The sequence below is a fragment of the Pelodiscus sinensis genome, chromosome 12 (genome assembly GCF_049634645.1).
Source record: "Pelodiscus sinensis isolate JC-2024 chromosome 12, ASM4963464v1, whole genome shotgun sequence".
Classification (NCBI taxonomy): domain Eukaryota; kingdom Metazoa; phylum Chordata; order Testudines; family Trionychidae; genus Pelodiscus; species Pelodiscus sinensis.
In genome coordinates, this window is record NC_134722.1 from 45,895,367 (window position 1) to 45,956,314 (window position 60,948).

Genomic DNA, 60,948 nt, shown 5'->3' on the forward strand with positions numbered 1-60,948 from the left:
GGCACGATTAAATCCTCTAGGCTGTCGTCCTGGGAAGGCAGCTTCTTCCTAAAGAAAAATGAGTAGCTGACATTAGTAACAAAGACAACCAGAAAGAAAATTCAGGAGGTAGCCGAGTTAGTCTGTACAGGATAAACTTAAAAAACAACAAATGGTCTGGTAGCACTTTATAGACTAACAAAACGTGTCGATGGGATCATGAACTTTCGTGGGCACAGCCCACTTCTTCAGATGACCTAAACTCAAAACTCCAGTCATCTGACGAAGTGGGTTGTGCCCACGAAAGCTCATGATCCCATCTACATGTTTTGTTAGTCTATAAAGTGCTACCAGACCAGGAGGAAAATGTTCTTTGCTCCTTTCCCTCCACACACACACACACTGTCTGTCTCTGTCTCTGTCTCTCTCTCTCTCATTCTCTCTCATAAACTTCCCCATAAGGTTTTAAAAAAGTAAACCAAATCAGAGTAATTTACACTGTAAAATAACAGAATTTCAGAGAGAGCTTCAGGGTTGTCTCTTGTATTTCAGCAGCTCACGGTGTCGGACGCCATCAAGTGGTCACAGGATATCTATTTAGAACATATCACTGAACGCTGGCCATACGAGGACAGATGAACGGGAGTGCCAGTGAGACCTGAGGTCAGAACAATCATTGAAATACTTCTCTGATGGATTGTAATTACTGAGGGACAATCCTCACTCATTGCTATATTTACTTTGCATAAGCTACCTTTAGTATAATGTTTTATGAGGAATGTATCCTGATAGTTGGATGCTAATATCTAAACTGTATCATTAAATATATTCACCTAAATTTGGGATACTGTAGATTATGTACTGCCTGTATTTTATGACTTCTAAACTAAACTTTGTATTTGGGGATAATTTAAGCATTATACTCTTTCCTTAACCTGTGTACTGTACTGTATTTGATCGTTTTAACATTAGCTTTAACAAAAAATGTGAAGTCTGTTCTTAACTCATATCTCAGCTACAGAATGCACTTAGAACTAGGGGCTCTGATTGCTATTGAGGTGCTATTTCATGTACATAATAAATACATATAATTATAATCATAAAATAAAATGAGACTCTATCAGTATCAGTTGGCTGTGCACAGCCCTCCCACGCAGGAAACTCTGGTTCGAGAGTTGCCTTGGGGATTCTTGCTTATTGTGCAAGAGAAAGTTTTAATCAACATACAGTGGGCAATGTACTAGCTCTGAGAGTAAGGGCTGCTGTGTGTAAGTGTCGTTTGCACCTACAGCAACAGCCTGAACATTAACATTGGCAACTGGGAGGAGGTTGTTGGACATCCTAGGTACACACATGGTTGGTTTGTTTTTACATGCACCAGGTATGTGAGAAATGTGATTTTTGTGGCAAAATGGAAAACACATAAATTAGTCCTGGGTCTTAATAGCTATGTGGTATACCTGCCAACCCCTCTTTTTCAGAAACTCCCTCCTGGGTTAGCCTTGGTCAAAGGTCAGTCTTGGTGAGCCTCAGTGAATCCCATACACAACTGATTACAGGAAATCAAGGACCAAATTTTCCCCTTAGCTGATTTCAACATGCTGAAACGTAAGACAAACACTTCTCTGAACTAGCGCCTGTCTCTTGCACAACTTTTATGACATCAGACATCATGCAGTTGATAGTTATAAGCAAAGCTAATTCATCAAATAGAGATCTGAACCCTGACTGCACTGTACTGGACTTAAATTTTAAATACAAGACATTCCACTCACTTGGTCCTGGAATATCTCACGTAAATTGTCGCTGGCTTCCTTATTGCATAAGGATGTCTTGCAGTCAAAAAATGAATTGGCATTGCACTTAGTAAAAGACAAATTGCACACATAGAGATTCCAACATTTTTTCACTAACTGCATTGGTCCTTTATTATTCAAGCCCGCATGTTTACAAGAACGCGAATGTTATAAACCTGTAAGTCTCATACAATGGTCTGCAGAGTTGGTCCAAGGTGTTTTTGAAAGTAGCAGTCATTCTTTAAGGAAAAGCGAGCATCCTGCGTTGATGGAAGAGTACAACCCCCTCTATCCACTTCCTTAACTGACACACTTGAAAGTTATCCTTCCCGTCCATCAGCATATGCAATCTGTTTTTGTGTCTCTCACATAGTTTGGAGGAAATGCCTCTAAATTTACATTCAAAGTAACAAAAGTGCCCCTTAGAAAGAAAAGACAGAGAGATCTGTCCGCTGAATGTTTGGTGATGCTATGTCTAGGCTACGTAGAATTTTCGAAAGAGGATATGCAAATTCCGCGGAAATATGTATATCTTCTTCCGATCTCACTTTCGAAAGAAGTGAGTAGTCTGGTCGCAGTTTTTTGGGGGGAAAACCCCCTTTTTTGAAAAGCACGCTCTTCCTTAAAAAAGGAGGTCTACGCATTTTTTTTTCAAAAAAGGGGGTTTTTCCCGAAAAAAAAAAACCACATCCAGACTACTTTCACTTTCGAAAGATCCTCTTTTGAAAGTGAGATTGGAAGAAGACATGCAAGTTCCCACGGAATTTGCATATCCTCTTTTGAAAAAAAAAACAACGTAGTTTAGACGTGCCCTCAGGGACAAGGCTTATGACTGGCTGCCGTGGGGCAATTTGCCTACTTTCCTGGCACACGTTACAGCCAGAGGGAAAGCAACCAACCAAGAAAGAAATTGAAAGTGCAGCTGCTCATTTTGGAATTGAAAGGAATGGAAAGTTCACTGCTCATTTTGCCTTCTCTAGGGCAGCCAATGAGGAGGTGAGGGAGCAAGGTCACTGATGGGGCGGAGAGGGGCAGCCGTGGGATGGGACAGTGATTTAAAAGGGCCCAACAGACTCCCCATTACCACAGCAGCAACCTGAGCTCCACGTCCTTTAAATAGCTGCTGGAGCTCCAGGTGGCATGTGCCATACAGCACTGAAGGGCTGTCTGGGAGAAGCTGGCCCAGCCCTGCCCCAACTCTACTAGGGGCCTGTGGCCCCTGTACCAGGAAGATTTTTAAATTACTTTCACTGCTGGATTTCACTGCTAAATACCTTGCAGATGAGTATATGTGTGTAAGTGGGTTGAGAAAGTTAGTACAGGTTGATCCTCTCTAGTCCGGCACCCTCGGGAACTGACCGGTTCCGAACCAGAGAATTTTCTGGACGATGGGAGGTCAATATTATCTAGCAGCATTACCAACTCTTCCACTGCTTTTGGGGCTGTTAGAGGTAAATGAGAGCTAAATAACAGCATAGAACACGGAGCTGGGACTGGTGGTTGTAAACAAACTTTATGGGACCGTGGGAAACTTGGCCACACCTGTGAAAAGCGGACATCCGGCTACCTCAAATAATTCTGGACAATGAATGTTTCCAGAGTAGAGAGTTCTGAACTAGAGAGGTTCAACCTGGACTTTCCTAACAGGTCTCAATGTCTTAATTGCCTGAGAAGGAAAAGACTCTCTGTGTGATGCTCTCATTAGAACATAAGAGCAGTCATCCTGGGTCAGGCCAATGGTCTATCTACCAACATTGGCCAGAGCCAGATCCTTGAGAGAGAAAGAACAATACAGGACAATTTCAAGTCCCAGCTTCTGGCAGTTGGATGTTTAGGGATATGCAAAGCATGGAGTTGTGTCCCTGATCATCATGGCTCATAGTCATTGATGAACCTCTCGTCCATGAACAGCTGATTATTTTGAACCCAGTCATACTTTTGGACCTTCACAATATCGCACAGCAAAGTGCGATTGACATTTTGACTGTGCACATTGACTGGGCATTGGGTGAAGACGTTCTTCCTTTTGTTTATTATAAACTTGATGCCTGTTAATTTCACAAGTTGATCCTTGTTTCTCGTGTTATGTGAAGGGATAAATAATGCTTCATTGCCTCCATACCGTTCATAATGTTATGGACCTCTATCATATCCCCCCTTAGTTGGAACGTCTCAGTCTTCTTAATCTCTTCTCATATTGAAGATGGTCCATATCACTAATAGCTTTTGTAGCCTTTTTCTGCAAAACTCTATGGGCCAATTTTACCCTAAAATACACTATGACTGCACCTCCAATAGAAGTCAATATGCATTATGTCTCGGTAGCAGAGGTCAAACATGGGATATAAGGCCAACCCATTAAACGAAGAGCGCCGAAACAGCGGTAGAAAAAATGCGAAGAGCTGCCTCAGAATTGTTGACCAAAAAAAAGGGGGGGGGGAGCTGGTGGGTCCATTTATAGAGGCGCAAGGGACAGCTTCATGAGCTGCAGGTTGGCCACCCCTTAACTAGATTCAAAGCCTATTAAAATTCATTTATCTAAATAGGACTTGGAACAGGTCCTACATATATGGCTAAGATGGCATAACTATTTAATGGGGAGAGGGTTGTATATGAAGTAAACATTAAACATGAAAGAGATTAAATGAATAATCAAAGATACAAGCTTATTATATTATAAAATATTGCCACTTATTGATTTATAAAGTAGCTTTCACAGTGCTGTACCAGATGAAAACCAAGCCCAACAGAGCCTTGCAGCCATGAATCTAAAAATAACTGAAGGAAAAGAAGATTTTTAAGACACGGGGTGTGATGAGAGGCAAGATATGCTCAAACCATATTACACACATTTGAAGGAACTGAGGTATGAAGGATTTTGAATACAAGTAATAAAAATTTAAATGGCATCTGCAAATTTACCGGTAGCTAAAGTAATTGCCTCAATAAAGCCACCACTTGAGAAATGTGAAGTCTTGGATACAGGGGAAGAAAGGAGTCATTCATTTTGAAGTGTTCTGAAAAGATTATCTGCAGAAACTTGACAAGGCAGGGAAACCAATAAAGAAAATTGTTGCAATGCTTTGGGGAGGAGAGAGCAAAAGCACGAACCAGAATTTCAGCAGGGCCAGAGATATTTCCATTGAAGTTTAAAAAAAATATATTAGCAGAAACACGACCTAGTTAAAGTGTCAGGTTGCATTTCTGCTAGAAATAGATTACCTATTTCTAATTCTAGAGCGGTATGCCTAAAACCAACTGAGTTTGCCCAAATGGCAGAGCCCTTGTCTTGTACTGATTGTATACTAGAAATCTGATTGTTTTTTAAATTTAGCTTTGCTATTTTTTTATTGCACTGTGCTCAGATACTTTCCATAGGCACCTTGCAAATATATCATTTGTATTTCTGTAGCAAGAAACACTCTAACCAAGATCAAATAGCACTGTTATAATAGACACACAATGCAACAAGCAGAATGGGAGATAGTCCCTGCCCTAAACAGCGTACAAGTTAAGTAGAGAAGAAAGACAAAGCCCTATATATTGATCCCATTATATTTTCATGTGACACGAAAATTCACCTCCCTTTCTAAAACTGTGCACAGAGAGACTGTACTGAATGCAAACAGAAAAAATATTATTTTGATGCTATTAATCAGCCTTATTTTATAGGTGGAAAACTAAGACACAGAATGATTAAATGATTTGCTCATGTCTATGGTAGCTAGAAACAGAACTCAAAGGAATGGCCATACTGGGTCAGACCAAAGGTCCATCCAGCTCAGTACCCTGTCTGCCGACAGTGGCCAATGCCAGATGCCCCAGAGGAAGTGAACCGAACACGTAATGATCAAGTGATCTCTCTCCTGCCATTCATCTCCACCCTCTGACAAACAGGCTAGGGACACTATTCCTTACCCATCCTGGCTAATAGCCATTAATGGACTTAATCTCCATGAATTTATCTAGTTCTCTTTTAAACCCTGTTATAGTCCTAGCCTTCACAACCTCCTCAGGCAAGGAGTTCTACAAGTTGACTGTGCGCTGTGTGAAAAATAAAAATAAAAATAACCCATATCTACTGAGTCCCTATCCAGTGCTTTAACCACACCAACACTTTTCCCCTCTAATAAGTATATAAGTAAATATAAAACCTGCTATTGGTACATATGCAGGATCCTGTGAAGAAGAAAGGATGAATGCAGTTCTCTCTGCTCTCTGGATCCTATTTTACACCTTCATGAAAAGCATTTTGAACAGTACTAGAAGACTTTTCACATTTATCCTCAACAGTATTTTATTAAACGGTGTCAAAGATCAATGAAATGCTTGACCGTAAGAATCTTCATGAACTGGTTATCAGAGAGATTCAAAGCGAGAGAGAGGCCATCAAAGAATGAGACTTATGATCACTCAAGCAGCTCAGATAGTCCATGAAGGATGAATTTTGCTGATTTTTTTAATTAGCTCAGATAAAACAAAATTTGCCTTGTCATTGCTCAGTGCATTACTGGGCTGTCTTTTAGTGCATTAGCCAATGGCCCATGAGGGACTTAATGGACAATGGCAAAGAAGCAACAACAAGAAAAATGTATTAAGATGGGAATCCAGGGATCTAGGACCTGCCCATCTATAAGCACATCTAGATATTTATACTGCTGTCTTCTCCAAAGTAGAGGAACTCATTATAATCCAAGTACTGTTCCTGGGTATGCAACATCCTTTCTTTGGGACTTTGAACAAGTCACATGACATTCTTGTGCCTCAGTTCCCCACATGTAATACAGATAACAATACTGCCATGTTTTACAAGGCTGTTGTTTGATTCATTAAGAGCTGTAAAGTTAGTTGAAATCTTCTGGTGGAAAGTACACCGTGAAGGATCTCGCTGTTGGTGAAAAAGGGTGGGGAGATTTGGGAACATTTTCAACTTTGATATTCTCAACAAAATCCCACCAAATAACTGACACATAGAATCATAGAGCTGGAAGAGACCTCAGGAGTCATCAAGTCCAGCCCCCTGCCCAAGGCAGGACCAATCCCAACTAAATCAACCCAGCCAGGGCTTTATCAAGCTGAGACTTAAACACCTCTAGGGATGGAGATTCCACCCCCGCCCTAGGGAACCCGTCCCAGTGCTTCACCACCAGCCTAAGCAAATAGTTTTTCCTAATATCCAACCTACACCTCTCCCACTGTAACTTGAGACCATTGCTCCTTGTTCTGCCATCTGTCAGTACTGTGAACAGCCTCTCTCCATCCTCTCTGGTACCTCCCTTCAGGAAGTTGAAGGCTGCTATCAAATCCCCCCTCACTCTTCTCTTCTGCAGACTAAACAAGCCCAAATCCCTCAGCCTCTCCTCATCGGTCATGTGCTCCAACCCCCTCATCATTTTGGTTGCCCTCCGCTGGACCCTCTCCAATGTGTCCACATCCTTTCTATAGTGGGGGGCCCAAAAAGGGACACAATATTCCAGATGTGGCCTCACCAGTGCCGAATAAAGGGGAATAATCACTTCTCTGGATCTGCTGGCAATGCTCCTCCTAATGCAGCCTAATATGCCATTAGCCTTCTTGGCTACAAGGGCACACTGCTGACTCATATCCAGCTTCTCATCCACTGTAACCCCCAGGTCCTTTTCTGCCAAACTGCTACTTAGTCAGTCAGTCCCCAGCCTGTAGCAATGCTTGGGATTCTTCCGTCCCAAGTGCAGGACTTTACACTTATCCTCATCAGATTTCTTTTAGCCCAATCCTCTAATCTGTTTAGGTTACAGTGGACCCTATCCCTGCCCTCCAGCGTATCTACCTCTCCCCCTAGCTTAGTGTCATCTGCAAACTTGCTGAGGGTGCAATCCATCCCCTCATCCAGATTACGCGGTATGGGGGGAAGAGATAGTTGCTGTGAGGCCCAACCATTCAAAGGGGCACAGGCCTCCTGGCCACCACGCTCTAGGTGGCCGTCTCTCTAAGAATAAATGGGTCAGAGCCAATATTTGGGTCTGATTATTCCTGAACTTTGTGAGGGTTTAGAATCTGAGCCCAATTCTGAAATTTTGGTCTGGTTCTTATCTCGACAACAGCACAAAACTAAACCACAGATCCGAAAGCCTGTGATTTTGGGGTGACTGAACACTGTGTCAAAATTTTGCATCGCAGTCTATCTTTAGTTGACTCTGAATTACAAGCACTAGGAATACAATCCAGGTTTTGGAACGGCTTCAAATATATGGAAGTATCTTCAACTCTCGTCCGAAGCATTAGGTCTTGTTTATTCTAGTCCCTGTTGCTGTGAATCACTGTTAGCAAGGAATATTAATATCCCATGCTAACAATAGAGATCAGCAACAGGTGCAGCTAAAAAGAGATCTGAATTTGGTTTAACTGCAATTACAGGTTCAGCACTGTTTTAGAAACCATATCAGCTTGCAATCAAATCATGTAGGCTACATCTAGACTGGCATGATTTTCCGCAAATGCTTTTAATGGGAAATTTTTCCATTAAAAGCATTTGCAGAAAAGAGCATCTAGATTGGCATGGACGCTTTTGCGCAAAAGCACTTTTTGTGGAAAAGTGTCCGTGCCAATCTAGACGCGGTTTTGCGCAAGAAAGCCCCAATTGCCATTTTCGCCATCGGGGCTTTTTTGCACAAAACAGTCCTGAGCTGTCTACACTGGCCCTCTTGTGCAAAAACATTTCCGGAAAAGGGCTTTTGCCCGAACGGGAACGTCAAAGCATTTTCGCAAGAAGCACTGATTTCAGACTGTAGAACGTCAGTGCTTTGTGCAAATTCAAGCGGCCAGTGTAGACAGCTGGCAAGATTTTCCGCAAAAGCAAGTGCTTTTGCGGAAAAACTTGCCAGTCTAGAAGCAGCCGTACAGTATTAGTTCAACACCACTCACTGCTCTGTCATTGCAACAGATTCTTTTCCTAGCTTAGACAAGCGTTTAGAAACCTTTGAAACTGAGTGCCTTCCTTCCTGGTTCATCTCAGTGTTTCCTCTGCTGTGGCAATGTAGCAAGAGAAAAAAGGAACGAGAGTTCTCTATGCTACTGAAGGGAATGGGCAGAGAAGAGCCTTTTCTGCAGATTTTTGTTAATGACATAGGAGCTGCACACAGAGGCTTTGTCTACACTGCAGGGTTTTCATGCAAGAAGCTGTGGAAGAAAACAAGTCCTCACTTTGAGTTTGTTGAAGCCTTTCCAGAAGAGTTCTTGCACAAAGACTTCTTGCGCCAAAGCGCATCCAGACCTCAAAGCGCATCGCAAAAGCCATGTGCTTTTGCGCAAGAGAGCGTCCATACTGCATGGACGCTCTTGCACAAGAAACCTCTAATGGCCATTCACAGAATGGCCATCAGAGCTCCTGTGCTTTTTTCCATAAGGGTTTCTTGCATAAAACCCCCTACAGAGCATTCACACCTGCCTTTTTGTGCAAGAGCTGTAGTGCAAAAAAGAGTTATTCCTCTTGGGGAGAGGAATTACTCTACTGGAAAAAGCCCTCTGTTCCGCCGATTTACTTGTGCAAGAACATGATTAAGGTGTGGATGCTCCGCTGGTTTTTGCACAAAAACCTTGTAGTGTAGACATAACAGAGACAAAACAGACATACGGTACAGGACAATGAGCAAATAAGCAAACCAAAGCCTGGCACACTCGACAGCGTCCATGCAGCTGCTTTTGCAGAAAAACTTGCCAGCTGTCTACACTGGCCGCTTGAATTTGCACAAAAGCACTGACGTTCTACAGTCCGAAATCAGTGCTTCTTGCACAAATGCTTTGACCTTCCCGTTCGGGCAAAAGCCCTTTTCTGGAAATGTTTTTGCGCAAAAGGGCCAGTGTAGACAGCTCAGGACTGTTTTGCGGAAAAAAGCCCCGATGGCGAAAATGGCGATTGGGGCTTTCTTGCGCAAAACCGCGTCTAGATTGGCACGGACGCTTTTCCGCAAAAAGTGCTTTCTGTTTCTGTTAAAAGCATTTGCGGAAAATCATGCCAGTCTAGACGTAGCCATAGTTATTCTCTCTCAAAAAATTATCCCGTTTTCATTCTCCTAAAAGATGAAAAACTCATCCAGGCCAGTTCATTTAACGTGGCACTGATTGCAGCAGGACTATCTTTAAGGTCCTTTTCATTAGCACTCCCTGGAATTAAGACCAAAGGTAGAAAAGACTACCGACTACAGAAGCAGCACTTGCATAATTTTTTCCCCTGCAAAGCTGAACTTCTTTCACTTACCAGTTACTCAACTCAGCATAGAGGTTCTATTAATCTGTTGTATTGGGGTTTTTTAACCACATGCTGATCTTAAGGCTGTTCAGTGTCAGATTAATGTCACTGGCTCTAGCTGTGATGGGATTGTCACCCAAATACCTTTGTCCTTAGGCTAAGAGAAAAATAAAATCCCCATGTAGTGAAATCCAGTGACTTTTTAACAAGAGATCTTCATAATGTTGTCAACCAATGGCAGGTTGGCTTTTCACTTGATACTCTTGAATCTATTTTTTCCCAATTCTATAAACCTATTCTGTAGACTAGACAAGAGTGATCTTTGCTCTTTCATTGTGGGCAGTCTCGGGGCCTAGAGAACAAAAGATCCATTTAAAGTTAGGACTACAATATGTTTGGTTTAAAAGTGACCTATGCAAGGAAAACATGGTTTTGATGTATAGTGGTCCTACCTTAAGTAGAAAGACAGGGAATTTCACCTCTTTTTTTAAAAGGAAGGTTTTTTCTGCTGCTCTTTTAGGTTGGAAATATCAGACCTGTTTTTGGCGGGGAGGCTAGAAATCTGAAGTTGGGGCTACCTTCCAGTAGACTGAAACCCGAGCTGCAGGTCCCGCACCCCTCAGTTCAGGAGGCAGGGGATATTGTGTCACAGACTGTCTCAACTGAGGCTGAGAAAGGCGCATCTTAGCACGAGAGGCTCAGAGTTGTTACTAGCCCACTCCAGTCCTCCAGTAAACAAGGAAGTGAAGACTGCTGGACTAAGGAGCTAGGCCAGTTTTCACCTGCTGAGGGGATCTGGCCTACTGTATCTGGAGCTGTCCAACCAAGCCATTGTGAACAATTAAACAGGCCATGTCTTCAGGTACGGTGCTATGTTGTAGCTACGTATGAGGTTAGGTCAATCTAACTGCATCGCTGAGGGGTGTTGATTTTTCACACCCCTCAGCGACGTTTCCCCTTAGATCCGAAGCGTAAACCTGGTCTCAAATCTGATACTTTTTTCTGTTCACCAATCATCCAGCAACAGACAGCATTATGCTGACATTGTTAGTCATTGTGCAAGAGGTGGTCTTTATGGCCATTTTAGGGCCTGTGGAGGTTCCATTAACTAGTCAGCATAAGTATCCTTTTGAATATTTGGCAGTCGGAATTTGGAGTTTGAGCGGTGTGACTGGGCACCTCATGTTTCTGTTCCCTGACATGATGCTGTTGCTTGCTGCCCTTTCATTTCTCCCTGGCAATGATGATGAGGTTTGCAGCCCTCCTCCCTACCGGCAACCTTTTGACACCAGGCCAGAGGGAGCCTTCCTGACCATACACATGCCCCTGCGTCGTGTGCGGTGATGGTTCCAAAAGGGAGTTCCAACCTTCTCAAGAACTGTTCACAGCATAAGCGTGTTCTGAGGCTGGAACATGTTCAGAGTAGCTCGGGCAACGAATTTCTTTCTGATCTTCGTCTCACTATTGCTCATATCGATGTGGTAGTTGCTGTGGGCTCGTCTACCAGGGGAAATTTACTGGCATAACTGTACTGGTATAAGTCCCCATGTGGACACACTTAAGCTATGTCTACACTACGGGTTTGTCCGGAAGAGGCAATGCAAATGAAGTGCTGATTAGCATTTTCTCATGCTTCATTTGCATAATCTCTTCTGATCCGTTTTTGCAAGGGGGTTTTGCCCCAAAGTAAGCAGGGTGCCCCAGAGGGAGTGAACCGAACAGGTAATGATCAAGCGATCTCTCTCCTGCCTTCCATCTCCACCCCCTGACAAACAGAGGCTAGGGACACACTGGGACTCCCTTTTTGCAAGACCTGGAGCATCAGGATTCCCAAACAAAAGATGTTAGGTGATAGCAGAGGTAGCAAGAGGTTCAATGAGCAGCAGTCAAAGGCTATGTCTACACTGCAGGCTTCTTGCGCAAGAAGCTTTTTGCAGAAGAGATCTTCCGCAAAAACTTCTCATGCAAGACAGCGTGCACACCGCATGGGCGCTCTCTCGAAAGAAAGCGCTGATAGCTATCCACAGAATGGCCACCAGGGCACGTGTGCTTTTTCCTCTTTCCTGGTTTTGCGCAAAAAAAACCTGTTGCCCATCCACACACACCTTTTTGCAGAAGAACTCTTGCACAAAAAGCAGTTATTCCTCATAGAAGGAGGAATACCTACACTGGAAAAACCCCTCTGTTCTTTCATTTTACTTGTGCAAAAACACATTTGAGGTGTGGACGCTTCGCGAGTTTTTGTGCAACAACAGCAGGATTTGCGCAAACACTCTGTAGTGTAGTCCTAGCCTGAGAATGTATTTCCCCCAAACCTTCTAAGGTCTGGTTTGGTTGTCCTGACTTGTGGACCTACTGGGGTTTGCAAGAACAGAAAACACTGCGACCATTTACACAAAATTAAGGATATTCTTCTACAAAACTCCTTGTTCTGGTGAGGTTAAAGCTTCAGGCCCACAGCAGAGATTTGGTACTTGAAATGCAGAATTAAGTCTCCAAACAAGGTACCAAAACTACCTTAACTTTCCTAACCTTCCACCATCCTTTTTTGTTTGTTTGTTTTTGCATGTCATTTCACATTCATGCACCACCGGACACTGGTTTTCTAATCTATTTCCTCTGATGCTAAGCGAGCTACCTTGTCACTTACTGACGTTGGTTCTTCTCAGATAAGCACGTAACTGTATCGTCTCTCCCAGATGGAGTGTGTATCTGGGAGACACTCCAGTTGGGTGGAATATTGGCAGCTACGCCAAGTTAACGTCTCCTTAACAAAGTTCTTTGTCTTGATATCTATGACTCTCAAGCATGGAACTTGTGGGCAGACTTGCGGTAGAAAGCAACCCAAGGTAACTGGTTTGAGGTGCTTGTCAGAGGGGATAGTCCCTGGAGTGGAAATCAGGCAGAACGTGATACATTGAAGATATTTCCCAGATCCCTACCTCTTTGGAGCCACAGACACTCCTGGTACGGTGAGAGTGTGGGATTTAGTCCAGGAGATCGGGGACACGGGCGTGACTCGTTTCTGCACCCCTGCAGAGCTGGTTTTGGTGACATCGTCTTTGATGCTTACAGTGGGATATCCATTGGACGATGGCTCTTGGAGAGAAAAACACACACATAAGCAATCAGAAAAAGAAAAGGGGCACAATTCCTTGTGACCAGTGTTTCTGCTCAAAGTCCAAATCTATCAACCTGTTACCATAGAGGTCAATCTAAGCTGTCTTCAGGTCTTATGCATGTACTTATGTGTTTATACTGATATCACATGCAGAAAGGAACTGACAGTCACAAAATTCAAAGTTAAGGTCCATCTTGAAGGGGGGGGGGGGGGGGAACAGGCCAGATCCTCAGTGGATATAATACAGCAGATCTTCACTGGCCTACATCAGGTGAAGATCTGGTCCAGTAAGCCTGACACCATGAGTTGGACGAGAGAGGCGAAGTGCAGGATGGGAGAAGTAGGAGGGGGGCTCCCTTGAGGGCTCCAGGAAGTGGAAGAGTCCCAATGCTCACCAGCCATGCTAAGACCTTCTTTGGTGGTTGGGGATGACCAGTGGCCGTGTGTGTGTGTGTGTGTGTGTGTGCCCGCGCCTCAGAGATGGCAACCCTACCCTCATTGTGATCTCTAAAATTACAGCCAGCAAGTCCTTGCAACTTTACAAAAGGTGAAAATTCACTAGTGTATAGAGGGCAATAGACCACTACCCTCAGTGATTGGCTTTCTGCCCAGGGATGACTGTCACCCAGAAAGCACAGGAGAGCGTCCATATACAAACAATCCCATTCCAACCTCTCCATTGTTTACTGGAAAAGATACTCAGCTAGAAGTGACAAAGCAAGAAAACACAAGAAACGTCACACAACAAACACGACAGAGCCTTAATGGGCCATGAAGGGGCAGGTTCTGCCACCCTTACTCATACAGAGTGGTGAACTGGAATGCCATTTTTGTACATGTGCCAAAAGTAATTCCATTCATTTCAGCGCAGCTGTTTGTGGCACATGCTAATGTTTGACACAAGAGTGGCAGAACCTCACACTTTCATTGTGAAACAGAGCCACAAAAGCCAGGTTAACACATACGGACGAAACTGCTTATCCTGGGGGACACCAAGACTTCCTCGTCCCATCCCTCTGTTTTCACTAAGCCTGGATGGGTGCATCTAGACCAGTGTTTCTTAAACTTTTTAAGACTGAGGAACACCAAACAATAATTTTTTTTATGAGGAACACCAAGGATTTTTTGCTGAGAAAAAAAGAAAGCCGGGAAAAAGTTATTGAGCCAAAAAAAAAAGGTCGCCTGCCCCTTTAAGGACAGCCATTTTGAACTCTGTTGTTCTCCGCGGCACAGCTCCAACCCCATACCGGTGTACCGCGGAACACAGTTTGAGAGACACTGGTCTAGACTACATTCCTTTTTCGAAAGAGAAATGCAAATGAGGGAAATCAAAAATGTAAATGAAGTGCTGATTTACAAATCTCGTGCTTCATTTGCATAATCTTGTCCGATCGCTATTTTGGAAGAGATTTTTTCGGAAAAAAAAAGCAGTCTACAAGGGGTTCTTTCGAAAAAAAATCATTTTTCGAAAGAACCCTTATTCCTGAAAAAAGGTGGTTTTTTTAAAGAACCCTGTCTAGATTGTTTTTTTTTTTAAATAATCTCTTCCAAAAAAGCAATCGCACGTGATTATGCAAATGAAGCATGAGATTTGTAAATCAGCGCTTCATTTGCATTTTCGATTTCCCTCATTTGCATTCCTCTTTCGAAAGAGGAATGTAGTCTAGACACACCCTGTGTGTGCATGTTAGTGACAGAAAGAGTTATGTGTATTGAAGATGGAATCCTTGAACAATGGATTTGTTTTTGCAATTTTTGATCCGTGAGGAGTGGTGGAATTTTTGTTGTTAGTTTTTGATGTTTGGGGTGTTTATTTTTTTTTACAACCCAGACATTTTTCACATTCTTTGTTATTTCCAATTGAGAATACAGTAATTGTGATACAGTGGTATCAACACAAAATAATACCACTATGTTGCAACATGGAACATATTTAAAATATAAACAGCACCAGAAAAGACACACACAGAGATAAACGCCCATGCCCAAAGCCATGCAAGCACACCAGAAAAGCCATCTTCTATCCTACCTACAGGATGAGAAGGGGACCGTTCCTCATTCAAAAAACTGGGATTCACCACACCAGACTTTTGGTTTCTGGAGGTGAGGATTGGGACGTGGGAAGCGCTGGAGGATCGGTAGCTAGGAACATTGGGTAGCTGCTCTACTATGCCTTGGGAGGAAGGGGAGGCGCTCCTGCGGTCAAGCGGCTGATCGTGCACCAGATGATCTAACTCAACGTCTTTAGTTTGCTTGGACATGCTGCTAGGAGGCTAGGCGCTTCAAGCAAAGGACTGGGCGTCTGAAGCTGCAACAAGAAACACAGAATCATGTGAGACTGTTTTGTGCTATTTCCAGATGAACTGTTTCCTTAACAAGAAATAGGGCTGGAGGGGATTGTGGTTTGTGTGATCACAAAGGCTAAAGCGAATAGCGCTGGTTAGAGCCAGGAATGGAGCTGGCAAGTGCCATTCCTTACACAACTTCACACACAACTTCCTGATGTTCAGCACCCAGTGTTATTTCAATTCTAAACAGAGAATGACAGTCATCACAAAATCACAATGGCAAATGATGCTCCCAGATGGACCAGCTTGAACCCAGAACCCCAGGCTTTCCAGGCTAATGCCCTAACCCCTAGACAACCCATCGCGCCCCACCTCACCTCTCAAGCACCCCTTATCCAGCCTTCCTAATGGGGCACCCTGGAGGTGACGCTCCCCGGTGGGTGGGTCTCAAACCCAGAACCATCAAACCCACATCTCCCCTCTGAGCCAAGCAATGTTCTCCGGAAGCGAAAGGGCAATGAGCCCTTTCCACTGCTTCACTTCTGCCTGACAGCTCAGAGCCGGTAGCTTTCAGTGTAAGGCCTTTCCGGAGCTAACGTCTCTCCTTCGTTAATTGCCCAGAATGTGAAACAAGCCATCTCCAAAGCACAAGTTCCAGTGGGATACGAATAGTTTCAGTCTGAAGAGAAGACATTCGAGGCAAGACCTATCTGTATTCATGACAAGACTTATCTGTATCACAGATACGTAGGGACCCAACGATTAAAAGAAACACTCGAAAAATCTGTACATTCTAGGTGCCCCATTTTTGGAAGCCCACCTGGAGACACCTGGGTCTGCTGCCACCATTGGCTACCACAGCAGACGGGGGTACTCACCACTTTGGAAATCAGTGCCTAGATCAGGGCTGGGCAGGATGCGGCCCTGGGGCCAGATCCGGCCCGCCTAACACTTTGATCCGGCCCACGGGCTGCATCTGGCTGTTTTCTATTTATGTCCTGCTGCCAGTGCCACCTAATTAAAATTCTGCCCTAGCTGCTCCAGAGCGGACCCCCAAACCTGAAGCAACTGGAATTAATGGACACTTCTGAAAACTTTGGAAGACACGCGACGCTCCCTGTTCTTGTTGCATGGGCGGTAAATTGCAGGTGAGAGAGGTCTCCATCCCTACTCTCGGCCATGGCACGTGTTTTTTAGGGTAGAATAATATGAGTTGCAGCCTCATTTGTCTCTTGCTATGCTATCCTCCTCCACAATGATACCAAACCACAATGTTGATATCACTTTTCTGTTCTTTGGCCTTTTCATACAACGTACAATGGCCATCCACAGTCATCTGCCAACACACTGCTCTTCTCCCACCAGGCAAAAGAAATATGGGCCATGCTGAAGCCACATGGCTCTAGGCGCTAAGAATGATCCACATGGGATTTTATTTTAGAAAAACTAACTCACTACAAGCAGAGAGCTGCATCCTCTGCTATGCTGAGCTTCCCCGAGACCAGGGACATCACAGAACCGGTGGCAGACCTCGGCTGCCAGGTCATTGGAGTAAGAGGACGCATGTTAGTCATGTGTGTTTCCTGTCCCAAATACAACTCCTGTGCCAGGGTCTCTGCAGGCATTTCCCAAAGGGGACTATGTGGAGAAGAGAATTTGGCCCATAATTCTGGTTAATGGCTACTGGTTTTGAATTCAGATGGTTACCGCTTTTATGTAGAAGGAAGGCCTAAGGAGAATTATTTTGAGACGATCCTTAGGGGAAATTTCACTGAGATGTGGATGCTATACACTTTTTAAAGCTCTTACTGCAAGGTTTCTGTGGATTTAAGCAGTGCACCGGGACTTGCGAACCACCGAAAAGACATGCCTGTTGAACTGCAACGTTGCAGCTGAGTTGTATAATGTTGTTCTGCCCAATGTCACTGCAAGAACACACACTTGGCAGTTAAAAAAAACGCTCAGAAAGTAATAAGGGCAATGGGACACTCAGGTAACTGCACTGAACTCAATGGAGTTATGCCAAGAATTAGCTTGAGCCAGTGCATTTAAGAGAGTTTTATAAACCAAATTCCCCTCTAATTTGTGTTACCAAACTATCATCTCCTAAGAAGTTAAATTAAAATGCATTTTATGTAGCCACATATTTCCTGGCTACAACAAGGTAGCTGAGAAAAAGCCTCTTTTCTTCTCCGTGTCTCCTTTAGCAGAAGAAGAAATTCTTATTTCACAGCAGGGATTACAGGCAGTCCCCGGGTTACATGGATCCGACTTACATCGGATCCCTACTTACAAACGAGGTGAGGCAACCCCGCACTAGCTGCTTCCCCCCAGCAGACCAGGGAGACGCGAAGCTAGCGCCCTCCTCCCCAGCAGACCAGGGAGACGCGGAGCGGCTTTTCTCAGCAGACACCTCAGCTTGAGAATAAAGGACTGAGGGAAGTGAGGTGTGGGAGAATAAAACTGAGCTCTGGAGAAATGTTTGGCTAGAGTTTCCCCTACAATATGTACCAGTTCCGACTTACATACAAATTCAACTTAAGAACAAACCTACAGTCCCTATCTTGTACGTAACCCGGGGACTGCCTGTACTTACTCAGTGAGATTAAGTGCTGTGTAATACTAGTCTCTGATATGTGGGCATATCAAACAACGCCATTCAGGGCTGGATTACCCAATAGCAGACTAAGCATGTGCTTAGGGCACCAGCAAAGCTGGGGCACCAAAAAAAAAAAAAAGAGATTTTACGGTGCAGTATTGTTTTTATTTTGAATTACATGGGTGGGGGGGCACCACACGCTTTTCAGTGCTTAGGGCCTCTAAAGGTCTTAATCTGGCCCTGACGACATTGCTGCTGTGTTGCTCCTACAGCCAACCACTCACGATGACAAAATGCCTTTATCTCTAAATACCTTAAATACGAAATTATTTATATTAGGCTACAGAAAACGTGAATACACAGCTAAAACATAAGGGGGCGTGTATGACAGGCAAGAAAGGAAATATTAGTCATCAAAATCATTCAACAGATTAAGCACTTTAAATGTAATCATGTTAGTTTTCCAAGCTACATTTTAAAGAAAGTAAAATATTAATTTATGTTCAAAACAAAAGGTTTCACTATTATCTTTATTGTGAGGGTGGGGGACCGTTTTTGGTTGGGGGCCAACGACAAACAGAAAAATCAGTTGGGGGCCACACAAAAGTTAGAAAAAAAACTCCACCAAAATATCCAAAACCCAAACCAAAAACCAACCCCATTCCTCACTGATGTGGCCTCTAACTGAGACACCTCGCTCCAGCTCCACAGGTTCAAGGCTTCCCGTAGGCAAGATTAACTCTTCTGGAGTCCCAGGGCTAGTAAATTAGGAGTGCCCCCTCTATGATCTGGGGTAGGATAAAAAATGAGGGCTTCTCTGTAGGGATGTTACTATTAGATTAATCAACTAATCGAATAGTCGATGGAATTTCCATCAACTATTCGATTAGTCGATAAGGGGGCTTCTGCTTTTGGCTGTTGCTACATTTCAAAGGCGGAAGTGCTGTGTGGCACCCCAGCGGGGCTCTTGTGCATTTCAAAGATTGAAACGCCACTTGGAGTCCGGGGCCAGTGGGGGACTCTGAGTCCTCCGCTGGCCCCAGGCTCCATGTGGTGCTTCTGTTTTGAAATGTACAAGAGTCCGGAGACTCTTGTACATTTCAAAGCTGGAACCCCGCTGCAGTGCCCTGCCCTCTCCCACTGAGCTGGAGCGAACTGGGTTTTAAGCCAGCTCCCCCCCAGAATCCCCTTCTCTTCCCCCCCTTGCTGCCTCTTTCTGATAGAGGCAGGAAATGGGCATGGAAACAACTAGTTGACTAGTGTGTTGACCATCCGATAAGCTTTTGCTTACTGGACAGTCGATTAGTCGACTAGTCACGTACATCCCTACTTCACTGTGCGGGAGGGGGCTGCCAGGGAGAGGGTTAGGGATGGGGGTGAAGAGTCTCTGTGGGAGGTGGGGATGCAGGAGGCGGTGAGGGGGGGTCTAGGCAGGTGGGGGTCCAAAGTCTGGGCAGGAGGGAGGGTGCAGGAGCAGGGAGGGGAAGCAGCAGCGTGTGGAGCTGCTTCCTCCCCTCACAAGCCCCAGATCCGGCCTCAGAGCTCTTCCCCCCACAGCAGGAAGCTAGTGCTGGTGCTCTAACCTCTCGGGGGAGGGGAGGGGAGAGCTGTGGGGCTGGAACATCCATGCAGGAGAGGGTGCCCAGAGTCCGCGGCTCATCTGCAAGATGATCATGGCCCAGTAGTTGGGATTGGTCCTGCCTAGAGCAGGGAGCTGGACTTGATGACCTTCTGAGGTCTCGTCCAGTTCTATGATTCTATGATTGCAAATGAAGCGGGGATTTAAATATCCTGCTCTTAATTTGCATAAAAATGGCCACCGTTTTTTGCCGACTCAGCACTTTGTTGGCAAAAATGGCAGTCTAGAGGGGGATCTGTTGAGAAAGAGCCTTTTTCAACAGATTCTGTAAACCTCCTTGCAGGAGGCATAAGGATCTGTCGAAAAAGGCTTTCTTTCTCGACAGATTTCCCTCTAAACTGCCGCTTTTTGCCGACAAAGTGCTGAGTTGGCAAAAACGGTGGCCATTTTTATGCAAATTAAGCACGGGATATTTAAATCCCCGTTTCGCTTGCAATGTCGACCTGCCTAATTTGCATCCCTCTGCCGACAGAGGGATGCAGTCTAGACATACTCTTAGAAGACATTTAGGGGTAAGTTAGAACTAAGGATCAGCACAGAACACCGGCCAGGACTGCAGGCTGCAAACAAACTTTATGGGACTGCAGGAAACTCGGCCACACCCATGATAAGTGGACATCCAGCTCACTCAAATCATGCCAGACCACGGGTGTTGCCGGACCAGAGAGTGCTGGATGAGAGGGGTTCAGCTGGTAGTAACAGACTGCAGAAAGCAGGCCCTTCATGCAGAAGAATCACTTGTTTGTTTCTGTCAAGTAAGAATTCAAGAAGGCGAGTCTATAGTTTATTTTTCACCAGACCTCTCATTGCCACTTTCTAGTTATATAATTTCATACCATTCTGCATTATATACTGTACCTTCAGCATCAGTTCCAGCTCCTCCACCTTTCTCCGCTTCCACCTTCACAAAACAAACAAACAGTGCTACAGAAAGCCATCCTATTCCGTTTCAAAAAGGGAAACAGGAAAACAAGCCTTTAGACAGAAGGGCTGCATTTTAGTATCGTTTTAGTAGCAAACTGAGGGTTCATCTCTCTAGTCCGGTGTTTCTCAACCAGAGGTACTCGAGAGAAGTCGGGGCGCACGTCAACACAACTGAAATTTGGAGAAAAATGAATTTTTGTTTTAAGTTTTACAGCTCTTTATTATTGTTGTATTTTTTACACCCAAAAATTTCATCGCCTGCCCGGATATGATTAAGTTGTTTAAACAAATGTGTTGCAATGGTAGAAAAAAAATTGTGTGCCTGAAAACTATAGATACTGGGGGTACTTATAATATTTTTTTTTTTTAAAAAGGGGGTACTTTTTTAAAAAGGGGAACTTTATAAAAAGAGGGTGAGAAACACTGCTCTAGACTATGCTGACAAGTTCCCCCTGTATCTGGGGAACAAAAGACAGAGGTTGTCTGTATGATCAACATCTCAGCTGTAAGCTCCTTTCATACAATCCATTCATTTTAGAGCAAAATGTCTTCCTGAAGGTTGTGACAACTTTTTTTTTCCTTTTTGATTTTTTTAAAATACTGTATCATACGCCAGAGCCATGTTGGAAATACTACTACCATGTGATGACCATAAAGTGTATAGATCTACAGCATCCCAAACACAGCTCTGTACATAAATCTTTATCCTTTAATTATGCTGCTTTTTTTAAGTGGGGCAGGGTGTGGAACCTGTATTGTTTTATAAAATGAAATGCTCTTTATATTCTAATTCAGTACTCTGTGTCCATCCTTCATATCTGTAGTTTTCAAAGTTTTTCATTTTCACTCCGTCTAGCTGCCATATCTTTAGCGTATGTTAATAAAGTAAATAACTGAGCCCTTTGCTTTGGTATTTCATCTGCTCACTTTCCTTTGGACCTTCTGAGTCTGACTTTCTAACTTCACTGCTGAACTGCTCTCTCTAAGGGTATGTCTACACTACAGTCTTTTTCAGAAAAATGGCCATTTTTCCAAAAAAAAACCCTTCACTTACATCCACACTGCAATCGCGTTCTTTCGAAAAAAAATTGAAAGAACTGAGGGGTTTTCCCGACATTGTTAAACCTCTTTCTACGAGGAAGAAGTCTTTTTCCAAAAGAGCTCTTTCAGAAAAAGGCATGTGTGGATGGGGAAGAGGGAGTTCTTTCACAAGAAGAGGAAAAAGGAAAAAGCACAGGTGCATTGGTGGCCATTCCACCCATAGTAGTCACAGCTTATATGCGAGATAGCATCCATTCAGTGTGGACGCTATCTGCTGATCGCTTTTTCGATGTGCTTTCGCAGTGTGGACGCTTACTTTCGGAAGAAGTTTTTTCGGAAGAGCTCTTCCGGAAAAGCTTCTACCGAAAAAAGCCTGCAATCTAGACATAGCCTTTAGCAATTAAAATACACTCAACTTCTTGGGCTTTCTAGCTTTTCCTTTCCAAAGCAAGTTCACCAAGGCAGAGGAATGGATCGCCCATTATTACTGCTTCTTGCTGCGTGGACGTGTGTTCGTATTTCTTCTATAGTTGCAAAAGCAAACCCTAAATATGGACCCGGAGGCAAATCCTGCTGAAGGTCTGGAACACAGTGGAAGAGCGATGGGCTCCACTCCCCGGAAAAGGGGCTGGAAACCCTTGCAAGACGTTTACGACCTTTGCACAGCTCAGAGAACGAGGACATAGGGAAAGCGACCTTGGAAACTACTGCAGCCGCTCAGCTCCTTGAGCTACTTCTCCCACAGCCTGCGGAAAAGAACTGGCAATCTGCCCCTCTCAGAAGCTCCCCGAGCAGAAACCAAAGCTCCACATCCCCATGAGGATCGCCCATACACTTGCAAGTACTTGTCGCACTCCCGGAGAGGGTGGTTAGCAATCTGCAACACCTGCATTGCAAGCATTAGAAGCATTTTTGTACCTGTAGCAAGGGGCCCTTGGGAGCCGTCCACAGGTCTTCTACCTGCTCAAAACCCAGGTCAGCGGCAGCGAAGGCGAACTCATCCCGCACACCACTGCAAGCCACGAAAGGGGAGTGAGGTGGGGATCTACGGAAGTGGAAACAAAATCAGTGAAACAAGAACAGGATTTTTCCAGCCATTTCTGAGTCTGTGTATATTACAGGCAAGAGACATGGGGAGGAGGGTTACATGTCAGGTTGAAAGACCATTGCTTCATAAGCTACCTATCAAAGCCCATTTGCAGATTAATGAGAACACACGACTATGCCAAACACATAATCAGGGGGCTGAAAGGAGGGACCACGGAAATTTTAGCCATTTGGAAAGACCCCCACTCTCAAGAAAATAGATACTGATTAATCCAAAATGTTGACAAAGCACCTAAATAGATGAATATCAACTAAATGTAATTTGTGGGATGAAAGTTTTAACTACAAGAGACTTTCTTTTAATGTTGGTAACAAAAATAAATGGGAGACCAGATGAAAATATCAGAAAGTGTGTAGATCATTTGCAGAAAAATAAACTCATCCCACTATGCTAAATCCATCAAACAACAGCCGAGAGCCCAATTTTCCAACAGGAACACCTGTAGAGCACCATCTAAATCCCTCATTTCTACATCTAAATGATCAATAAAACACATAATGTTCATTTTCTGTTCCAACTGCCAACTTCAGGGATGATGTAGATCGTGCTTGGTCCTGCCATGAGGACAGTGGACTGGACTTGATGACCTCTCGAGGTCCCTTCCAGTTCTAGTGTTCTATGATTCTATGAACTTGAGCGGGCAAATACAGAATCTGTATGTCCTCCTCCACCATCCATATTTGATAAATCAAGCCCACATGATTAATGTTATTAGTTTAATATGCCTGATAAGTTTAAGTAAAAAAAATCATCAGGTGTCCGTGGTTGGTGATCACCTTACTCAATGCTCAGAAGTCACCCCCAAAATCAATATGTTGGTTGTTTTGATGGCAGTTTTTTGCGTTTGTCGTGGGGTTAATTTGTGAGGGAAAATTGGGATAATTAAGTAAATAAATAAGAAAATAACTAAATAGGCAAAAATTGAAAAGCCCATGTTATCACATATTGAATAGCTCCTTAGCTGTGTAGATGTGTAATCTTATATCTGCATCTAGTTATTACTGCACAGAAGTTGTGTTTTCATTTGGATTAATTAATTATTCAAAATCCAGTCTCAAATCTTTTGATCGTATCCTACAACCATTCTCAACCTCTCTCTTTTCCAGTAAAAATCCAAATAGACCGAAACTTAGAAAAATGGCAATCAGACACGAAATATACATTTTCCTAATAACCAATAATAAAGGATTTCACCAGCATGCAAAGTTCACTCAATTACAATGCAGCAGTTACTGAAAAACAGTGTTTGATTAAGTAATAAGCAAAACAATTAAAGTGTAAACATTGAACAATGACACATTTTCAGTTTCCAGTTGAAAATCTAGGAGTTTTGGTTTTTTAACTAAAAAGCAGAGTATAGTATTACAGTAGTCGTAGTATACTAGATAATAAAACTCCAAATGTTTGCACCATGTGGAACCAAAACAAACCACTCAGCTAACCAAAGAAGATTTCTAACGTATTCCTTCCCAATTAAACCATTTATAAAGTTTGTGGATACATCAACCATTTCCTACAAAAGAAAAATGATTTAAAAATTCACCTACTTGTATTAAATTCCATTTCTGGCTCTAATACACAATCCCATCTTTAAATCCAGCTCCCCTATATTCATAACAATCCCGTCTGCATTTTATTAACACATATTTTTTAGAATGATCTGAAACTACTTTGAGACCAAGATTTTTTATTCTCTCTCTCTTGCTTTTGATGTCTGCAGATTAGTGCAAAATCCCATTTCCTGTTAATCGGATCGAGATGTTGTGCAGAGATGGTGCTGCAAAACCCCCTGTGGGAGGGGGTAACAGTTTAGGGTCCAAAGGGCTGCAGTTGCTAGGAGAAGCTGAGCGGTTGCTAAGAAAGAGAACATGTCGCTAGGAGATACTTGCTTGTTACTAGGTACCTCGCGTCATCGATCCGCCAGCCCTTGAATAAGCCAAATTAGCAAAAGCATCCTTTCCAGGCTGGGCTGTAGCAATGATCTCTGAAAATGCTGTCTCCATGAGAGGTCAGCTAGTCCAGTCCCCTGCACTGAGGCAGGACTAAGGATCATTCTAAACCATTCCCTGACAGGTGTTTGTCTAAGCGGTTCTTAAAAACCTCCATTGATGGAGATTCCACCACCTCCCTAGGCAATTAGTTCCAGTGTTTATCCTGAGCCGTAGGAAGATACGGCCATGTCATGCAAAGAGCATACAGGTTGCTACCCGAAAGGACACTAGAAATTGTGAACCATTTGACCTGAATTCCAACCACATTCAAATTTACGCTGAACGTTGCATGAGTGCTGCTTTTCAAACCTGCTCTGGTTCACATGAATTCTGTCTGTGGTTCTAAACTTGCTGACGCATCCAGACATACAAAATGTTTTTCTTCTCTCTGCAGCTAGTTGTAGGCAGCTACTTGTCACTGCCTTTCAAGTTCAAGTTACGGGGGGAGGTCTAGGTTGGATATTAGGAAAAACAATTTCCCTAGGAAGGTGGGGAAGCACTGGGATGGGTTCCCTAGGGAGGGGGTGGAATCTCCATCGCTAGAGGTTTTTAAGTCCTGGCTTGACAAAGCCCTGGCTGGGCTGATTGAGTTGGGGTTGATCCTGCTTTGGGCAGGGGGCTGGGCTTGATGACTCCTGAGGTCTCTTCCAGCCCTAGGATTCTACGATTCAAACTGTGTTCTTGGCCTGTCCTCTCTTCTCGCAAAACACATAACCCACCCCAAAGAGCATGAACCTGAGTCTTGCCAGTGGGTTTGCAGGGAGATTTTGCTTCTGACAAAACCAAGTTTGTTTGAACCCAAATCTGTTAAACTCCCACGGCCCGCAAACTCATGCAAATGATTCTGACATAAAATCATCTATGCACACTGAGTCAAACCGGAAAGAAGTCAAACAATTCTGAATAGCATTTAGGCCTGGTCTACATTACAAACTCAAGTCAATGGAAGCCACTTTACCCTGCGATCTTTATTTCTTCCTCCTCGTTACCAATCTGGGAACATGATGTCTGCAGCCTTGGAAAAGGAAAAGTTTCTTGTATGATTTGTTTGATGCATATTTTGAAAATGAGGTGGGAATTGGAAATCCTTAGACTATAAAAATATAAGTACTTCTCTGAAACTGCAATAAACTTCAGTTCCCCTTTGGGCAGAGGCCAGGGGTATACCTGCTCATTGCCACAAAAGAAATATCTGGAGATATTGGCTTTCTTTCCTCTCCATCATTTGCAGGTTCTTAGTGGGGTATAGGGAAGAGAATGCAGAATATCTACCGAGGAACAGAGTGAAAATGTTATAAAATGGAGAAACATAGCCCTAGGCACTAACAATTCTACTTGCTCTGCAGGAAGCGTGGCATTTTTATAAGACCTCATTGATAGTGGCATTCCCCCTTTAAGCACAGGAAATCGACTGCTGGCCGGGTGGAAAGGTTAGCTTCTAGGACACGGGTGGCCAACAAATTTAAGAGAGAGAGCCCAAACAGCGGTGGAAAAAATGTGAAGAGCAGTACCAGAATTGTCAAGGGGGAGGAAAAAAGGAAAGCTCCCCAGAAGTGTCAAGCCAAAAAAAAAAATGAGCTTAGGCTTTTTGGCTATATCAGGCTCCTGTTGATGGCCGCCATTTTGGGTGCCATTTTGAATCGCCGGCCCGGTGAGCACAGGTGAGCCAGGCTATTGGGGGGGGAAGGCGCGCGCAGGAGTGGCTTTGCAAGCCGCACTTTTGGGGGAGAAGAGCCGCATGGTGCTCATGAGCCGCAGGTGGGCCACCCCTGTTCTAGGACTGCACATTAGAAAAAAATGGTGTAATGCATTAGAACAAATCCATAACTATATTTTCTGGATGGTGGCAGGAAACACCATTAAGCAACAAGTGAATGAATGGAATTCTGTGTCTCGCTGCCTGTTAAGCACCATTGTTTAGTGTAAGGAAAGCTAAATCATAGAATCCCAGGGCTGGAAGTGACCTCAGAAGGTCGTCAAGTCCAGCCCCCCGCCAAAGCAGGACCATCCCCAACTAAATCAACCTAGACAGGGCTTTGTCAGGGAGAAGGCAGGGGATTCCCAGCTCTAGAACATCTATCAAGAACTGTGCCCTCCAGGTTAAATTCACAGAGAGAATTCAGTTTCTCATTTCTGCACTAGCCATGTTTAAACATAGTTCTGGGAACATTGGAATTGTTATACCTGAAACCAGTTTCACTCCCAGGGCATGTCTACACTAGGAACTTATTTCAAAATAACTTAGTTCAAAATAATAACTCCCAGAATAACTATTTCGAAATAGCGTGTTCATGCCACCAGGAAGCCTCAACATTCATCCCTTAAAGTGGACGTGCTACCTTGACTTAGAGTCCCAGATATACATTCCCCCCTCGCCCCCCAAAGACCCATCAGCAAGATGGTGGCTCTGTGGACACTGGTCAGAGTCCGTTCAGGATGGGAATGCATTCAGCATCCTGTTCAGGGGTACCCCAGCTCCCATCCTGAGATGAACTGCCCGAGAAGAGTGAGAACCGAGTTAGCCATCAGGCCTCTGAGGAGATACAGAGACGCCTATCCCTGCCCAAAGCAAGCTGCTGAACATCCTTGCGGAAGCACATTTTAGCAGCCACGTGCTGAAAGGCAATGGAGATAAGGTAAACGCATCTTCTGCAGGTTGCTGATATCCGCTGGCCAGCTAGGCACATCCCACCTTCCCTGGGGAAAGCCAAGATTGGTAACGTATTGCCACCCCAAGAAATACAGGTCAGCTCCCTTCCTTGTGCAAAGTGGCCAGTTTTCTATGGCTACGCCAGGGCCATGCATCACAGGTACTGGATCCTCTTTTCCTAGCTTCCTCCCGAGATCTGTCTCCAGGTCCTGCCCATTTCTGTTAGCTTGATGTATCCAATGAGAAGTCCAGCAGACAGACTCAGATTTTGATTTTCCTTTGTAAAACCGTCTTTGTCTCATAGGATTAAAAATCCCTACCCAGTCTCTATCCCCATTAGAAAATGCAGATCCCACCTGGTCCCAGAGCTGGCCTCTCCTGCAGCCTTCAATCACACTTGGGTGGGTGGGTTGATTTCCTTTTGTTCTTGTGCAATACGAGCTATAATTTTAAATCATATTTATTCTTGCAGAGGGAAAATTCTAGGGATTGAATCCCTAGCCGCATGGGGCCACTTCCTGCTGGGATTTGTTATTCCGCAATTCTGGTTTACTGAAAACCCAAAATGCAGCACTTGCATGACTTAACATTTTCTCACCACCTGCATAGCCTATCTTTAACTCCAAGATACTTGCACAATACACTCACTGGAGAATTTCAGTTGCATCCTGGAGCAATGAGAATACTTTGTTTGCCCTTATATAGAAACTTTCACCCTGCCACACACCCCCTCCCCTCGAATTGTGATTTATAGGAGATAGCCATCGCTTCACCCAGTACTGGAATGCAACCACTTCTGGGGATGAACCTGATGGCTGTGAGATAGCTCAGCAGAACAGGAAGTAAACATCAAGCCTCTATGGAAATGTTTCCAGCTGGACTATACTATTAACTGTCTTTCGGATGCCCATCACACTGGCGATGATAGCTGATTTAATTCTAACCATCGAGTCTTTCCAGCCGAGATTTCAACGCTACAGGCTGGTGGAAAAGTAAGTCTTCAGTTACACAATAGCATATGGGGCTGATCCTGCTTCCATTGAAATCAATGACAAACCTGGCAAAGATTTCAGTGACACAAGATCAGACCCAGGGACAATTTTATTTGGAAGAGTTTAGATGAATTATAAGGAGAAATGGTCAAGAAGTCCCAATTTTCACAGGAACTATTTTTTTTAAACAAGCCTTTTGGCTTTTTTCAGGGCATGAGCCAATCTCTAATTATGGGAGAGTAGGAAGAAACTCCCTCCCCCCCCCTCCGGATATGTTCTCATATAACTGCCTACTACAAGGTTTGTTGCACCTTCCTCTGAAACTGTCAGTGTCGGACTCTGTCAGAGGCAGGATGTCAGACTAACAGAACCACTGCCTCTGATAGGATCCAATACAAATTGGAGGATTGGGCCACAAGAAATCTGATGAGGTTCAACAAGGACAAGTGCAGAGTCCTGCACTTGGGACGGAAGAATCCCAAGCATTGTTACAGCTGGGGACCAACCGGTTAAGTAGTAGTTCTGCAGAAAAGGACCTGGGGATGACAGTGGATGAGAAGCTGGAGATGAGTCAGCAGTGTGCCCTTGTAGCCAAGAAGAGGAGCATTGCCAGCAGATCCAGAGATGTCATTATTCCCCTTTATTCAGCTTGGTGAGGCCACATCTGGAGTATTGTGTCCAGTTCTGGACCCCCCACTACAAAAAGGATGTGGATGCGTTGGAGAGGGTCCAGCGGAGGGAAACCAAAATGATTAGGGGGCTGAAGCGCATGACCTGTGAGGAGAGACTGAGGGAGTTGGGTCTGTTTATTCTGCAGAAGTGAAGAGTGAGGGGGGATTTGGTAGCAGCCTTCAACTTCCTGAAGGGGGGTTCCAGAGAGGCTGGAGAAAGGCTGTTCTCGGTGGTGACGGATGGCGGAACAAGGAGTACAGTAATGGTTTCCAGTTGCCGTGGGGGAGGTCTAGGTTGGATATTAGGAAAAACTATTTCCCTAGGAGGGTGGTGAAGCACTGGAATGGGTTCCCTAGGGAAGTAGTGGAGTCTCCATCCCTAGAGGTGTTCAAGTCTCAGCTTGACAAAGCCCTGGCCGGGTTGATTTAGATGGGACTGGTCCTGCCTAGAGCAGGGGGCTGGACTTGATGACCTTCTGAGGTCTCTTCCAGTTCTATGGTTCTATGATTCTATGATACTAGCTGGCTTATGCCCTGAAACTTGAGGGCTTAAATCCCTTCCAAAAGCCTTGTTTAGAAAAATAGTTCCTGTGAAAATTGGGAATTCTTGGCCATTTCTCTTTATAATTCATCCAAACACAACCAGCCCTGGGTCTGATCTTGTGTCACTGAAATCTTTGCCAATGACTATTTTTAAAAAAGCCTTTTGCAAGGGATCTAAACGGGCATTTCCTCTAACCCAAATCCCGGTGAAATCAAAAGGAAAGCGCTTGGTTTGTGTTAGTAACTTTTGGAGGTTGGCGGTGCATCTCACGTTTGCACGCTTACACAAATTAGCATCTGCTAACTAACTCGCACAACGTATTGAATGGATACGATGAAAAATGGGACATAACACTCCAGACTGGAGTACCACTTCATTCTTTACTATATAACCCTTCCAGCATCAACCTTCTCTTCCTACCTCTTTTCTTCTTCCTGCATTTCCTCTGTCCGGGGGTGGCTGGGAGGAGCATACACTGTAAGTTCAACTCCATTGTCCCAGTGCATCACTGCTTCTCGGGTTGCATTATCCCAGTGAGTGGCTACCTCTTCCATCGCAAGATCCACCTGCCCCTCGGGGAGGATACAGACTGAAATGGGAAGGGTGGAGGAAGTGGTGAATGCAGGTAGCAGGTTTTAGAAGAACCTATCCACCCCTGGATATCTTCCCCATGTAGAATGTAATAGAAAAAGCACTAAACGGAGAAGTATTGAAATATGCCAGAAATCGGAAAATGGAGCTCAGGCTTTGAATCATTTTCTGTCATACCCGACATTAGGTGTGTGTCGTTTTCCCAGAGGAAGAAGCTCAGCAGTTCCATAATGGTTGCAGAGAGGCTAAAATAAGAAGTCATCCTATCTCTGTACTCCAATGCCAGCTACTGGTGTAAATTGGGTGTGAAATGGTACAAAACTGTTGACTTTGCTGTACTTGGATGCCAGCTATTGGTGTAAATTGGGTGTGAAATGGTACAGAACTGTTGACTTTGCTGTACTCAGATGCCAGCTATTGGTGTAAATTGGGTGTAAAATGGTACGGATCTGTTGACTTTGCTGCACTCGGATGCCAGCTATTGGTGTAAATTGGGTGTGAAATGGTACGGATCTGTTGACTTTGCTGTACTCAGATGCCAGCTATTGGTGTAAATTGGGTGTAAAATGGTACGGATCTGTTGACTTTGCTGCGCTCGGATGCCAGCTATTGGTGTAAATTGGGTGTAAATGGTACAGGTCTGTTGACTTCCTTGGAGTGACACTGATCTACATCAGGTGAGGAGCCGGCCCATTTTTCTTGTCATAATCTGATTGTCCTTGCAAAAAATATGCCATGGTGGGGAAAGCCCCGGAGAGTCTTACTTGCTTGCACTCTGCTACAAACAGCCGTTGGAATCCCCTCCGACTGGGTGAAATACACCCCAGTGCAGACACGTGGCCCCCTTGCCTGCCACGCTGGTTTACAGACTGAGATGTAGGGGACCACGCTAATGGAGAGCAACCTGCAGCCATCGGGGCTCTGTGTGTGGCCCGTGAGACCTTTGTCTATGACTGCCCTTGCCACAGATTCTGCTGGTGTCCTTCTGTGTCGTTTTTTCCTCCTCGCGTGACCAAAGTGACACACATGTAAAGCCAGGGCATGGGTAGGGAGGTGCGGGCTGGTGCCACACAACATTGACCATGAGAACTGTGGCACTCCCACCGCATCCAATCCCAGCGCTGCTACGGTTCAGTGAGCCACCCCCAGCAAATTCTAGGGACAAAAGCACAGGGAGCAAATTACCCTACCCTGGGAGACCGTGTTGGTTACAACAATCTTGCAGCCCACAGAGATGAAGGGGGGCCACCCGTGGGGCCCAGTCACTAGCCTACGTGGCCTCTCAGTGGACTCCGCTCCACACTTTTAGGACACTTGCCTGTGTTCTCAGAACACCCCCAGGAAGCATTGCTGGGGCAGTGAGCATCCTCACGTATCCCTGCTGAAGTCAGACTTAACCCACTCTCAAAATCTTAATCTCAGAAAAGATCTACTGGCATTAGAAAAGGTTCAGAGAAGGGCAACTAAAATGATTAGGGGTTTGGAACTGATCCCGTATGAGGAGAGATTAAAGAGACTTTTCAGGTTGGAAAAGGGAGGCTGAGGGGGGATAGGATAGAGGTCTATAAAATCATGAGTGGTGTGGAGAAAGTGAATAAGGAAAAGTGTATTTACTTGGGGTCTGTCTACACTAGCCCCCTACTTCGAACTAGGGAGGCTGATGTAGGAATTCAAAGTTGCAAATCAAGCCCGGGATTTAAATATCCCACGCTTGATTTGCATCTTCCTGGCCGGTTGCCCTAGTTTGAACTGCCTGTTATTCCTCCCGTAATGAGGTTTAACAGGTAGTTCGATTTAGAGGCTTTAATTCGAACTACCGGGTCCCTGTCATGTGTAGACGCAGGCAGTTATTCCGGACTTTTAAATTTCAAAAAATGGCGACCGTACGGGAAGATGCAAATCAAGCATGGGAAATTTAAATCCTGGGCTTGATTTGCAACTTCAAATGCCTACATTAGTCTCCTTAGTTCGAACTAGGGGGCTAATATAGACATACCCTTGTTCCCATAATATAAGAACTAGGAGCCACCAAATGAAATTAATGGGCAGCAGGTTTAAAACAAATAAAAGGAAATTCTTCTCCACACAGTGCAGAGTCAATCTGTGGAACTCCTTGCCTCAGGAGGTTGCGAAGGCTCGGACGATAACAAAGTTTTAGAAAGAGCTAGATAAATTCATGGAGGTTAAGTCCATCAATGGCTACTAGCCAGGATGGGTAAGGAATGGTGTCCCCAGCCTCTGTTTGTCAGAGGGTGGAGATGGACGGCAGGAGAGAAATCGCTTGATCGTTACCTGTTTGATTCACTCTCTCTTGGGCACCTGGCATTGGCCACTGTCGGCAGACAGGATACTGGGCCGGATGGACCTTTGGTCTAAACCAGTATGGCCATTCTTATGTTCAACCCCAAGTTTTAATTAGCCTGCATGATGCCATTACACACTGCACGTAGGAACTAGCTTCCATGCCCTCCTCATTCCCCAACACTGCAGTGAAGTAATACTCGACAATCAAATGGTCCTTTCTGGCCGTATGTTCGATGAATTTATGTCATGTCTTTTTTCTGCAGGGGCCGACAGGCCCGCTTCCTGAGAAAAGCAGAGAACAGGTCTGATCCAAAGCCCAGTGCAGACAAAGCTTCTGTCGACAAAGAGAGTCTAGACTACATCGAGTTCTGTCGACAAAGCAAGCCGCTTTGTCGACATGAGAGTGTAGATGCAAAGGACAGTGTAGATGCAATAGCACCTTCTGTCAACAGAACTCTGTCGACAAAAGGCTTTATTCCTCATAGAAGGAGGTTTACCGGCGTCAACAAAACTGCCGAGTTCTGTCAACGTTATATCGACAGAACTCAGTGGTAGTGTAGATGCAGGTATAACTTTATCAACAAAAGTCCACTTTTGTCGACAAAACCCTGTAGTCTAGACACACACTTACAGACTTACTGGATGCATGCAAGCAAATGAAGAAGAGGAGATTCCACGACCCAGACCATGTAGTGCACAGGTGGGTACTTCTGAAGTCTCACTCACAACTCGCTTCAACAGAACTTGGCCACAAATCATACAGAGCTTACAGTGAGTTTACAAACCAAGCATGCACCAAATGAAAAACTACAGAAAGCTAGAAAAAGGACCATTGTGATCCAGCTGGTATTGCATTTTTATTCCATCATATGTGCACTGAGTGATAGCACAATGTCACATAGTGTAACACCACACATTTCTCAGGGTCTTATTTTATTTTTTTATGGAAGGACAACTATGAAAACATAAGGAAGAAAAAGAGATTTTTCTACTCAAGTTTGCTCTTGTTTTTAGAGACTATATGAAAATAGAGCAATACAGGGCATTCCCCTACCAGATGGGGACATTCTAAACACACAGGGCACGTCTACACTACAAGGAAAATCAATGCTACCATGGCCGATCTTCCGGGATTCATTTTAACAGGTGTAGTATAGAACCGCTAGATCAAACTCAGAGGGCACCTCTGTTGGTTCTGGTATTCCTGCTCCTCACGAGGAGTAAGGGAAACCAACGGGAACGTTGGTTCCCATCAGCCTCCCGCTGTGTGAATGGCACAGACACACAATGTAAGATACATCGACTCCCACTACGTAATTGACGTAGCTGAAGTTGTGTATCATACATTGACCTTCCCATGTAGTGTAGATCAGGCCACAGATAGGACATGCTATTTGGGGTAGTGAGGACAGGAAGGGTGCGTCTAGACAGCGGCGCTATTTCAGAATACAATGGTGTTTTCCGCGTCGTGACAGCACACCTGTTTTTTTGAAATAGTTTTTGAAACAACGGTCGCACGGTTCCGACATCCGGTAAACCTTCTTATCGTAGAATCATAGAATCATAGAACTGGAAGAGACCTTAGAAGGCCATCAAGTCCAGCCCCCTGCCCAAGGCAGGACCAATCCCAATTGTTGCACCAGGATGAAGGGACGTTTCGGAACAGTGCTCCATTTCAACATCTGGCACTGTGTAGACAGCGCCAAATTATAAACAACGTTATTTTGAAATCAACGCGAAAAAAGTGAGGCAATTTCTGTAGCTCAAATTTTGTAGCTTATTTCGAGCTAAGGGTGCAGTGGAGACGCACTCTAACTCCTCATTGAGGCTGCTTACCTTGTAAAGGAGACTAGGGGGGAACAACAGGTTTGCATGAAAAAGAGGCATCCGATGGGTTTTGTCAGGCCAGCCCGGGATGAGCGGACTGTGCATACTGACGATTATCACACAACGGCCCCTCTTGGGAAAACTTCCCTGCTAGGGAGTCACCCTGAAAGTTCTCAACACACTAGATCTGAAAAGTGACATTGTCTAGGGAAAGGGCAACAATTACTCAGGCTGGATTTTAAGTTCATCCTTGCAAAGAGGGCCAGCAGCAGGCCTACATGCCACAAATTTCACCTGATAGAATCCTAGAGCTGGAAGAGAACTCAGAAGGTCATCAAGTCCAGCCCCCTGCCCAAAGCAGGACCAATCCCAACTCAATCATCCCAGCCAGGGCTTTGTCAAGATGAGATTTAAAAACCTCTAGGGATGAAGATTCCTCCACCTCCCTAGGGAACCCAGCCCAGTGCTTCATCACCGTCCTAGTGAAATAGTTTTTCCTAATATCCAACCTACACCTCTCCCACTATAACTTGAGCCCATTGCTCCTTGTTCTGCCATCCGTCACCGTTGAGAACAGCCTCTCTCCATCCTCTTTGGAACCTCCCTTCAGGAAGTTGAAGGCTGCTCTCAAATCCCCCCTCGCTCTTCGCTTCTGCAGACTAAACAGACCCAACTCCCTCAGCCTCTCCTCCTAGGTCATGTGCTCTAGTCCCCTCATCATTTTGGTCACCCTCTGCTGGATCCTCTCCAATGCGCCCACATCCTTTCTATGGTGGGGAGTCCAGAACTGGACAATACTCCAGATGTGGCCTCACCAGAGCTGAATAAAGGGGAATAATCACTTCCCTGGATCTGCTGGTAATGCTCCTCTCAATGCAACCTAATATGCCATTAGCCTTCTTGGTTACTAGGGCACATTTTTGACTCATCTCCAGCTTCTCATCCACTGTAACCCCCAGTTTCTTTTCTGCAGAACTACTACTTAGCTGGTTGGTCCCCAGCCTGTAACAATACTTGGGATTCTTCCGTCCCAAGGGCAGGACTCTGCACTTGTCCTTGTTGAACCTCATCAAATTTCTTTTGGCCCAATCCTCTAATCTGTCTTGGTCACTCTGGACCCTCTCCCTGTCCTCCAGCGTATCTCCCTGTCCCCCTAGCTTAGTGTGATAACATTTGCTATTCTGGGTCTCTCACACACACCTAGTTGCTAAAGCAGAACAGCCCTGTAGTGGAAGAGCGAGAATACGAGTTTCCAGAGAGAAGTTACAAGCAGTTATTGAATCAGGATAAGTCCCTGCGGAAGAAAGCTCACTTCAGAGACCAGAGCTGCCAGCAGCTGGCGTTCTCCGTGCTCGATATTTGGTATGTTGTGGCTCTTTAAAACATGTTGTGGTGTCAGAAGTGGTGGAAAGAGAAGAAAATAGGAAGCCCCCTTTTTGGAAGGGCACACGAGAGGGATATTTCATGGGCAGTGATTGTACAGCCGCGTGGACCTGACACCTGGCTGCATTCTGAAGACTCCAGAAGCAGAAAAAGTAAGGAAGACTCTCCTCTCCCTTTTACCAAACATAACATATCTATATCTTGCGGCGGGAGCATCGGATTTCTCTCTGCAGGAACATGAAGCTCTATTTCCTCATTGATTGCAATTAAACCAGCTCAGCCTTTAGTTTTGTTCATGGTACAGCTCGAGGAAGTGCGGAGTGAGTAGGAAAGAACTTGCAGAAATATCTTTCTCCCTCTCTCTCTACCCCGTAGTATTTGCTCTTCAGGCTGGTTTCATTATATTTTGTGCAAGGGCAGTTCTCCAAAGTCTTCATTTTCCCTTTGTTTCAGAGGCTCTAAGTCCCTTACCCCCCTGAAACAAAAGGAGAAGAAGAATGACATTAATAAAGGCATTGACTGGTTGGATTGGGAGTAGATTGGTCACTCACTGGCTGCATTTGTTTGCACAGAGTGATTTAAAAGGCCACAGCGCACCAAATCAGAGAGTTCACTGCAACAAATCATGCATGGAGGCTGAGGCTACATCTACACTACCAGTTTTCTTGGCAAAAGTATGCTAATGAGGGACTCATTTGCATGAGTCACAATCTCATTTGCATATTTCCTGCCAATCCGTTTTTGCACGGGGGTTTTTGCGCAAAAACAAGCCGTGTGGACGTTTTCTTTTTGCACAAAAAAAAAACTTTTTCCGCAAGATCCTTATGCCCCAAAAAAGGAGGTATATTGATCTTGGGGGGAAAAGCGGTTTTTGCACAAAAAGAAAATGTCCCCACTGCTTGTGTTTGCACAAAAACCCCAGCACAAAAATGGATCAGCAGAAATATGCAAATGAGATTGCAACGTATGCAAACGAGACCCTCATTAGCATATTTTTTGCCGAGAAAACTCATAGGGTAGACGTAGCTTGACAGTCTACTCTGTGCACACAGCCAGCACAGGGCTCCTACTTCACTTAAATCCCACGTAAATAGGCTTTGGAGGGACGCAAGTGGTGCATCAGCCAGTGGTGTTACCCTAAAAGTGGGAGCATAGGATTTGCCATAGCTGGGACCATCAAATATGGTGTCCTGCCACCAACGGTGAACAATGCTTCAAGGGGAAGGCAAATAAAACTCATGCACTGCAATCAATTGAGCAGTGCCTCTTTGAAACCTCCCCATCCGATGCCCCAAGGAGGGGAAGAAGAATTCTCTAGTCATTCAAGCATACGGCATCATTCAGCCATGAATGATGGGATGTCCTGTGTCAGAAAAGCCTAGAGCAGAGGTAGCCAACCCATTACATGAATAGAGCCAAAACAGCGGTGGAAAAAATGGGAAGAGACGTACCAGAATTGTTGAGCGAGGGGGGGGGGGAAAAAAGGACACTGCCCCTTTAAAAACCAAGAGTTAGGCTTTTTGGCCACATCAGGCTCCCACCGACCAATGCCATCCTGCCGACACCATTTTGCCACACCGGACAGCTCCCCTGCACCCGGTGAACACAGGGAGCCGGGGGCCGAGGACTGTTTGTAGGGGCACATGGGGTGGCTTCACAAGCCGCACGTTCGGGGGTGAAGAGCCCTGACCTAGAGAGTAGGGTTGATGTGAAGTTGAGCTAGTGGTAGCTCTACATCCCCCACACTCCAGCACTACTAGCACCCCCCATTTCACTTGCTGAATAGATGAGCCACAGAAATGTAATAGTTGTACGCTGGGCAGAGAAATCTGAAGTGGGGACACAACTCCTATCTTGTTACCCCAAATTCCCAGTTTGGGGAACTACCCCCCATACATGCACACTCACTGCATGGAAGCCATTTAAAAACAATCAATCAAATTATCACTGATGACAACTAATCAATTAGGACAACTATGTAGCATTTGCCTATACTCTATCCTTCAGATTTGCCACAACATCATAGCATGGTTCATAATGCAGGATGATCCATGCCTATCCAAGACAGATGTCATCTCATTTTGTTAATTACAAAGCGGGACCGTGTAGTTCAGTGCCGGGAGAGGATAATAGCTGGGACAAAGTATTCACATAGTCTGTCTTAGTATGGACCCAAATGTGTCACCTGGTGCAAGAATTGCTTTTTGCATTCCTGTGTAGAGGGAGTTTCTTTCAGGGACATTAAGGGAACGTCTACACAGTGGAGATATTTCAGGATACCCATGTCCAAGGAATGCGCCCGTTATTTAGAAATATTTTTCAAAATAATGGATGCGCTCTTTTGCCATCCGTGTAAACTTCGTTCTACGACGAGTAAGGGATGGCTCGAAATAGTACTATATTTTGAAATTTGGCGCTGTGTAGACAGTGCCAAATTTTGAAATAGTTTATTTCAAAATAGACTTGAAATAAGCTATGCAATTTGCTTATTTCAAGTTTCGGGTGCTGTGTAGACACACCCCAGAAGGCCTCAAAGTAGAGCATGAAGTTAGGCTCATATGTTTACTTAAATAGGCTGTTTTGGAGGGGTTTTGATTGATCCAAATTCCAACAAAAAGGGAAAGAAAGAAAGAAAGAAAGAAAGAAAGAAAGAAAGAAAGAAAGAAAGAAAGAAAGAAAGAAAGAAAGAAAGAAAGAAAGAAAGAAAGAAAGAAAGAAAGAAAGAAAGAAAGAAAGAAAAGCTCTCCAGTTTGGGATGTTCTATATATTTGGAGAATATATCCACAAAATAGGATTGTCTTTCACATTGGGCACATCTACACTGAAGCGTTATTTTGGAATAACTGACGTTATTTCGAAATAATAAAGTGCGCGATTACACAGCAAGTCGTTATTTCAGAATAATGTCGAGCTGAAGGACTTCTTACTCCGACTCCTGTAGCCCTCATTTCATGAGGAGTAAGGGAAGCTGGAGGAAGAGTGTTCTTCCTACCACCTTCCCGCTGTGTAGACAGCACCAAAAGCTGAGTTAAGCTACGTCGACTTTGGCTACGCCATTGACGTATATGAAGTTGTGTAGCTTCATTCGACTTTTGCCCTGCAGTGTAGACATGCCCATAGAGATTTAGACTGAAGAAAAGGCTCTGAGAATCAAACAAACTCCAACTCTAATCTGTAGCCACCACAAGAACAGAGACTGACATTTACCAAAAGCGTACATCGGGTCGAAATCTGCAAAGCCACCTCAGAAATGCAACCTTAACAATTGAACAATATTGTTCTCGCAGCTTCTCTAACTACATTCAGAAGCTCTACAGTGTGGCGCCCACCCCAGACCAGACCTACTGGGATGTCTATGTACCAAAGCGGAAACCCCTTTCTGAACCAGCGTTAGCAAGAAAGGCCAGTAATATGTGTCAAACAAAATTGTGTAATGAGAAGCATTGGATACTTACTCTCCTCCACTGCACACAAGGTTGCAGCTTCTGCAGCCTATAAAGAAAAAAGGAAACAGTAAAATATGAATTACTGACAACTATTTTGACTCTAGTCTCTCTCTCTCTCTCTCTCTCTCACACACACACACACACCCATTTTTCCACTCTCTTGCTGGCAATTCAGCAGATGGCACCCTTCCCTTTTGAGTCAGACCTGAACCAGGACCCCCGCAAGAACTAGCAATGCTGTGCTTTTAAAAGCCTTTGAATTAAACACACAACCAAGGCCCCGACTAGCTGTACAGGTTGGACCTCCCTGATCCGGCACCCTCAGGATCTGACTGGTCCTGGATAAGGGATTTTGTCGGACCAGGGAAGGTCATTTCTGCCCCCCCTGCACCTCCCCACCCTGCTGCCCTACTGAGATTCCCAGCACCGTTAAACCTCAGCCCAACGGAGCCAGGCCAATGAAGCTGGGAGGGGAGCCCTTTTGAGGCACTAAGGGTGCATCTACACTGCGCCATAGGTCAAACTAAGCTGCGCAATGTGAGCTGCGCAATTTGCGTGTCTTATTTCGATCTTATTTCAATAGAGCTTATTTTGTCATGTGGCGCTCTCTTCACAACGCCAAATTGCGAAATAACCCGCTATTCCGAAACGTCCCTCACTCCTCGCAGAACGAGGTTTCCAGGGACGCCGGAATAGCGCGCCCGTTACATTTCGAAAGAACGGGCTCGCCGTGAAGACACGGGATAGCTATTTCGGGATACTCCGGTGCCCCGAAAGAGCGCCGCATTGTAGACGTCGCCTCAGGCTGAAGCAAAGACAAGGGGGCGGCTCTTCCCCAGCTGATTGACAGGTCTGAAGTGGGGCCAGGCTGGGGAAGGTCAGGGACTCCGAGCCAGGAGAAAAGTCTGGAACCTTCCCTCTGCTCTGCTGCGGTCCAGGCCTCCAACTATCTTAGACCCAAATGGAAAACAAGTATCAGGCCAAATCCTGCTCCCAGCGATACCTGTGGGACTCTGGGCTGAAGGAACGACAGTGAATCTGACAGTGATTCAGATTTACCCCTAGAGTGGTGAGAGCCGAGTTGGATCCTGTACATTCAGCACCGCCAAAGGGTGAGGGTCGGGGGCGGGGGCAATTGCTCCACACGGTGCTCTCCGGCCAGCTTTGAGGGCTGGCGGGGAAGGGGGCCGGGGAGGGCTGCTTCTGGGAGCGCAGAACCACCATCCCCCCACGTTCCCTGGCGATCCTGTTGGCTCCCCTGTGTGCATCGGCACATGTGTGTTGCCTATAGGAAGCAGGGCCAGCCCACAACATTTTGGCACTTGTGGTGGGGAGCTCAAACGACGCCCCCATGCCCTCTTGCTTAGGCCAAAATTTTGAAAGGTCTCAATTCTCTGGGTCCTAGTGGCCCCCTCCCCCCCCACTGTCTGGCACCTGAGGCAGCCACCTCAGTTCGCCTCATGGTAAGGCCAGCCCTAGCCGAAGACTGGGATTAAAGCTCCAAACATGGTGTCATGCTCCACAAAAGGGGAGGCCCGAGGGACCTCGTTCCCCCTCGCATATCCACACAACTGCTAGGCACAATGGCAGCCCCTGCCCGCAACGCCTGCAGCGCCAGAACTGGCAAGTGCCGGCTGCACTGAGCAGCGGCTGTGTTCCCAGGAGCTCTTGGAGGGACTGTGCCTCTGACCTCACTCCACGGTGAGCACGGCACAGCCCTGCGGTTATCCTGGCGGATTTGGGTTTTGTGCAGCTCGTCTGCTGTCCGATTCACTTAACCACAACACAGGGGTGCACCCTGCATGACACCTTCAACCAGGAGACCGGGGCGGGGGGAGCTACAGAAAAGCTGGGAAGTACCGCAAGAAACCTCCCCGAACATGTGGGCTTTTCAGAGCCAGTGCAGGGAGGGGGGCCCTGCTGAACATGTTGGGGCTTGGAAAGTGGGCGTGGGCATTACTAGATGTCACACAATAGGAAATGGGGTTGCCAGATGTTATCAGAAAAAATACCGAACAAATTAAAAAAAAGAAAAAAGACCCCGAGGTTATTAAGCAAAAAAAAAAAAGCCGTGGCCCCTTTAAGAAACATGTGGTGAGGCTTTGGGCCCTAACAGACGGCCGCCTGCCATCTTGCCGGACAGCTCCCCTGTGGAACTCGGTAAGCACTAGGGTTGCCAGGCTGCCTCCATATTGAGCCGGACAGCCCAGGATTTTCGCCTCCTGCCCAGGAAAAATCAGAAAGTACCGGACATTTTAGGTATCTGGTATTTTCTGAATTTTTTTACCAGAAAGGAGGTGAAAATACTGAACTGTCCGGTTCAATACCGGACACCTGGCAACCCAAATAGGAAAGAACCTTGCTCTGCAGACCAGTCGCTGGCTTATGTCTAACGGAGTCTAGTGTAAAAACGGTTTGGGCTGGGTTTTGAACCTGGACCCTGCTGCTGGGATCTGCTCGGTGGCAGCGCTTTCAGGGCTGGCCTAATGGCCTGATTGGCTTGGAAGTGAATTTCGTTTTAAGTCCCCGTGAATTCCTCCTGGCTTTGTGCTTGGTCCTCATTGACTCCAGCGGGAGCAGGACCAGACCTTCTGAGAGCTGATGACCATGAGGGCAGCTGCCATCCCAGACGCTGGGTCCGTCTAGGTCAGCTAGCTTCCTTCAGCAGTGACCAACGCCTGACGTTTTAGAGCAGGGGTGGTGGAACACGGTGGTGGTTTGCCAGAGATAGCAAACCACTATATTTATCTGGCCACCACCGCTATATTTATCTGGCTGTAGGTACCGGTGATCGAAGCTCCCATTGGCACAGATTGCTGTACTCAGCCAACGAGAGCGGCAGGAGGCAGCACAGTCCAGGACAAAGCTTCTCGCAGCTCCCATTGGCCAAGAACGGCAATCTGTAGCCAATGGGAGGTGTGATCGCCGGTACCTACAGCCGTGCAGACAAATATTGCGGTGGTGGTCCGCCAGAAGCTCATCCTAGCAGACTGGATTCGGCCCGTGGGGCAGTATTTGCCAACCACTATTTTGGGGGGGAGGGGAAGAAGCCCAGTTCTCATACTGATTGAAAACTTTGCCCACGGAGGTAAGGGAATATTTCCTCCTGACTCCTGCATGTGACCAGGTTGTGAAATGTTACCTGGGATAGCGTAATGTTGCTAGCCGTCAGAGGATCACCTTGACTTTCATGGCCCCCGCCATAGTATTTTCCCTCCCGGGGTACTGATGCGACTGTGTGGAGAAGAGACCCCCCCACACACACCTTGCAGAATTCAGCCAACCCCATGTCAGCACATCATCATGGGAGAGCCCCCCCGGATGCATTCACCCCTGTCGTCACCACGTAACCACGTACCAGAGCATCTTGGCCCACGCTGGTGAGAGGCTGCGGAACCACCTTCTCCAGGCCCTGAGCAAACCACTTGAACACCCTGCCAGCCAGAAACACCTGTTAAACTCTTCTTATGGGCCTCACTTTCCTCATCGGCGGGGTTTGCATGCAGCTGGAGCCAGGGCAGAGTTAGCCCCACAAAGGCCCACAAAGGTTCACCCTGTATTTCCGTCCACCCTCTGTGTATTGCTCTGCACCAGGCAACCGATCAGCCCTCGATTAATTCAATCCATCAGTCGATAGTGAGGTGTCAGAGATGGCTAGACACACACAGCATGGTCACGGGGTCCACCCAGCAAGCACAAGGCTGTACTCAGGGCAGCAGTGGCAAGGGCCAGTGGATCACACCCAGCATTAGGGAACCCAGCCCCCCAAACCCACAGATGGTCATTCAGGCACGATCATGGAACGTTCCGGAATTCACGCTGCAGTACCTGCCACCGTCGCCACCGAGTGTCCGAGGAAAGAGAAAGGCTCCAGGTCCCGACAAGCCGTCCGTAGAGGCCTGCTCCGAGGTTCTGGATACGCTGGGACTGGCTCGCGAGCTTCCCTTGAGTGCAGCCTGGCTCTCACTCACTTTGCGTTCTGCTTGAGATTTTTCACCGCGCGAGAGAGGCAACACTGTAAGTTTTCTTTTAAAGCATGGAGTCCCTTCAGGCTTAAGCCACCCTTGTGTAAAAGGCCAGATCGGATGAACATCACTGGAGTTACATGAGTCCCCCCAGTGAGCACCCAGCCCAAGGTCAGACCTAGATCCACTTCAAGGGCAAAAAAGGGATTTAGATTGTGCACTCATAGGTGCAGGATAAGCCCTCTGCCCAGCCTGTCAGACTTAAAACTCAGCGAGATAAAAGCCCTACTTACTGGTGTGTATTGCGGTGACATCTGGGGCCCGAATCCCAGAGCAGGGCCCCACGGTGTCAGGCCCGGGACAAACCCAGAACCAAAAGACAGTCGCTGCACTGAGACGTTTGCAATCAGACTCCCAAAACACCAGTCTCAGCATCACTTGCAGTCACGTGGCTGCATCACCCCAAATCGGCCCCAGGGATTTCGGAAAACCGCCACGAGAAGACGATGGAGGGGAAGCTTCATTCTGTGTTTTCAGTCCTCGGATTCCAGCAGTGGTTTGTGCACAGGGCAAGGCTCACCAGCATCAAAGAGATGACATTGTAAAGGGCCCCGGGTGACGTTTCAGAAGGTGACATGAAAACGGAGGAGTCGCACAACCTCAAGGGATCAGACTTGCCCTTTAGATCTAGGAGTGCTAGGATGGGCAGTAGCCCAATCATTGGTCCAGGACTGCCACATGCTCCTGTTGGACGGCACCAGACCCTAGACCCGACTAGTAATCTACGTCTTTTCACTGCCTGCAACCCCAGGGCTTTGAATCTGGGCTACTGAGAGTAACCAGCAAACTCAGATCCTGGGAAGGGATTTGGCTCTAGCAGACTCCCATGCACCTTAGCAAAAATCACTCACCTTCTCTGACGCCAGCCTCTTCAGACTTGCCCTCCTGCGCCTCCTGTCATACAAGCACATAGGGAACAGGCGGACATGCCAATAGCTGAATTCAAGTGACAGAGCAGCCAAAAGCAACCCCCGTGCCTCCTACCCCATCAGCGTTCACCCTCACACACTGTGGCCTGACAGAGATGCCGGACAGGCAAACAGGAACCAATGGTAATGCACACAAATGAAGGTATGATCTGATTGGCTCCTTCCCAGGCAAACAGCCAGTATCAAAAGGCCTCTGGAGGGGATCCATTTTGGCAAAACGTATCTCCACAGCCCTTTTTTTTGGTTAACTGATTTTACATTTTAAAAAGCAACCACCAAAGATCCTAAGGAGCAATTAAAACTAAACTTCCTGTGTACTTGAGAGCTACGCTTAGACTGAGAATCATAGAATTATAAAATCCCAGGGCTGGAAGAGACCTCAGGAGTCATCGAGTCCAGCCTCCTGCCCAAAGCAGGACCAATCCCAACTCAATCATCCCTTCATAAACCTGTCTACACTCGGGGCATGTCTACACTACATTTCAAAATGACTCCCGTTATTTCGAAACAACAAGGTGGGCGTCCGCACAGCAAGCCCAGGATTTTGAAATTATTTTGAAATAACAGGTTTGTTATTTTGAAATACTAGCCCCTGAGTTTACAAGGAATAATGCGGAAAATGACCTGGGAAGTCCAGTGGATGAGAAATTGTATATGAGCCAACAGTGTCCCCTTGTAGCCAAGAAGGCTAATGGCATATTAGGTTGAATTAGGAGGAGCATTGTCAGCAGATCCAGAGAAGTGATTACAGTGAACCCTCGTTTATCGCGGTAGATAGGTTCCAAACCCGACCGCGATAGTTGAAAATCCGCGAAGTAGGGACATGTATATTTAACATGTATACAGCGAGCCCTCGCTACTTCGCGGTTCGACCATCGCGGATTCACGTATATACATAATGTAATGAAAAAAGTCCGCGAAGTCGTGAATCCGCGATGGTCGAACCGCGAAGTAGCGAGGGCTCACTGTATTCCTCTTTATTCAGCTCTGGTGAGGCCATATCTAGAATACTGTATCCAGTTCTGGGCCCCCGACTATAGAAAGGATGTGGACACACTGGAGAGGGTCCAGCGGAGGGCAACCAAAATGATTAGGGGGCTGGAGCACATGACCTATGAGGAGAGGCTTAGGGATTTCGGCTTATTTAGTCCGCAGAAGAGAAGGGGGGGGATTTGATAGCAGCCTGCAACTTCCTGAAGAGGGGTTCCAAAGAGGCTGGAGAGAGGCTGTTCTCAGTGGTGACGGATGGCAGAACAAGGAGCAATGGTCTCAAGTTACAGTGGGGAAGGTCTAGGTTGGATATTAAGAAAAAATATTTCCCTAGAAGGGCGGGGAAGCACTGGGCTGGGTTCCCTAGGGAGGGGGTGGAATCTCCATCCCTAGAGGTATTTAAGTCTCGGCTTGACGAAGCCCTGGCTGGGTTGATTGAGTTGGGATTGGCCCTGCCTTGGGCAGGGGGCTGGACTTGATGACTCCTGAGGTCTCTTCCAGCTCTATGATTCTATGATTCTAACACCTATTTTGAAATTGCTGTTTCGAAATAGGGAAGTGTGGACGCAGAATGCTGCTATTTTGAAATAACGACTCCCCAGGGTCATTCAAAGTAATTATTCTCCAGTGCTTCCTGGGGCTCTACATCAAGGTAGCACATCCACATTGAGGGAGCCTGCCTCGGACAAATTTTGAGGCTTCCCTGTATGGTGGACATGCTATTTCAAAATATTTATTGTGGGAGTTATTATTTCAAAATAACTTTAAAAATAACGAATAGTCCTGCAGAATCTTAGAGCAGTGTTTCTTAAACTGTGTTCTGCAGCACATCGGTGTGCCGCAAGGAACAACCGAATTCAAAATGGCTGCCCTTAAAGGGGAAGGTGACTTTTTTTTCCCCCTCAACAAAAAATCCTTGGTGTTCCTTATAAAAAAATTTATCAGTTGGTGTTCCTTGGTCTTAAAAAGTTTAAGAAACGCTGCCTTATAGACTAACAAAACATGTAGATGGTATCATGAGCTTTCACGGGAACAACCCACTTCTTGTTTTGAAACAACCTTGTAGTGTAGATATAGCCTGAGGGAATTACTGATGGCCCAGTAGGCATATTTCAGGCAGGACTCAGCAGGCTGGTTCCGATATCACACAGGTTTTACACCCATATAGCTGAATCAATGCCAGTAGAATGACTGCCGCACGCACCGATGTAAGAGAGAACAGTCAGGCTGCCACATACTGGGCGTGCATGAAAAAGCTGTTTGTTTTCTTTTCTAACGGCTCTCAATAGAAAATCACCAGCTCTTTCCTCCCGAGGGGTATGCGTCTAACTAAGGAGCACGTGTTTCCCTTTGATTGTTCGCTGACCTAAGAGGCAGTGTTTCTTGCTCACTTTGAAGTTAGAATCCCCTGTGTGGACTAAAGCTGTTTCCACAAGCGAATCCTGCGTTTCAATAGAAACCTGTTTATTTTTTGATCCGCCAGCTTGTTTGCATGTTGAAAGTAATTCCGTCCCCCCCACACTCCTTTCAGGTCAATGTTTGGGCTGGGCAGGGTTAAAAACAAGCAGGAAAAGGCCCTTGGGTGGATCAGAGGAAGGAGCAGAGCAAAATGGGTTTGTTTCCTTCATCAGAGAGCTCTTCCGGAGGTACACCTCCCTTTGAATTAGCCCTGATGGTTTCATCGCTTGGGTGTTAGAGAACAGCATTACAGTTGTTACCTCGGGCAAGGCAGAGCTACAGGAGTCACTGTCTTTCGCGGCCCACAGACTGCCACAAACCAAGTGGTTCGCTGTGTCCCGTATAAACTCCACTGTCTCACCACACATAAGTCTGCTGCCCTTTGCTTGGCTGAGGCTGCTGAATGTGTCAGCCAAATGTGTCAGCCCTCTTTGGCGTGAGTCGGATGCTAGATGCTCTTTCAGGAGGGAGGCCAGAGCTGGGGCGGGGCCAGAGGCAGGGTGGGGCCACAGGGGCGGGGCTTGGCTGTGGGGGCGGGGCAGACACCAGCTCCTCCCACAGCTTCACCCTCCCACCCCCCGAAATTCCTCCGGACGGGCCTGTCTTTTAAAGCGGAGTTTTACAGTATCATTTGTAAAACAAGCGGGGGGGGGGGGGGGGGGGGCGGAAAATTTCGACGTGGGGCAGCCTTGGCTGGAGAATTCAGTCATGTCAAACCATGCCCTCGAGGAGTCGTGCTAACAAGCAGAATGTTAAATGCCATCAAGCAGTCCAGGTTACAGGGGTCATGATACTTAACACTGTGAGTAACACCCGCTACAACCGAGGGCTACAGCCAACCAGCTGACATGCCGTTCAACACAACTTGCCCCTGTCTGTGCATTCCTGGCCCGTGTCTCTCGCGCTGCAGGGGCTCCGTCTCTTCTTTGTGTTTGCTGCACTCACCTCAAGCTTGGTCCCGTTCCCCGGCTGCGGGATCATTTTTCCAAACTCCTGTACCAGCCAGCTGATCACCCCGGTTCCAGCCCTGCGGAGAGAGATCGCCCACCATTAAGACGGAGCGGATCCGTTCCTCTCCCCCCGCCTGTGCTCTCCAGGCCCTGGCAGATTGTTCTCCATCGCCAAGGGCCATGGTTTCAGCTGCTGTGCAAAGCCCAGCTAATCAGGGGGGCTCGCAAGGGGCCTACATTGCTGTAGGGCTGGGGAAAAGACAGGATCCCTTTCCCCCGACCGCTCTCGAACCCAGAATCAGGGCACCAAAGAGAAACATGGAGCCTCTCCACAAGGCCCCCAGTGCTAAGCGGAAGCCACCCTCTCCTTCCCTTCTCTGTGGATGTTTAGGCCTGCACGTCTCTGTAGTTCACAGGACCAGGGGGCAGCCATGGTTCACTCCCAAACCACCCCTTTTTCCTGCACGGCAACATGGATTTCTAGAAAAGCCAGCAGGAGCCATTTGATCCCCCAGTCAGACTACGCTGCGTGTCAGAGGCCAGGGAACTGCACCCAATGAACAGAGACACTGACCACATGGCAATGCCTTGCAGCAGGCACACAGCACTCCAGAGCCCTTCACAGCCAAGTTCAGCTGGTCCATGGCTCGCCAGGCCTGACGCCCCCAAGCAAGGGGCCCTACACCCCTGTTTGTGTTACACAGGTACGAGGAACAGCTGGAGAGCACCAGCAGAGCCTTAAACATGGTTTCATGTGTAGTGAGAGTGAAATTGGCATGACAGACAGGCGGGTGAATGGGGATGAATTACATGAAACGGGGTAAACACAGAGGAGACAAAAGGCAGAATTCTCACCCTGGTCTACCAATAAATCCCAACCAGAGTCATCATAACTCCTAGTGCCGGGCAAGCTGACTTGGGAAAATAAGCCCCATCACAAAACCCCATTGCAAAATCAAACCGCCCACGTCTTTTTCTTGCCGTTCGGACAAGTGCCATTAGCTTCAGCATCGCTGGCTCCTCTGTTTCCCAGATTTGAGAGAGACCAGAAGCGGGAGTTACCAAAATTACAATTGCTGCTTGGGATGCAACATGTGACACACGCAACAACTCTGAGATTTGGTCTCAGTGGGGTCGCCGGGTTGGTCTGCATCTGCAAAACCAACCCGGAATCCAGTGGCACCTCACAGGCTAAGGGTACGTCTAAGGGTAAGTTCGAACTAGGGATGCAAATGTAGGCGACCCAAATTGCTAATGAAGCGGGGATTTAAATATCCCACACTTCATTATCATAAGCTCGCCAGCGCGTTACTCTGCTCAACAGCTGTTTCGAAAGTGAAAGTGCGCGCCGGAACGCGTTAGATCGAACCAAACCCCTTGGTTCAAACTAAAGTTACTCCTCATTTTACTAACATGAGTTCGAACCAAGGGGTTTGGTTCGAACTAACGCGTCCCGGCGTGCACTTTCACTTTCAAAACAGCTGTTGAGCGGAGTAACGCGCATGCTAATGAAGCATGGGATATTTAAATCCCTGCTTCATTAGCAATTTCGGTCACCTACATTTGCATCCCTAGTTCGAGCTAGGGAGCAAGTGTAGACGTGCCCTAACAGATCTATTTGGGCATCTGATGAAGTGGGTTTTTGCCTACACAAGTTTATTTCTAAGTAAACTATTTCAGAATAGGCGTTATTCCTCGTAGAATGAGGTTTACAGATTTTAGAATAAGCCATCCGTTATTTCGAAATTTTTTTCGAAATTTAGAGCCGCTTGTTATTTCGAAGTAATACTAGTTATCTCGAAATAACGGTGCAGTGTAGATGCACCCTTAGCCTTTAAGGTACCACAAGGTTCCTCATTGTTCTAGGAGATTTATCAGCATAGACAAATACAATTTAAATCATAGACAAATTAATCCACGTCCGTAAGTATATTAGAGGTGAGTATAAGAATCACATAACTCCAGCGAAGTGTTGCCTACTCTGGCTATACAGAGCTTAAATCAAAATAAGTGGCGCAAATTGAGCTACGTCACTTGTGTAGCTTATTTCGAAATAGCTTATTTCAAAATTGGGAGCATCTACACAGCACTTATTTCGAAATAGGGCCTTCTTCCTCCGACTTCCCTTACTCCTTGTACAATGAAGGTAACAGGAGTCGAAGTAAGAAGTCCTCCAACTTGACAGTATTTTGACACCATTTAGAAATAACTGCCTGCTGTGTAGATGCAGACTAAGTTCTTTTGGAATAGCGCTGCAGTGTAGACGCACCACATAGAGTCTTGCACGGGGCACAACTACAGCCTTCGGAGACGTTAGAAGCAAAAGATGGGAGGACCGGTCAGTAGAGCACCTCAGAGAGTTGGGCCTGATTCAGTGTAAACCCTCTGGAACAGTGTTTCCCACTTGGTGCTCTGCAGAACCCCAGGGTTCCATGAAGTGAAAGTAAGGGTTCCGTGAGAACCCCCACTCTCCCGGCCCCTCTTAAAGAGACAGAAACAAATTGCAGCTGGGTTTTTTTCTTTCTTTTTTTGCTCAACAAATTTTTATCCTAGGGGTTCCTTGAAATTCTTTCCAAGAGAAAAGGGTTCCATGGCCAAATAAAATTGGGAAACACTGCTCTGGACGATCCAACGCACCCAACATTTAGGGAACTCAGTCATGTCTTTTATACCCATTCCCTAGCTATTCAGCTACAGACCCATCTCCGATGTTCTTCTGTATAATACAGTTAGCACCTGCCCATTATGCATATGTGGTATCCCAGACAGCCATAACTACACTGCCAATCACTAGCCTAAGCAATGGGCATCAATCCATTTCTTAAGAGACCACCTGCATCACTATGGTTTAAATACCTATTTACTACAGTGCAAAACAATCTCCCACCCTCACTCTAACATGGGCAACTTGCAGTGTTCCTGTTCTTCTATGGTCACGTGTTTGTTATCTCTGCTAGGAAGGCATAATTCATGACCCAGGCTTGAGTGCTCATTAACGTCACTTACATTTCAGCCTTTGGTTACTTAAAAAGCTTTGTACACCAGGCCTCTCATGAATAAAACAGGCCTTTTTACACCAGCAAGGCCTAGGAACCCAGTTACCTGTGCTCTCCTGCCTGCTGTTCTAGCTCCATTAATAGCTTCATTATCATTTTGATAAACAGCCACTGCCAGGTGGATTATGTTTTACCTAAGCCTGAAGACCCTCCAGAAGGTCCAGTCTCAGCCTTGCCACTGAGAGATCTTGAACAAAGGTTGTGTGGTCTTCAGTAAACCACTAAACTTCTTTGCACTGTCAAAGAAAACGTGCCTGGAGTGGGAAGGATGAAAAGTGTGATAGGCCGGTGTCTGCTAAGTAGCCCTAGGGACTTGGACTTGGACGCCCACCTGTTGAATGGGAATTAAGTGCTTTGCTGACTTAGGTGTCTTGGGAAATCCTAGCCATACTTTATAATGACGATACATGGGCCATGTGGCACAAACATCTCTCCATCATTACAAATCAAAATAAAAAGAAACTGTGGCCATGTCTCCAGTTATCGAACGATCAACGCTCTGGCGATCGATCTTCCAGGTTTTGATTTAGCGGGTCTAGTAAAGACCCACTAAATCAACCGTTGACGGTCGACACCGGTACTCGCGAGGTATAAGGGAAGTTGACAGGAGCATTTCTCCCGTCGATCTCCCGCTGTCGGGCCACCCCAGAAAATCGATGCAAGGTACATTGACTCCAGCTAGACAATTCACGTAGCTGTAGTTGCATATCTTGCATCAATTATCTTCATCAGTGTAGACCTGGCCTGTTATTGGTTCTCTGATGGCACCTGCCTTTCCCATGGCTCTGCTCTCTGCTCTGCATTGTCAGTGAATGCAAGGAGGTGCAAACAAAGCAACATCAACTCCATAGCATGGGACCAACAGTGTTAGAACAGAATTACCTGGTCAGCAATTAAGTATATCTAGGGCCCTTCATTTTCAGTCTTTCTTTTTCTCAGGAATTTATCAGCATTTATTACCACCACAAGAAAACCAGGTGACAATCAGTGCAAAAAACTATTAATAATGTTCTCTGTAACAATCAGGCTACATCTAGACTGGCCAGTTTTTCTGGAAAATCAGCCGCTTTTCCGGAAAAACTTGCCAGCTGTCTACACTGGCCGCTTGAACTTCCGCAAAAGCACTGATGATCTCATGTAAGATTGTCAGTGTTCTTGCAGAAATACTATGCTGCTCCCGTTCAGGCAAAAGTCCTTTTGCGCAAAACTTTTGCTCAAAAGGGCCAGTGTAGACAGCTCAGATTCGTTTTCCGCAAAAAAGCCCCGATCGCGAAAATGGCGATCGGGGCTTTTTTGCGGAAAAGTGTGTCTAGATTGGCACGGACGCTTTTCTGCAAAAAGTGCTTTTGCGGAAAAGCGTCAGTGCCAATCTAGATGCTCTGTTCCGAAAATGCTTTTAACGGAAAAGCATTTCCGGAAAATCATGCCAGTCTAGACGTAGCCTCGGGGTTTATTTTGGTGGACGGGAAGATGAGAGGGAAAGTATTCAATAGATTAACACTTTGAATTCTGTGAATCAATGTGCTTTGCTGCAGAACTGAAACAGAACTCAAAGCACAATGACACCTCTGAGCCTAAGAAAACAATGGATCACTAATCCCCAAAGAGAACTTTTCATTTGCGTAAACAGTTTACTGTTGTAGGCTTTAGAGCTCTTAGCCTATAAATATTTACTTTTAATAACTGGGCCACACCATTTGCAGCACGTACATTCAGCATCATCCTTTTTCTCCAGATTTGGTGCGTTTAAAACTTTTCAGTACTTCTGTCTGTTATTCCAACACTGATTTTCGTTTTCTTCCCATTTTGGGATGGCAGATTGTTAAACCGTTGTCCGCCAACCGCTTGAAATGGTACGTGATGGACGTGAGATTCAGCAGCATATTCAGATGCACATGCACTTCAGAGTTTGCGTGCGTGACTGTTTGTTTGTTGCATGTGTCTTCCAGACTAATACAAACCCTTACTTCAACAGGCAGCTTTGCATATACACACAGACTTCTGTGTTGTGGGAACACATAGATCTCATGCCATGTACTGAATTTTCCCAATAAAACAAGTTATTTTAATATATTTGAGTGATACAAAAGTAGGGCAAAAATCAGAAGAAAAATGAAAAGCCGGTAATTTTTCGGTAAAAATCCATTTACGTTGAAAAGGATGGGGCTTCAGCATCTTAGACCAAAAGGCCACAGTGAGCCACAGGCGCCACAAGCTTCTGCGTTTACATGGCTTTTTAAACAAATCTTCATCACCACTTTGGAGACAGATTCCATGTGGCCCCCATGAGCCAGCGTGGCCCTACAGAGATTACCCTTTATGGAATAAGAAGAGAAATCCGGGCTCCATATTCTTTCACTCCTGGGCACCCATACCAATATGGAAGGACCAGTTTCCCTTATACCCACAGAGGAACGGCCACACTGGGTCAGACCAAAGATCCATCTAGCCCAGTGTCCTGTCTGCCAACAGTGGCCAATACCAGGTGCCCTAGAGGGAGTGAACAAAACAGGGAATCATCAAGTGATCCCTCCCCTGTAATCCATTTCCAGCCCCTGCAAACAGAGGCTACGGACATCATCCCTACCCAGTCTGGCTAACAGCCATTGATGGACCTAACCTCCATGAGTTTATCTAGTTCTTTGTTGAACCCTGTTAAAGCCCAGGTCTTCACAACATCCTGTGGCAAGGAGTTCCACAGGTTGACTGTGCGCTGCATGAAAAAAAAACCCTTCCTTTTGTTTGCTTTAAATCTGCTAGCTATTCATTTCATTTGGTAACCCTCCGTTCTTATTGTTATACCAAGAGGTAAAAGACACCTGCACTTTCAGTTAAATGAATAAACAGGGTTGATATTTTTATCCTTCAGAGCAATGCACTGCCCACAGCACAGCAGGCATGGCCATGTTAAACCCACTCTGGCTGAGAAGCAAGAAGGAAAAAGGCAGACCACTGGGAGTGGCTATCAAATCAGAGTTCCAATGGACAGCCTCATGTGCTTGAAATGAAAGAGGAAAGCGACTTATCCTACGGGCGTTACCATGCTGCACAGCTTGGGGGGGAACTTACCCTTTTTCTGAGGCATTATTATTGTTATCTGAGCTGGAATGCAACTCGCTATGATCCTGCATCTCATCTTCCTCTGGAGCAAGCGTAGTTATCTCTGGAGGGGGAAGGAAAGAAAATGATAGCATGAGAGTTCACAAGCTAAACAACACAAAAAACAATCTAGTGAAAGACCCACGTAGGTTTCACCCACAGCTGACTAACCCAACAGCCACCCAGTTGGTCACTGGGTTTCCTCTACAGGCGGTATTGGTGGCCTGTGAGACACAGGAGACCAGACAAGAAGACGGGCAGCCCCTTCAGACCCTAAACCCCAGCATTGTTCAATGCTGGCATCAGTCCCAATGGGATGGTTTTGTGAACAGTACTAGCTGACTGGGGAGAAGAGAGATGGGAAAGCTCCATACACCCTGGTTAACCCCAGCAGCAGTGTTGATTATCTGAGGTCCTGCAGCATCCAGGAGAACTAATCAGGGGCCAGAACCATGTGGTATGGACAGACCAGAAAAGCCGTCCCTCTCCCCAAATCACAGCCTCAGTCACCTCAGGCCTGCTCTGTGCCCCAGGACTGGTTTTACAGTCCAGGCAAGCAGGAGCCGTGCAGGGAAGCTGCGGTGAGGCTCCCAAAAGAACTGAGACTGTCACCCGACAAATTTGGTGGAGAATGCGGGCATAACAGAGCCCTTTCCCGGTCCTGTGGCTCGTTGGGAGAGATGGGGCAAGGGCTTTTGTTTTCCCAGCCAGTCTTGCTGCTGAAGGAGATCAGGCTGTGGGTTACTTGCGCTTCTGACCATCCCTGCGCTTCAGGTCTGTGTGTAGGGAGCTGCCCAGCCCATTCTGTCTGTCAGAATCTCTCTCTCACACATGAACTCCCTGGGGGCTGCTTGGAGCTCTCTGTTCCAGTGGAGTCACACATGGGGTGGGTAAGACAATGCTTTGAGATATACTGGAGGATACTGAAAATACAGATATACCCTGCAGTCCCTCAGGGACCCTGAGAATGACCAATCTGCAGGATGGATAGGTTGCTGCCATGCCTTGAGAGCCTCCGATAACAGAAGAGGCTATTTCACTCAATGCGGGCATCAGTATCCATATTTAGGCAGACTGACCGAGCAGATAAAGCCATGGAGTGAGATTTGGGAGCGGTTGGTTCTCTCCTGACTTTACTACAGCCCAGTGGAAGGTGTGGGGCAAGTCCGTGTGCTGAGCCTCAGTTGCCCCATCTGTAAAATGGGAATAATGCCCTTGAACAATTCTTTGCGCTCTCCCGATGAAAAGTGCATTACAAAAGCCAAGTATGAGGATCAAATGATTTATTTAAATTTTTACCTAGTTGGTCCTCATCCTCCTTTATGCTCTGGACTTCTGTCTGCAGAGAACACACAAGCCCATGATTAAAACCACTGGCGAGAACACTGCGGTATGAAAAGCAAACCCCATGACCTGTGATCCTCTTGAGGTGGTTCTGGTACAGACCTGGTCAGGGAAGTCCAGACTGTTCTCGAAGCTCTTTCTGACGGTCTCCAGCCTCCTTGGATTCAGGGCTGGCTGAGGGATGACCTTGCCCAGCTCCTGGGAGAGCCACGAAAGAACCCCCCGTCCGGCGCTGCAAGAGAGCGGAGGGGCTGGGATGTGCAATGCGAATCAAAGCACAGGAGCGAATTTAACCTCATGTGGGTCCTCTTGGGGAGATTCCTCTGGAGTGACCCAACAAAGAAATGGGAATCTTTCCCCCACGGAGCAGACCAGAGGATCCTCTAGAAAACTCGTGGGCCCTGTGGAATCTGTTGAAGATCAGGGCTGGTCACAGAGAGCTCTGTGTTCCCATTGGGTCCTCGGCAGCTCCCCGGCAGCAAACTCCAATGGAGCCAGGTGACTGGAGACTCCCCCAAGACCTGCAGACCCCACCCATAAAAGGGGTATCTCCACTAAGGCTGCGTCACCTTTTCTTAAGGAGTTCCTCGGGGCTGGAGAGGTGCTAATGTATCTCTGCTCCATTGGTCTTGCCTGTTCCACCTCAATACACCCTTTCCCCCACTCCTACCCCCAAGAGGACCACAGGGGAGGGGGCCCGTGGTCCTGTCTATATGTAACTAGGGCGATCAAGGGGCAAAGGGTCCCTTCTCCACACAGATCCCCCCGCAAGCTAGATGTCTAGCCACCCATCTGACGTCAGAGTTCATAGTTATTAAAAGTCCTCTCTCTGCTGGTATCACCAGTCCTAGCTCCGCACTGCCAGTGTGGGGGGGAGGGAGGGGAGAGAAAGTGAGGGGGGAAGGGGACAGGGGAAGGCACCTCTCAGTGGAAGACACAGATGATGGGCCCGGATCTTGGGTTGTGACGAACGACACTTTCTTCCCTGCCCCTAAACGAAAGCAAAACACGAATAACCCCGGGTGTCCCATGCATTACCAAGAGCTGTGAGCACCTACCGAAGACATGGCCCAGAGGCTGTGGGGTGCATTGGACACGTGGGCTGAAAGGCTGAGTGAACTAGGGCAGTGATGAACCACGTAGGCATAATCTTAGAATTATAGAATACTAGGATTGGAAGGGACCTCGAGAGGTCATTGAGTCCAGTCCCCTGCCCTCATGGCAGGACCCAGTACTGGCTGGACCGTCCCTGATAGACATTTATCTAACCTACTCTTAAATATCTCCAGAGATGGAGATTCCACAACCTCCCTGGGCAATTTATTCCAGTGTTTGACCACCCTGACAGTTAGGAACGTTTTCCTAACGTCCAGCTTAAACCTCCCTTGCTGCAGTTTAAACTCATTGCTGCTTGTCCGATCCTCAGAGGCCAAGATGAACAAGTTCTCTCCCTCCTCCTTATGGCACCCTTTTAGATACCTGAAAACTGCTCTCATGTCCCCCCTCAATCTTCTCTTTTCTAAACTGAACAAACCCAATTCTTTCCGCCTTCCTTCATAGGTCATGTTCTCTAGACCTTTCATCATTCTTGTTGCTCTTCTCTGGACCCTCTCCAATTTCTCCACATCTTTCTTGGAATGTGGTGCCCAGAACTGGACACAATACTCCAACTGAGGCCTAACCAGCACAGAGAAGAGTGGAAGAATGACTTCTCCTGTCTTGCTCACAACACACCTGTTAATGCATCCCAGAATCATGTTTGCTTTTTTTGCAACAGCATCACACTGCTGACTCATATTCAGCTTGTGGTCCACTATAACCCCTAGATCCCTTTCCGCCATGCTCCTTCCTAGACAGTCACTTCCCATTCTGTGTGTGTGAAACTGATTGTTCCTTCCTAAGTGGAGCACTTTGCATTTGTCCTTATTAAACTTCATCCTGTTTACCTCATACCCTATCCTCCAGAGCAGTCGCAACCCCTCCCAGCTTGGTATCATCTGCAAACTTAATAAGCGTACATTCTATATCAATATCTAAATCGTTGATAAAGATATTGAACAGAACCGATCCCAAAACAGACCCCTGCGGAGCCCCATTTGTTATGCCCTTCCAGCAGGATTGTGAACCATTTATAACTACTCTCTGAGTATGGTTATCCAGCCAGTTATGCACCCACCTTATAGTAGCCCCATCTAAGTTGTATTTGCCTAGTTTATTGATAAGAATATCATGCGAGACGGCATCAAACGGTCTAGGTATACCACAGCCACCACTTAAGAGGGACTTCTGGCTGAAACACCGTAGCGAGCTCTGCCGGCATGGCATGAAGGAAGCCCGGCTTTAGAGCTGGGGTCTCCCAGCAGTCAGGCCATGTCGACACTAGGAAACGATTTTGAAATTAGTAAGTTTGACTTCACTCCCAATGTCACAAAATCAAACTGGCGTGTCCACACGACGGGGAAGCCTTGAAATTAATCCGAGGCAGGCTCCGGTAGTGTGGACGTGCTACCTCGCACTCGGAGCCCCAGGAAGGAATTAGTTGGGGAGTAATGAGCTCGAACGACTCTGGGGAGTCGTTTCGAAACAGCGGCACCGGCACGCCCACACGCCCACTCTTTTGAAATAACTATCCCAGCAGCTACGAGTTTGGAATTAGTGGGACTCCTGATGAACAGCGGGAATACAGATTTCAAATTCCGCAGCCTGTTATTTCAAAGTAACGGGCTTGGTCGTGTGGACATGCCGCTTAGAAATTCGACCTTAAGGGGTTATTTGGAAACAAAGTCCTTGTGTAGATCAGGGCTCCAGGTTCCAGGGTGAGTCTCAGCAGAGCTGGCATAAAGGGAGCAAACGCTGAGTCCCACCGTGAAGCCATGTCGGAGGCTGGGACACAGCTCTTTGATGAAACCCACTCCAAATGGCAGCAAGGGGGGAGAGGAGAAAGCAGTAGCTGACCCTACGGCCCTTCCCGAGAGGCCAAGGCACTGACATCTGCTGTTTTCGTTTGTGATGTTTATATGTCGCGGCAACGTCACTTTCAGAAACTCACCTGCTGTCTGACCGCAGGCGGGAGATTCCCCAGGACATGTGAGGTTCCCTTTGGGCAGCTTTAGGGAGGAAAGGAAAAGTTTCAGGTGAAAAGTCACGTGTCACAACATCCATCCCTGTGCTTCTCAGTCACCCCAAGATGATCAGAACTGAATTCAAACAGACATTACTTCCCCTCTAGGCTCCTTTCCTACCATCCGGAGAATGAAAAACAGTCGGGTCCCAGTCCACCTTCGGTTACAGATGGATCTATCTGCTGCGCTTGGGACCACGGAGGCCTTCAGATCAGTGGGCGTAAATGTCTCCCACGTGGTTCCAACGGGAGACTCAGGGGGCTCTTTGTTTCTAGTCAGTTTCACTTCCTCACTCGCATGCACGAACACAAAGTGGGGGCCATCTCGAACAGTGCTAGGCAAACTGCCCGGGTGAATGAAGCTCGGCTTGAGCAGGGCGTTACGCTGCTGGCACGCAAGGTGCAAGCCCCACTCACGCTGCTGGCTGGGATACGTCTTTTCGACCCTGATAAATAATCCGTGTCTTGGCCAGCCGCCAAGAAGAGTCTTATCCACAAAACCTGCATGGCTGTGGGTTGGGACGGGCGTAGCTTGAGTGGAACCCTGCTCTCTCACGAGTGAGAGGGCGTCTTGCGGGATCCACATGAGTAGCAAACCTTGTGTGCCCTACCCAGCAGCAGCCAGCCCCTCAGCTATGCCACCCCATCTCCCCTGCCTGCTCCCCTCTCACCTGCTCTGCCTCGCCAGGCCTGGCTGCTCCATCGATCGCCCTGGGCTCTGCTTTTCTCTCCCCCTTCTCCACTAGGGCTGCCTGGTGAGGGGTGCCAGGAGGCTGAGGTACCACCCTCTCGATCCAGCCAAGCATCCTGTCACCTGCGGAAGGGAGATTTGTATCATCAACTCTCTCAAGAGAGGCCCATTGGTGATGACATGAAGCTGCCAGGGGAAGGGGATGGGGACCCGGCACTGGCTGACGTGGCAGCAGGAAGCATATATCAGGCAGCTGTCCATCTGCGTAATGTCAGCTGTCCCCAAGGGTAGGGATAGGGAGGGCAGGGAGAGGGTCCAGAGTGACCCAGACAGATTAGATGATTGGGCCAAAAGAAATCTGATGGGGTTCAACAAGGACAAGTGTAGAGTCCTGCACTTGGGACGGAAGAATCCCAAGTATTGTTCCAGGCTGGGGACCGACTGGCTAAGTAGCAGTTCTGCAGAAAAGGACCTGGGGGTTACAGTGGATGAGAAGCTGGAGATGAGTCAACAGGGCGCCCTTGTAGCCAAGAAGGCTAACGACATATTAGGTTGCATTAGGAGGAGCATTGCCAGCAGATCCAGGGAAGTGATTATTCCCCTTTATTCGGCTCTGGTGAGGCCACATCTGGAGTTTTGTGTCCAGTTCTGGGCCCCTCAGTACAGAAAGGATGTGGACGTATTGGAGAGGGTCCAGCGGAGGACAAAAAAAATGATCGGGGGACTGGAGCACATGACCTACAAGGAGAGGGTGAGGGATTTGGGTGTATTTAGTCTGCAGGAGAGAAGAGTGGGGACGGGAGGGATTTGAGAGCAGCCTTCAACTCCCTGAAGGGGGGTTCCAAAGAGGATGGAGAGAGGCTGTTCAGAGTAGTGACGGATGCAGAACAAGGAGGAATGGTCTCAAGTTGCAGTGGGGACGTTTAGGTATAACGGATATAAGGAAATGGAGGTGGAGAAGCGCTGGGCTGGGTTCCCTAGGGAGGGGGTGGAATCTCCATCCCTAGAGGTGTTTAAATCCTGGCTTGACACAGCCCTGGCTGGGCTGATGGAGTTGGGTTGGTCCTGCCTTGGGCAGGGGGCTGGACTCGATGCCTCCTGAGGTCTCTGCCAGCCCTGGGGTTCTGTGAAGCTGTCGAACGGCCTCTCTAAAGCCAGCGCCCGGCGGACAGCAGCTGGGTCAAGCTGGGGGGAGGAAGAAGTGACTTGCTGGGCCCTCGTCCCCCATACAAATCCCTTCCGTTCACCTGCAGGTTGGGAAATCCGCTCACAGCCTTCAGGTCCCACGGCTAGGTCCTGCCCTGTCCTCAGACACCCCAGTGGAGATGCCAGCCCATTGCTACCAATGGTGGTATCCAAGCGAATGCCCCTGGTCATATCCAATGTTGCCCTGGCCTCATCTAAGCCAGACTCCTCTAGCCAGGAAGGAAGCCATGCCCCGAGGAAGCCCCTCTTGGTTGAGAACATGGCCACACAGATCACTGGGGACACAGCACCCTGGCATGCCACTCTCCATGCCGGCTCCCATTGAGCACAGAAACCAACTCAAGGCTGCTGTCCTGACTGGCACTGGTCCTGGTCTCCTCCAATCTCCCATGAAAGCTGCATTCCAAGGAGCAATAACACTGGCAAGCAGGAGGTGAATGAAAGAGACGGAACCTTCCCCGGGAACTAGGCCAAGAAGGGGGATCCTGCTTCCGGCGGAGCTGAGACTGAGAACTAGCCTGGTCGCAATCCGAGCGAAAGTCACACATGTCATCCAGACTGTCCCCCAGTAATACCCTTTTCTCACACATTCACTCAGAAAAAACACCCCCAGGACTGCCTCTGGCTGCCAGAGATGGAAGAGAAAGAACAGGGTCTTCTTGTAACTTAGGGGAGGTGCACAGGTACCAGGGTCTGCAGATATACTGGGGGAGGGGGCCTGCAGGGAGGGAATGGATGGATGGATGGTGGGTGTGGGAATGGGATGGATGGATGATTGGAAGGAGGGATGGATGGATGGAGGGTGTGGGGATGGGATGGATGGATGATTGGAAGGAGGGATGGATGGATGGAGGGTGTGGGGATGGATGGATGGATGAATGGTGGGTGTGGGTATGGATGGACGGATGGAAGGAGGGATGGTTGGTGAGTGTGGGAATGGGATGGATGGATGGATGGA

The 60,948-nt window shown here is 46.7% G+C and overlaps 2 protein-coding genes across 2 annotated transcripts in view; both read right to left on the reverse strand.

Moving 5' to 3' along the window:
* The window catches only part of LOC102447101 (cyclic nucleotide-gated channel beta-1), a 47,200-nt gene extending 24,570 nt beyond the window's left edge, over positions 1–22,630 (reverse strand). The window contains exons 1-5 of the mRNA XM_075940450.1: positions 22,533–22,630; positions 20,508–20,550; positions 15,153–15,431; positions 12,945–13,101; positions 1–48 (exon numbers count right to left, since the gene is read on the reverse strand). The exon at positions 1–48 is cut by the window's left edge and continues 48 nt beyond it. Coding sequence (XP_075796565.1) covers positions 1–48; positions 12,945–13,101; positions 15,153–15,384 — 437 coding nt within the window. The 5' untranslated portion in view covers positions 15,385–15,431; positions 20,508–20,550; positions 22,533–22,630. The remainder of the gene's footprint in view (positions 49–12,944; positions 13,102–15,152; positions 15,432–20,507; positions 20,551–22,532) is intronic.
* Positions 22,631–33,176: 10,546 nt separating this feature from the next.
* Positions 33,177–60,666, reverse strand: LOC102453084 (cyclic nucleotide-gated channel beta-1-like). The gene is made up of 12 exons (XM_075940451.1): positions 58,765–60,666; positions 58,022–58,079; positions 55,894–55,963; positions 55,075–55,204; positions 54,928–54,967; positions 53,599–53,692; positions 47,469–47,550; positions 43,998–44,040; positions 42,950–43,103; positions 42,480–42,555; positions 39,131–39,167; positions 33,177–36,150 (listed from the first exon to the last, which is right to left on the reverse strand). The coding sequence occupies exons 1-12, from the start codon at positions 58,897–58,899 to the stop codon at positions 36,143–36,145; spliced, it is 927 nt and encodes a 308-aa protein (XP_075796566.1). The 5' UTR covers positions 58,900–60,666; the 3' UTR covers positions 33,177–36,142.
* Between the last annotated feature and the right edge of the window lie 282 nt (positions 60,667–60,948).

Excerpts from the sequence above, each read along its gene's own strand:
- LOC102453084 (XM_075940451.1), bottom strand. The coding sequence starts at position 58,899 with ATGCTTGGCTGGATCGAGAGGGTGGTACCTCAGCCTCCTGGCACCCCT. Across the intron at positions 55,964-58,021 it reads CGCCTGCGGTCAGACAGCAG|GGGCAGGGAAGAAAGTGTCG; the intron begins GTGAGTTTCTGA and ends GCTTTCGTTTAG. Across the intron at positions 53,693-54,927 it reads GGAGGATGAGGACCAACTAG|AGATAACTACGCTTGCTCCA; the intron begins GTAAAAATTTAA and ends TTCCCCCTCCAG.